The sequence below is a fragment of the Canis lupus genome, chromosome 31 (genome assembly GCF_011100685.1).
Source record: "Canis lupus familiaris isolate Mischka breed German Shepherd chromosome 31, alternate assembly UU_Cfam_GSD_1.0, whole genome shotgun sequence".
In the NCBI taxonomy this organism is placed as follows: Eukaryota; Metazoa; Chordata; class Mammalia; order Carnivora; family Canidae; genus Canis; species Canis lupus.
The window spans coordinates 29269653-29326004 of NC_049252.1; the positions used below are offsets into that span (position 1 = coordinate 29269653).

General features: G+C 41.9%; 2 long non-coding RNA genes across 7 annotated transcripts; one reads left to right on the forward strand and one right to left on the reverse strand.

Annotated features, from left to right (window-relative positions):
• The first annotated feature begins 6286 nt into the window (after positions 1-6286).
• Positions 6287-35679, forward strand: LOC111093466. Of its 5 annotated transcripts, none has more exons than XR_005382314.1 (4): positions 6291-7252; positions 26528-28321; positions 29951-30992; positions 33468-35679. It is a non-coding gene; the product is annotated as an uncharacterized LOC111093466 (long non-coding RNA). The 5 variants fall into 5 exon arrangements; XR_005382315.1 differs by having other exon boundaries at positions 6292-7252; positions 30003-30992; XR_005382312.1 differs by having other exon boundaries at positions 6287-7252; positions 26528-30992.
• LOC111093467 lies at positions 23695-27786 on the reverse strand. 2 transcript variants are annotated; one of them, XR_005382318.1, is made up of 3 exons: positions 27495-27786; positions 26287-26472; positions 23695-25010 (listed from the first exon to the last, which is right to left on the reverse strand). It is a non-coding gene; the product is annotated as an uncharacterized LOC111093467 (long non-coding RNA). The 2 variants fall into 2 exon arrangements; XR_005382317.1 differs by having other exon boundaries at positions 23695-25721.
• Positions 35680-56352: the final 20673 nt, after the last annotated feature.

Sequence of the window (56352 nt, forward strand, 5' to 3'; positions counted from 1 at the left end):
AAATCTCTACTCATTAATCCCTCGTTCCTCCTAATCATAATGAAATGCTTTGGGGTTAAATCTCTATTCTGGTCAAATGTGATGCCATAACAATGATTGTCCTCACCTTACAGCACTATTCATACTTCACTTTCTTTCTTAAAACTTGCAGGTGGGTTGCTAAACTAGAAACAGTCTCCTTTTTTAAAAATGCAAACATACATAAAAGTACAGAAGATCCTAGAACAGACTTGAGGTACTTACCAATAAGATTCAGCTAATACTGCATTTTTGCTCTACTTAAGCTCTTTCAAAGAAATAAAATGTTAGATAATGTTGAGGTCCTTTTTTGTATCTCTTCTTACCAATTCTTGCAAGGACTGACCATCATTCTAAAGTCAGTGTGCATCATTTATCTCATTTATATATATGTTCCACTACATACATATGGGGTTACAATTTATAAGACTGCCTTGTGGACTTGTACGGAACTTAATGGATTCATGGTATGGAGGCTTCAGCACTTAAGCACCTTTTTTTTTTTTTTCATTAAACACTATCATTTTGATATCTGTTGCGTAGATCTAGTTCATTGATCCCCATTGTCCCATAGATGCCATGTGTGACTACATCACACTTTGGCCATTAGCCTCTTAATGGGCAAGTCCAAGTTTGCAGTGTAGCAAGCAATGCCGCAGTACGCTTCCTGGCAGATTACTCCTGGGGCATATGTGTATTTCACTAGACATTAAATTGCTGGCTCATTGGGTATTTTCATTTTCACTTTTACTAGTTATTGCCAGATTTCTCTCAAAGTCATAGTACCAACTTATACACCCCACACAAGATTTGAGAATTCCTGTTTCAAACACCTCTGGATACATGGTATTATATTAAAAAACAAAAACAAAAACAAAAAAACAGGGCAGCCCGGGTGGCTCAGTGGTTAGGCGCCACCTTCAGCCCAGGGCGTGATCCTGGAGACCCGGGATCAAGTCCCAGGTGGGGCTCCCTGCATGGAGCCTGCTTATCCCTCTGCCTGTGTCTCTGCCTCTCTCTCTCTCTCTCATTCTCTCTGTGTCTCTCATGAATAAATAAAATCTTAAAAAAAAAGCAAAGCTTTGCCAGTCTAAAGAGTGTCAAAAGCTACTTTTTTTAAACTTACATTTTCTCAATTATTAGTAGGCATGAGCTTTTTTGTTTTGTTTTGTTTTTTTAAAGATTTTACTTATTTGAGAGCATGAGCAGGGAGGGGAGAGGGGGAGAGAGAGAGGGAGAAGCAGACTCCCCACTGAGCAGAGAGCCTGACATGGGGCTCCATCCCAGGGCTCTCGGATCATGACCTGAGCTGAAGGCAGATGCCCAACTGACTGAGCCACCAAGGCACCCCAGGCATGAGCTTATTTTTGTGATAGGTCTTTTTGTTTTGTTTTGTTTTCAATTAAAGAATTTCAATTAAAGAAAACAGAAAGGCACGCTTTCTATACAAACACAGATCATGAGAGTCAAAGACCACCGCCCTGGTCACACCCTGCCACTGGCAGGAATGAAGACAGATGCCTGGATTCTGTGTGCTTCTAGAAACACCACCTCTTGTTTTTACTTCCCCCCACTTCACATCCCCTGCACTAGCACACCTGTGCACACACACAGAATCTGCCTCTGCTGTCTCCTTTGAGAACTTTGGGACTAATACAGTGATGCCCTTTATTCTTGTTTGTGAGAGTCCCCATGAGAAGGGGAGGATTTCCAGGTCATCTCTCACCCTTGGCAACCCAATCTCCCATTTTGTTCAGTCTATTGCATCTTTTGACCCATCTCCTTCTCTGATCCTGAAGCCTATTTCCTGTGCCCTGGCTGATGACTGTGATGACTCTCAGTCATCAGCCAAATTTCTGATCTCCTCAGCCTCTTCTAAAACAGGTCCTTCTTATTGCCCCAACTGAGACTGGGATCGCTCTTGGAATTGCAGGATCATATGGTTGATCTAGTTGTATTTTTTTGAGGAGCCTCCATGTTGTTTTCCCTAGTGGTTGGACCAGTTCCCATCAACAGTGTATAAAGATGCCCTTTTCACCATATACTGTCAACACCTGTTGTCTCTTGTCTTCTTGATGATAACCATTCTAACAGGTGTAAGGTGAAAGTTTATTGTGGTTTTGATTTGCATTTCTCTGCTGATGAGCAATATTGAGCATCTTTTCATGTACCTGTTGGCCATTTTCATGTCCTCTTTGGAGAAATGTCTATTTAGTTCTTCTGCCCATTTTTCAAATCAAACTGTTTTGTTGAGTTGACCGAGTTCCTTAGATATTAACCCCTTATCTGATATACGGTTTGCAAAAATTCTGTCCATTTTGTAGGTTGTCTTTTCTTTCTTTTAGGCCCCTTGTTGTGTTTTCTGTGCAGAAACTTTTAAGTTTGATGTTCCATTTGTTGATTTTTTTTTCCTTTTGTTGTTTGTGCTTTGGGCATCATGTGTAAAAAATGTATTGCCACAACCAATATCTGTGTTAATTCCCTATATTTTTTTTCAAGGAATTTTATGGTATCAGGTTTTCTGTTTAAGTCTTTGATCCATTTCAAGTTAATTTTTGTGAACGGTGTAAGTAGGGGGTCCATTGTTATTGCTCTGCATGTATTGTGCCAGGAGAAGAATACTTTTCTGCGATTGGTCTCTTCAAGAGATCACATTTGGGCCTTGGTGCTTGTTGGCACAGGTAACTCTGTTACCCAGTTGACTCCCATCCTTCCCAGGTAAATCTTTCCTTCCCTTCTCTTCAGTCTTCTGGTATATTTTTGCTCCCATTTCACTCTCAACTTTTGATCGTACTCCCTATTTTGCTGAAAAAATTAAGGCAATCAGAAAAAGTTCTACAAATGCTCAAACCACACCTGCTGTCCTCCTTGTATCTATAACTGCATCCCACCTTCCCTCCTGGATGCACTGCCCACAATGCTAGAGGGGTCAGGTCTCCCCTGTGCCTAGGTGCCTGACCCCTCATGCCTACTGGGGGCCCCACTCCAGCAAATCCGCCCCCCTTCCTCCTGCATCACCAGATTTCCCCTGTGTTCTGGTCATTCCCATCAGCAAAAAACAGGCTGAGTTCTTTCTGAGAAAACCTACTCTTGAGAAACCTTCTCAAAAGTTACGTGTGCTCATCACTTCTTCTCTTCTGACTCTTTAGTGAACACAGTGGTGAATGAAACAAAAGAACTTTTTGTATTGAGGTGCATTCTCCATGCCTCTTTGGACTCACTCTTATCAGGCTCACATCAATCAGGTCAAGGTATCCAAGCCCACTGGCCGCTTGGCTCTCATTTCACTCCTGTCAGCCCAGCCACAGTTGCTGGGAATGGCACCTTCACTGAGTTTCTAGGGCATCATGGTTCTGCTCTTCCTCTGTGGGCCCCTGGGCTGGTTCCTTCTCATTTCCCTGACTCTTAGTGTTGGGGTGCTCTAGGCTCCACCTCTACTCTCACATCTACTGCTCTGGTTTTGCATATACATACTCCTAGTTTTTGTCTCCAGCATGGATTTCTGTCCTTGACACCATACTAGTAATTTCCAGTGTCTACACTCCATCTTCCCTGAAAGCCTGATAGGCACCTCAGGCTTCATGCATCAACACTGAGCTCCTACTTCCCTACCCCTTACCCCCTCAAGCCCAATCTTCTGAGTCTTTCTCACCTTCCACTGGCTCAAGTCCCAAATCCTAGAATCATCCTGGATTCTTCACTTCCCTTCATATCTCCTTTCCTGTCCCCTCAGCGATCCTGTTTTCTCACCTTCAGACCATACCTGAAATCTAACAGATTCTCATCTCCTGTACTGTCACCACCAGGGGTCAAACCGCATCATCTAGACCACAACAAGAACCTCCTGGGTTAGGGATGCCTGGATGGCTCAGTGGTCTGCCTTTGGCTCAGGGTGTGATCCCAGGATCCTGGGATCGAGTCTCGCATCAGGCTCCCTGCAGGGCGCCTGCTTCTCCCTCTGCCTGTGTCTCTGCCTCTCTCTGTGTCTCTCATGAATAAATAAATAAATCTAAAAAAAATTTTTTTTTTTTAAAAAGACCTCCTGGGTTAGTTTCCTGGGGCTGTCATAACAAAGTACTATGAGCCAGGGGACTTAAAAATTTTTTTTCTCCTAGTTTTGGAGACCAGAAGTATGAAATCAAGGTGTCTCTGGGTCTACTTTCCTTCCCAAGGCTCTTGAACAAGATCCTTGTTTCTTCCAGCTTTGAGTGACTTCTGACATTTTCTTTGCTTGTGGCCACATCATTCCAGTCTCTGCCTCTGTCTTCACATGGCTTCTTCCTGTGTCTCTCTGTGTCTACTCTTTTTGGGCTATCAGATTTTGATCTAGAGCCCACCATAAGTCCAGGATAATTTCACCTCATGATCCTTAACTAATTACATCTGAAAAGACTCTATTTCCAAATAAGGTCACATTCTGAGATTCTTGGGGAATGTGCATCTTAGGGGATACTGTTCAACTCACTCCATATCCTCATGGGGCTCACTGTTTTGCTCTTGGCACCCACTGGTCTGACTTCATCTCAGCAGCTTGAGCACATCAGTTCTCTGCTTAAATTCTGTGATGGCTCCTGTTTCACCCAGAGTAAAAGCCGAAGTCCTAATGGCCTATGAAGTCTAACTCTAACTTGATCTGGTCACCTCATTACCTCTCATCTTGTCTCCCACCCTAGCCCATTCCCCCACTTTGGCTCCCATACTTTGGTTCTGGCAGTGCCCTCTACCGCCTGCTGTATTTTTCACCACTGCACTTATTTTGCCTAGAATGGTGCTTGACACATTGCAGCGCGATGAATGAAGAGGAATTTTCCAAGATGGAATGGTATATCTAAAATTAAAGCATCCTGGGCTATGAAATCTCTTGTTTTAAGAGAGCCAGCTCCAACAGCCCTTTCATACATCCTAGGTGGAGAATGGATTATCTAGTCAAAAAATAGATAAAGATTAGTAAGGAAAAGTACAGCAAAATACCTGTAGATGTAAAACATAAATTACCAAGGCCAAATTGGCAGTAGGTAGCAAAAGTAAAAAAAAAACAAAAAAACATGCATGCATGCCCTATGGCCTAAGTTATACTTGTGGGTATTTAGCCTGAATCATGATGACACATAGAGCTAAGGTACCAGGAGTTCACCAAATTAATCTCTAATGATACCAAAAAGTTGAAAATCACCAAAATGTGCTATCATAGGAGTTTATTGAAATAAATTGTGTATGGATTTACTCTGCCACTGGTAAAAATCAACCTATGATAAATAGCATGAGAAAATATTTATGACACATCAATGAGAGTAAGATGAAATTTCAACAATGCCTGATGGCATTTTAGGTACATAAGCTTACTATGGAAATAAAACAGAATTTGCCTCAAAAGAAAAGAGAACTAGCTCTACAAAACAGTAAAAAATACAGATGGGTTCATTGGTAGTATCAATGGGAGTTCATGAAATATACTAGAAAGTCAGTGATTGGATGTTGGCGTAATCTTGAACACAGAAACATCATTAGGTTGACGCCAATTTGGAAGAAAACCACCTATTATGAGGGTCATCGCAAGGGACTGGGTAGACACTAAGCAAACTCTCTTAGGACGACAACCACTGCTTTAGCTGCAGTGATGCGCCGATGCTCTTATGGGGGTAGCTGGTAAACCTGCTGTGGGGCCCCAGAGCACCCTGGAGAAGATCGCTGGTATAAACCTGGGTAGACTCCAAAGACGGAACAAAGAAGAAGTTTTGGTTTGAATAAATATCTCGCTTAGCCTTCCTTCTGAGCATCTCCCAAGGACTGGCCAGCGTGTTCTCCCACCTATGGCTTTCTCTCTGGTTGAATGAATCACTGTTGGTGGATTCATTTTATTTTGCCTCCTAAACTGATCTGAGTGGCTGCTGGGACTGCTTCTGAGACCAGGAGCTGCTTTACATTGAATTGGGTTATAGCAATGGTGACAGCCTAATGCAGTGACCCAGCAGCCCGAGAGTGAGGCGGCTTTAAGCAGATGGCAGTGTGGGACCCTGATCCTAGAGCTGAAGAGCAGTACAATGCAGTCTGATTGCTTCTTAAAAATACATATATCAAGGAAAAAACCCTGAAATGCAAAGCATCAACATATGAGCAGATGTTGTCTCTGAGAAGTGTGATGATGGGTAACTTTTATTTTCTTCTTTTTGTTAACTATAATTGCTAACTTTTTAAAAACAATGACCATGTGCTGAGGAACATAGTAGAAATATTTCCAAAAACAATGAAGAGAGACTGAGTAGCACCTTATGAGTAGAGACTGAAGTAGCACCGTATGTTAATAGTACTTCAGTTAAAAAAAGAAGCATAAAAACTGAAGCATTATACTGAAAAGAAGGGGAAAAAAGAAAAGAAGAAAAAGAAGGAAGAAAAGAATGAGGGAGGGAGCAAGAGGAAGGGAAGAGGGAAAGAAGGAAAGAAAGAAAGAGAGAGGAAGGAAGAGGGGAGGAAGAGAGGAAAGAAGGGAGGGAGGGCTGAGCAAGCAAAACAATAGGAGAAACAACCTAATGGGTCTTCACAGCAGACAGGTGAGCGAGGCCAGGCTTTTGTTTAGAGAGAAAGCTCATATGGTGCAGAAGACAGCAAACTTGGTTTGTGAAGTCATCATCCCCCCAGGGGCTTTGTTGTGCCTGGTTTTAGGAGAGGCCCAAGAGGGCTCAACGAAGCACAACTAATAATAGAATTAAGAAAATGATAGCAATTTGGGTTATTTAGCCTAAAAGAAATGAAGGTTTAAAAATTGTCTTAAGAGGTTCTAGATGAAAACACTGACCAATTGCAAGCCATTTTCACAGAGGCTAGAAGAAGAAATGGCCTTAGATTGATGAAGAGAGCTTGAAGAAAAGATCCTCGCCAGGGAGGCTGATGATAGCTTGGCATGGACCGGTAGTGGGCTTGCTCAGCCCTGGGAGGACTGAATAGAAGAAACACCATCTGTCCTAGAAGATCCAGGGAGACTTTCCAGAAGGTTCCTTGAAGTTCCAATTCTGTGATGTCTCGATGAAGGTATAAACTCACCTAATCCATTCCTGAATGAGCTATCCTGGAACTCGAAGTGTCTGTGTTGTTGGCCAGGACTGGTCTTGGGAGAGCTGGTGGCCATCTGTGTGATGGGAGGGCGGGCTGCCAAAATACCATTCCTACCGCTGAGTCATGCTGTCTGAAATTCTACCAGGTGACAATCATTCTTTGGTCATCAAGAGCCCAATGGAGTGTGAGTGATGTCCTTATGGTTTTCTTTTTTTCTTTCTTAAGTTTAGGAGGGAATAGGTGTGGAGATTTTGAGATAACTAGTTTAGAATTTTCTCTCTTAAGAGATTGTTCAGAAAAATTATCCAAAACTTAGATAGAAGCCAAAGGGGCATGTCCTCTCAAGGTCATACCAAGGCACTGTTTGACAGGCTCACCCAAGGATTATTTGATTCTTGAGGGGAAGATATTCCTGTTTGACTTAACTATTTACTGGTTGATAAGCTCAGACACAGTAGAGTTACATGTTAACCTGTCGATTTCTGTCCCTTAGAAAAAATAACCACAAAGGTTATGATTTAATTCCCATGTAGGGCATTAACCAGTTTTATACCTAACTGAGCAGTGATTTTAACATTCTGTGTTGTGTTTAAAGGTCATAGATTCTGCAAATGCTCTTTGAACCATCTTTCCTGTCGTATTGGTTTGCTCATTAATGAGTCAAATACATTTTGGACACATGTTCATTTTATATTTGTATGAGAGTCATGAGTTTAACTTTTTGAAAGTTGTACTTTGACAGGAAGGAGATGAGGTTAAAGCATTAGAACAATTGCTTTAAAAAGCATGACATGGATTCTCTTCTGTATAGATGTTTATATATGATCATTCTTTGAAAGAGAAAGACTCATTAATTCCCCTGTAATCCATAATTAGCCAGCCCCTTGATGAGCAAGAGGTAATTGGATTTTTTCTAACCTTAAAAGAAGTGTTGGTTTCTTTTTGCTTTGCGTGGGTTTTTTTGTTTTTGTTTTTGTTTTTGCTGAGATCTGTGAGTGAAGCCAGTGCCGCCAGAATGGAAAGGGAGGGATTCTGAGTGCTAGAATGCTTAGGATTCTGATGCGTGCACGTGTCACATTGGAGAGCGAGATTTCAGAGGCAGAGAGATTCAGGGGAAGTCCAGGCCCTGCCACCATCATGGGAGAAGGTGGCTGAAACTCACCGGAGTACAAGAGTTAAGGCAGAGAGTGGCTGGGAGCCAAGGGAGTCACCTGTGGGAATGTGGAACCCCTCCCTCATGGTGACAGACTCTGGTGGTGGCAGCAGTGCTACCTGCCCAGTGATGCCTGGTGACCAGGAGCTAACGTTTTAGACCATTCTGGGTATAAGAGGCACAAATGGAGAAGTTGGCCATAAGAGGACAAATCATCATAAAAATTATTTGGGTGACACATGGGCCGAGGATCTACTTGAGGTTCATGCCTGTCTTGCCCTAAGATGCAGAGACAAAGATAAATCTCAGATGCCAACCTATATGGGGTTGAGATCACATTTGAGGCCTTTCTAATAGCCTCCTCTGTCTCAAGAGGCTCCACAGATAGAGAAAGATTAAGACATCTCCCCAAGCCGTAGAAAGTGACACACAGCCCCAGGAGCCTTTGGACCTGCAGGGCTATATTTCACTCTGGATGGCAGTCTGCAGATTCTTAAAATCATTCCCTACCTCCTACTCAGGGGCTGTTGTTCTGCTCCTGTTCAAGGCTCAAATGGCACCTCATGCTGTTGGTCCCAACCTGGGAGTGTTTAGGCCCCCCATTCACAGGCATCTCCCAAATACAACCAAACACCACACTTCTGCACCTTCATTGTGCGGAGCTGTTTCACAGCACGGATCTCTATCACAGCTGCAAATTCCAGTGTTATCTCTGTTGTGTTTTTGAACCTGTTTGCTTTTGATTATGGTTTGGTTTTGAAGGGGAAGAGTCACACACAATCCGGCTCCCTGTTTTCTTTCTCAGATGGAGTAATAAAGCTTATTTACGGTGGAATTGTTTTTTTCCATCATAGCATATTTAATTTTATTACTCTACTGCTTTGTGCTTTGAATTGCATAGGGGAAGCAACGCATAAAAGAATATTCCACTGGGTTTTTTTTTTTTTCCCTCTTGTAGTTGATTGTGGAAAAAAAGGATGTAGCATCCTATTAGTCATTCTGTACCATGATGATTTTTTGGGCTATGACCAACAAAATTACATTTTACACTTGAAAGAACTCTCCAATTGAACCTTTCTATTCAACGTATGTGGACATAAGATTCAAAATATGGCCAGCCTCATGCATCATATCCAAAGTCCATTTCAGCCGTGGTTGATGATGCTCTCCAAGAATGCAGTTTGCTGCAGAGCAGGATGGTTTGGGCTTCTGATGAGAAGTTTGAGCATGCTATTTATTTCGTTCTTCTTTCTATTAAAACCGTTTGAAAAATCACTGAACTCTAGGTAATTTGGGACGGCCTTTGGTTACAGCTACCTTGGCTCCTCAGCTTATTTCTTCATCACTCTGGTCTTTGCTTTCTTAGGCCTGGAAGAAGGACAAGGAGAATCTCTCTCTTTGGAACCAAGGGAGTTCCTTTGATCCTCAAATAGGCTTGTGAAAGATATGGTTGTATTGTATGTGGAGCCTTTTCACATGTTCTAAAGTCTTAGGTTTGAATCCACATTTCTTACCATTATTTACCATGTTTTGTATGTTCCCTATCATGTTGGACCAAATAGGTACTTTAATGAGAAGTTTCTGTCTCTGCCATTTTCATTTCTAGGATAAAAAGATGAAATCAGAGGGGAAGGTGTTTGCCATGCCAGAAATCTCCACAAATTAGGAGAAAGACTGATCAAACCCCTATCGTTCTATCTCTATTTTTACAAATGAAAGGGAAGCAGATTTTTACCAACTTGTGATGCCCTCCAAGAAAGAGGTGGGGATGCTGAATGTCCCAATTTTCAGTGGCTCCTTGGTTGCTTTAAAAACATACTACTGATACGGAGAAATCAGAACCTTCATATACTGCTGGTGGGAATGTAAAATGGTGCATCTGTTTTGGAAAACAGTCTGGCAGTTCCTCAAAAAGTTAGACATAGAATTACCATATGATCCAGCATCCCACTTTTATATATGTGTATACCGAGGAAAATTGAAAAACACTCGTCCACACAAAACTTGTGCACAAATGTCCATAGTAGTATTATTCATAATAGTCAAAACGTAGAAACAACCCAAATGTCTATCATCTGATGAATGGATAAATAACATACGGCGGAATATTATTTGGCTGTAAAGAAGAATTCTAGCAAGATATTTAAACCAAAAATAGAAATAAATCATTGGGGCAATTCTTTACTTCTGATCGAGGAGGGATTTATATCTAAACACGTAACAATAATAATAATGCTCATTTGTTTATTAATAGGTACTATTCTACATATCTCATTTGATTCTTATGATAACCTTCAAAAATAGTTATGATCATTCCCATTTTCAGACAAAGAAACTGAGGTTCAAAGACATGCAATACTTTCTGAAATGTCTTAGTTGTTCTGTGTCCCAAGCCTGGGCCTCATACAGTTTCTGAAATGTGGGATGCCCTTGACCTCAGGCTGGCAGAGTCATAATGGTGGAAAGAACCAGCTGCAGTGTGGTTTGGTGTATCCCAGCAAATATTTTTTCAGATGAAGAAGCAGCCTGCACGGACACAATGCAGTTGACTATAGTTCTTAATAGTACAGTTCTAGTTGGTAATCAGATAAAAGATTGCATAGTTTTGCACCTGTACCCCAATAATAAATGTGGGGGCAGTTCTGAATTCATGGGTAAGAGGAAACTTTGTAATATGTTAATTCAGTCATTCCAATTACTCCTGGGTTATTCTTTTCCCATCCATGGCTTGGTCTGGTTTGGAAGCAAGCTTCCTGGGCCCAGGGGTAGAGTTGTTCTAGTTTGGCTTCAGGAGCCAAGTTGCTCCGGGCAGGTCCTGGTTTGGTACTGGTGGCCCCTTTCAGCTCCCAGCCTCTCCCAGCACAGCAGCTAGAGCTTCTTTGCCAGTACGGACTGTCCTAGCCCCGATGTCCCTGAGCTATTTGAAGGAGTTTTTCCTGTTGGACTCTGCCAGACTTTGCACTTTTTGTTTTTTGGTTTTTTCTTTGTTTGTTTTTGTTTAGATTTTATTTATTTATTAGACAAAGACCACAAGCAGGAAGAGTGGCAGGCAGAGGGAGAGGGAGAAGCAGATTTCCCACTCAGCAGGGAGCTTGATGCAAAGCTCAATCCCGGGGCTCCAGGATCATGACTTGAGCAGAAGGTAGGCACTTAACTGACTGAGCCACCCAGGCGCCCCAGGCTTTTTGCACTGTTATTGATACTTTAGCAGTAGCTGAGTGCTTTGTGCCACCTGTTTTTTTCTGATGTTTGTTTTTGAGCTCAGCTGTGTAACAAAATTCTGTTGTTGTATTTTATTCAATATTTCCATTCATTTGGAGCAGGACATCTTTCCTCATCATCTCAGTCTTCCACATTGACCAGGATGTCTACATTTTTGCTGTTTATGTCTGTCCAAATGCAGATGTTGAAGCCCTCATTCCTAAGCTGGTGATGTGAGGAGGCAGGGCCTTGGGGTTGAGGGGTGGTTAGGATGGAGCCCTCTCCTAATCTCCTTGGTCCTGTTTAAAGTGACTGGTCTTAGGGTGGTTTAGACTGGTCTAGATGCCCGGGTGGCTCAGTCGATTGGGCATCTGCCTTCAGCTCAGGTCATGATCCTGGGGTCTTGGGATTGAGCCCCTTGTAGATCTCCTTGCTCAGTGGGGAGCCTGCTTCTCCCTCTCCCTTTGCCTCCTTTCCCCTAGTACTCTCTCTCTCTCTCAAATAAATAAATAAATAAATAAATAAATAAATAAATAATCTTAAAAAAATAAAGCTCTTAGTCTTAAATTCCACTTTGATCTTCATATTGCCTCCACTCTCATTTTGTTTACTCTTGCCTGATATAGTTTCCCATCTTTTTCTTTCCAAGCTTTCTTTGTAATTTCACTTGGCTATTGTTTTTCATAAATAGCATATAACAAATAGTTCTTTAAAACTGTTTCAGATTATGTGTCATTCAGTGGAGGAATTTAATTGAGTCTTATTGAGATGTCTAATGTCTTTGGTCTTCTTTTTTCTTTTTCATTTTGTTTAGAGATTTTATTTGCTTATGAGAGAGAGAGAAAGAGAGGGAGAGAGCATGAGCAGGGGGAAAAGCAGAGGGAGAAGCAGACTCCCTGCTGAGGAGGAAACCAATTCAGGCTCCATCTCAGGATCCTGGGATCATGACCTGAGCCAAAGGCAGATACTTAACCAACCGAGCCACCCAGGCACCCCTCTTTTTCATTTTTTACACGTGATATTGGCCAGGCAGAGGGATCCTGGATAAGAGCCTTACCTCTCAAAAACCTTAAGCCTGGCTCCACTCCTCAATGTTCCAGATGTTCCCAGTGAGAAATCTGGTGCCATTCAAATTCTCTTCCCGATGTAAATAATTTGTTTATATTCTCTGGTAGCTGACATTTGAGAATTCACCAGATTAGGTCCAGGGGTGATTCTTTTTTTTTCTTTTGAAATTGCTTTTATTAATCTTACTTGGTAGTTGAGTTTACTTATATTCAGGTAAGCAGTATTCTAACTTATTTTTTAAGTTCATGTCTCCATGTTATTTTTCTCAAACTCCTAATATTCAATAGCCAATATTCTCCCGGTATGCAGGATTCTTGAATCTGTACTCCCCATCTCTTTTGTTTTATTTATGATTTTCATTTCATTGAGTTTTTGAGCTATGCTGTGAGATCAGTCAGATCATTGCTCATTGAGATAAACTTGTGCACCATTATGAGAAAGCTTAGGATGGAAGGATGTGTGGACACTGTTAGCATGCTGCCCTCTTTATGCTAGTTGCTTGGGGATGGTTTATACCTGGAAAGCAGCAGGATCCCAAACCTCTTGATGGGGAGACAACCTCATTAAGAGGGCAACTTCGAACTCCCAGGCTGACCCCAGATGGCATTTCAGTCTGACAGACGCTAGGATGAATCCAGCTTCTAGAGGAAGTAACAGTACTGATGGTTTTTGTTTTTTTTTTAATTATTTTTAGATTGTTTTTATTTATTTATGAGAGACACAGAGAGAGGCAGAGACATAGGCAGAGGGAGAAGCAGGCCTCTCACAGGGAGCTTGATATGGGACTCGATCCCCAAACTGGGATCATACCCTGAGCCAAAGGCAGACGCTCAACTGCTGAGCCACCGAGGGGTCCCAGTACTGATGGTTTTTGAAGTTGAGTTTATTCTTTGACCTGAGTATTTTCTGGAATCACTTCTGTTTTCCCCACCTTGTACCCTATTTACAGACCCACACACTTATTCTCACCACCTGACATGGGTCTTCAGTATTGTTACTCTTTGTCCTTGGGTCAGCTTCCTCATGAGCCTGTGAGCTCCATTTACCTTCCCGCCTCAGCTCAGGCTCTTGTCACAGACTGGGAAGCGTAAACAACAGAAATTCATGTCTCAGTTCTGGAAGCTGAAAGTCCAAGATCAGAGTGTCATCAGGTTTGGTTTCTTTTAAGGCCTCTCTCCTTGGATTGCAGGTGGTCACTTTTTGCTGTGTCCTCACATGGCCTTTCTTTAGTGTGTGCACATTCCTCATGTCTCTTTGTGTGTCCAAATTTTCTCCTCTTCTAAGGACATCCATCAGATTAGATTAGGGCCTCTCTAATGACCTCACTTAACCTTTAACTTTTTAAAGGTCCTATCTTCAAATATAGTCACATTCTGAGGTACTGAAGATTAAGGGATCAACATGTGAATTTGAGGAACACAGTTTAGTCCTAACACACCAGTATAGCTTGGTGCAGGCTTTGTTGATAGTAGATGCTCAACTAACATAATTAAAAGTTGGTTAGTTGAGGGCCTGAATGAAAGTCCCCCAGTTCTATAATCATTTTGATCAAGCAAGTTGTGTTGCATGGGATGGTACCATATGCTCTTTTAAGATAAATTAAGCCACCTGGGTGGCTCAGCGGTTGAGCATCTATCTGCCTTTGGCTCAGGTCATGATCTCAGGGTCCTGGGAGCAAGTCCCACATCAGGCTCCCTGCAGGGAGCTTGCTTCTCCCTCTACCTATATCTCTGCCTCTCTCTGTGTCTCTCATGAATACATAAATAAAATCTTAAAAAAGAAAAGATAAATTAAGTAACTATCTCATTATTGTCTTTTATTATCCTTAGCCAGTAATATTTTGTGTAAGTAACTCTATAGTTGTATGAATATATGGCCCTTCCTTTTTTTCTCTCCCCCTCCCCAAATATCCTTCTATTGCATGGTAAGGAAATAAGTTCAGTGCCTTAGGGCAACTTCAATCCACAGTCTCTGTGGCAGAGCCACTGGATTTCTTGCAGCAGGCCTATGTGTGTTTGTCTGTGGGGATTTGAATCTGTGTTATTGCATACTGGATTTACCTGCCTTGGGGATTAAGTTCTTTTTTATTTCTTAGCACACTTTCTCTGTTTCATCATATTTATTTCCATGCTCTGCCCCAAGCTCTGACAAATTTGAATTTTTCAAAAAGCACAGAGAAATGCATTATGCTGATTATGTCAGTTATTTGTGGTTTTTCTAGTTTATAATAATGAAAAGCTAGAATTAAAATTTTTTCCTTTGGCTATTTTATTCTTTTGCATTCTTCATTTTTATATTTTGCTCTCAGTCTTCTCATTGAATTTTTGATCTCTGAAATAGCAATTTAAAATAGCTATCCAATGGTATATGTATCCACAACAGAGTTTGTTGCCAAGCATACAAAATGAATGGGCTCCTTATTCAAATGTTAAATGCCTACATACAGAGTCTATGTATAGAACTGAGATCGAGATCTGGAATTGGATTCTACAATGGATATCATCAGGATGATAGTTTCCAGTGGATTTAGGATTTCACTGAATTTCATAGTCCACCAATGCTATCTAATAAAACAATATGATATCTTCTGTGTATGGTCTCAAGAGCCAAGAGAAGTTCATGTCTTGGCCACTCTGAATCACTTGTTGTGACCCACACTTTCCACACTGTGGTTCTTTTCTGGCTCATGAGCATGACTTTCCATCTGCAGAGAACACTCTTCCTCTCTTGCCCACTGGGAAGCCTTCCCTGATCTCAAACTAGCCTAGGTGTTCTCTAAGCACTTCCAAAGATCCTAGCTGCTCCTCCCGAGCATGTATGTGCTGATTTGCATGTGACTGTTGATAGGTCTATCCCACCTTTTGGGCTAAAGGTCCTTTCTCTGCCATGGATGTCTTTGGAAACTAATAGGCCTGTGAATTGTATCTTAGAATCATTTTTAAATTTATAAAATAAAACACATTGTGTTCTGGTTCAGGGCAAGATGGAATAAGCACATTCCAGTCTGTCTCCAAGCAAATGCTGCTATAGGAGTTGGTAGAATGGTGAAGACAGAATCAGAAGTAGCCCTGAACTAGTAGTGGAAAGGTATCATTTTCCCTTTCCAGAACCATCCATCCTCGATTTAGCATAGCCCAAAACTCAGAAGTAGGCACTGGTATTTGCAGAGAGAGCCCCAGGAGAAGCCCTACAGGGAGCAGAAAGGAGGTCTCCTAATATTTAGAAGAGTGGAGAAATCCCCTACATAGTTTTGTTTTTTCTTTTCTCCATTCTCTTGCAACTCAGTCCCCCAAGCAATCCTGTGGAATCAAGGGTATGAGAACTTGCAGAAGCCTAAAACCAAGGGAGGAGAGTCTTCTTTCTAATCAGAGGAACTGTGGTCCCAAGAGTGTGAGGCAAACCCCCAATGCTTTTTTTTCCCTCTGTGTCCTCCCACCGTTTGTCCCTGGGTGCAGATATAGTTATGAGAAATGCATAGAAGAGCAGGCTAAGTAAAACCCCAGATTTCTAGCCAGAGGACCAAAAAGTTGAGCCTGTAGGAACTGGAAAGTACCAGAGAGTGGGAAGAGCTAGAGAAACCAACCTCATGAAGTTGTTAATGAAGTTCTGTGCTCAGCCCTGAGATTCACAATAATAGACCGAATAATGGACCTGAACCTAAATAGTATACCATTGTTTTTGAGAACTGGACTACAAATAAGATCACTGCCCAGGTTTCAGACTGGCCACCTGATAATGTGCACAGGGACAGATCTGAAGTAATGGAAAACAGAATTTACACTAGAACTACAACCCACAGAAGACTGGTTGGAATTTGTGACCTCAATTGAACCTGGCAGACTCTGTTAGAAAGACAGAAAAAAAAGAAGGAGGGAGGGAGAGAGAGAGAGAGAGAGAAAGAAAGAAGAAAGAAAGAAAGAAAGAAAGAAAGAAAGAAAGAAAGAAAGAAAGAAAGAAAGAAAGAAAAAAGAAAGATCAACGTTCTCCATAGAATTTGGTCACAATCTAGAGTCCTAGAGTCTTGTAACATAATCATCAAATATCCAGGATACAGTTGAAAATTGCTCAGCATTATGAAGAATTGGGAGGAATCTCAGTTTGTGTGGGAAAAGACAGTCAACAGAAGCCAATGCTTAGATGACACAGAACTTAAAACAGCTATTATAAAATACCTCAACATGTAAGGGCAAGAAGCATTCTTAAAATGAAAAGATAAAAACTCTCAGAAAAATGTAAGATATAAAGAAAAGCTGAAAGGAGACTTCAGAATGGAAAAGTGCTGTAACTGAAATAAAAATCTCACAGGATAGGCTCATTAGCAGAATGGAGATGACAGAGGAGTCAGCAAATTTCAATATAGACTAATAGGAATTATAGAATCTGGACAGTATGGAGAAAAAATATTAAAAATAAAAAAGACCAGAGCTTCATTAACCTTGTGGAACAACATCAAAATGTCTATCTTTTCATAGGAGTCCTAGAAAGAAAAGATGTGTACAGAAAATGTCTGAAGAAACAAGGGATGAAAACTTGCCAAATTTTGAGAAAGACATAAACCTACAGACTGAAGAAGTCTAGGATACTCCAAATGAGATAAACCAAAGAAATTCATGCCTAGACACATCATTATCAAACTGCTGAAAACTAAAGAAAACATTTTGAGAAAGACATAAACCTACAGACTGAAGAAGTCTAGGATACTCCAAATGAGATAAACCAAAGAAATCCATGCCTAGACACATCATTATCAAACTGCTGAAAACGAAAGAAAAAATTTTGAGAAAGACATAAACCTACAGACTGAAGAAGTCTAGGATACTCCAAATGAGATAAACCAAAGAAATCCATGCCTAGACACATCATTATCAAACTGCTGAAAACTAAAAAAAAAAACCTTCTTTAGGTAGCCAGAGAAAAACTACACAGTACTTATAGGGGAACATGATTTATTTAGTTTTTTTTAAAGATTTTATTATTTATTCATGAGAGACAGAGAGAGAGAAGCAGAGACACAGGCAGAGGGAGAAGCAGGCTTCATGCAGGAAGCCCAACATGCGACTAGATCCCGGGTCTTCCAGGATCAGGCCCTGGGCTGAAGGCGGCGCTAAACCGCTGAGCCACCAGGCTGCCCATGGGGAACATGATTTAAATAGCCACAGATTTTTCCAGAAAGAAATGGAACATTTTTGAAGAACATTTTAAAAGAACTACCAACCCATAATTCTGTATTTCATAAAAATTCCCTTCGGGATTGAAGATGAAATAAAGACATTCTCATGTGAAGGGAAAGTAAGAGACTTAGTATCACCAGTTCTATTACTAAAGGAATTCCTTCTGATGGTAAATGACACCAGAAGGCAAACAGAAACAACAAAAATGAAGGGAAACAACACAAATGATAAATATTTGGGTAAATATAATAGTCTCCTTTTCATCTTTTAAGTTCTTTAAGATATATTTTGGTTAAAAATAAAAGTTATCATTGTTTAGTGGAATTTTCAGTGTATGTTGATGTAAAAAATATAAAAACCCAACCTGAGTGAGGAAGCACGGGTAAGAGAATGTATGTGGTGTTAATATATCACTTGAAGTGATACTCATTCTATATAGACTATGAAAAGTTAAATATGTATATTTTATTTTTTAAAGATTTTATTTATTCATGAGAGACAGAGAGAGAGAGAGAGAGAGAGGCAGAGACATAGGCAGAGGGAAAAGCAGGCTTCCCAGGGGAACCCAATGTAAGACTCAATCCTGGGACTCTGGGATCATGCCCTGAGCCGAAGACAGATGCTCAACCACTGAACCGCCCAGGCGTCCCTAAATATGAATATTTTAATGCCTAGGACAAACATTTAAACATTACACAAAGAGATACATAGTAAAAATACAATAGATAAATTAAAATAGAAAACTAAGAAATGTTTAAAAGAGAAAAGAAACTTAAAGAAAAGGGAAAACCTAAAAACTAAAAATAGACAAGCAGAAAACAATAAAATGGTAGGCTTAAATCCAAAGATATTAGTAATTACATTACATGTAAATGGAGTAAACACACTAATTAAAGCACAAGTTGTCAGAACCGATTTTTTAAAAATGACTCAATTATATATATTGCCCATAAAAAAAACTCATTTCAAATATAATGACCTAGGTAGTATAAAATAAAGGTTGGAAAAGATATATCACTAATCAGAAGAAAGCTGAAGTGGCTTCAGTAATATCAGACAAAGCAGACTTAAGAGCAAAGAATAAAAAGGGATAATACATAGTGATAAAAGGAGTAATTTATCAAGAAGATGCATAATCCTAAATTTGTTTACCAAATAAAAGAGCTTGAAAATACATGATGCAAAAATTAACTGAAAGAAAAGATAAACAAATCCACAACAATAGCTAGAGACTTCAATATTCCTCTCTTGGTCATCAGGAGAACTAGTAGACAACCAACAAGGGTATATACTATAAATTATTGACTTGAGTTGACATTTATAGAATACTACATCCAAAAACAGCGTAATAAATATTCTTCTCAAATATACATGGAACTGTCACCAAGATAAATCATATCCTATGTCATAATAATAAAAAAATTTTTAAACAAATTAAGAAAATTGAAATCATGCAAAGTATATTCTCTGACTATAATGGAATTAGTCTGAAAGTTGAATAACAGGAATAATACCAGACCCTTGGAAATGTACAGTGTACTTCTAAATAATCCATGAGTCAAAAAGGAAGTGTCAGGGAAGTTAGAAAATATTTTGAATATTTTCTAATTTGACTATGAAAGCATTTATCAAAACTTGTGTGATATAGGTAAAGCAGTGCTTAGAGGGAAATTTATACAATTAAAATGCTCATATTTAAAATGAGAAAGCTATTAAACCAGTAATCTAAGATGCTATCTTAAGAAATTAGGGGGAAAAAAAGAGCAAAAGAAACCCAAAACAAGCAAAAGAAAAAGAATAATAGAAATAAGAACACAAATTAATCAAATTGAAAACAATTTCAAAACCAATAGGGAAAAAAAAAAAAAAAAAAAAAAAAAAAAAAAAAAAACCAATAGGGAAAACTCAATGAAACCAAAACTTGGTTCTTTGAGAAGATTAATAAAATTGATAAATCTCTAATGAGAGTTGTAGAGAGAAAACATAAATGACCAATATCAAGCATGAAAAATGAGTTATCACTAAAGACTGTGTTCTTGAATGCAGCGATTTATATAAAACGGACAAATTCTGCAAAAAACACAAACTACCAAAATTCACCTGAGATGAAATATAGATAAGTTAACTAGCCCTATAACTGTTTTTAAAAATGAGTTTGCAGTTAGGAATTTGCAGTTAGAACCCGTCTGTTTGCTGAAATCTCCAGGCTCAGATCATTCTGGCAAATTCTACAAAATACTGCTAGTGATGGTTCACTAGAAAATTCTACCAAATATTTAAAGAAAAAATAAAACAAATTCTACACAATCTCTTCCAGAACATAGAACAGGAGGTAACACTTCTCAAATAAGAGGAACACCTCTCAAATAATAAGATCAGCATTACGCTGATACCAAAGCCAAACAAAGATGGTACAGTAAAAGCAGAGTACAGAGCAATACCCCTCATGAACACAGATGCAAAAATTCTTAACAAAATATTGGCAAATACCTAGCATACATAAGCACATGAAGAGATGTTCAACATCATTGACCATTAAAGCAATACAAGTTAACTCTGATGAGATCTAACTACATGCCCAGAATGGCAAAACGCTGAAAATTAAAAAACAGTACTGACAATACCAAGTGCTCATGACAATACAGAGCTGGAACCCTCATACATTCCCAGTGGGAAAGCCAAATGGCATAACTCCTCAGGAAAACCACTTGGTGGTTTCTTATAAAGCCAAACAAAGACTTACCTACAATCCACCAATCCTACTCCTGGGTGTTTTCCCAAGTGAACAGGAAACTTACATTCACACAAAAATCTGTACCTGAATGTTTAAAGCAGCTCTGTTCATACTCATCAATATCTGGAAACAGTCCAAATATCTTTCAATGGGTGAACGTGTAAGTAAACTGGGAGTACATTCCTACAGTGGCATACTATTCAGTCTAGCAATAAAAAGGATGAACTATTGACACACATAACAGCTTGGATGAATCTCGAAGGTGTTATGCTGAGTGAAAGAAGCCAGTCTCGAAAGTTCTATATACTGTATAATTCCATTTATAGGGACTTTTGGAAAAAATAAAACTATAATGACAGAGACAAGTCAGTCTTTCCAGGGGTGAGAGGTTAGTGAAGACAATGTTTTTTTTTTGTTTTGTTTTTTTTCCCATCCAAGTTCAAACACTACTTGAGAGGGTCTGTGGGCCCCAGCTTGAAAACCCATCCTATGCTATATCCTATGCTATATATTATGTAGAAATTATCTTTTTTGTTTGTTTTTTGATGTTCTGTGTCTAGTAAAGTAGACCAGCATATGGTAGGCACTTAATTATCTGGTTAATAGAAGAATAAATGAATAAACAAGCTACAAAAGGACAAACATATAACAATATATTGAGAGATTCTAGAGACATTAAGAAAAATGAACCCATTTTGTTAACTCAACATATAATCACTATTCATAGTGATGAATTGGACTGTCTCTAATAACTCCACCAACTGCGCTTTTCTGATTGGGCCACTGACCAAGATTTGCCTTGTGTGGTTGTACTTGCACCATTCCTGAGCATCTCTTGTTTCCATCCTGTAGAGGGAACACAATTAAATCCTTTCTCAGAATGATACAGCTGTTGTCACCAAAGGTGGTAGATAACTGTCCTAAAGGTATACACTGCAATTAGTGCTTGAGATTTCCCAGGCCCTGTAGGACAGGATTTGGTAGGTGCAGTGCCAAGGCCATCATGAGACTCTGTCAATGGGCATCAATCAGGCTTAGCAAGGAGTTTGGGGTGAGGAGCACAGCTGGGCAAGTGCAGCAGAGCACTTTGCATGAGAAGGCATCGATGGGAAGTTGATGGAGACCTGAAACCTAAAGTTGTTGTTAGAACCCAAGAGCCCTCCTCACCCCCAGCCAGTAGTAAGAGCCAGTGAGAACACTTGCCGGAAGTTCTGGAAGAGTTGCACAAACCTAATGAGCTGCTACACTCTACTGACCCTGTCATGTACCAGCAGTGTCCTTGGTGACCCCTGGGAGGATGGTGCCAGACCTGAATTAAGGATTGGAAAAGGCTAATCCCTTACTTCATTAAGTCACATCTGAGATGCCCTTGGATGTAAGATCCACCATTATTTTATATAAGAAAGGGAAAACGCTGCCCATAGACTGCCGAGTACCTTGAACAACAATCCCGACTCCCGAGTCCATCACAGCAGAGTTTTTGAAATTAATCTTCATCGCTTCTGAGAAATTTAGCAACTAAACAGATATCTCAGTGACAGAAAGTAACACAGCTTGCCTGTCTTTGTTGGTACCTTCCTTTCTGAGGTTCCTAAGGCACTTGGTTGGTTGTTCCTTAGCAAGAAAACATGGACTTAATGATCATTCCTCTGTGACAAATAGTTGTTGCTAATACCACATTTACATCCTACTGTTTGGCTTCTGCGCCTTTCTGAGTACAAAATAGCTTGTCATTTCAATGCTGAATCATGGTGAAATTTTTTTTGAGAACATTTCTAAATGGCAGTTAAGCTCTCGGGTTAAACTCACAGATGCACATGTCTCACAGTCGAAGGGAGGACAGCATGAGCAGCCGCGTCTACGTGGACACACACACAGACACAAAGGCAGCCATGTCACAGCCACTGCCCCGTAGGCCAATGGCTGTTGAAAGGCACTGTTGACTTGAGATGCTTCTGGATTCCAGAGATGTTACATCGTGGAAAACTGTGCCTCTTAGAATCAGTGCAACGATTTTGTTAGATCCCATGATCTGGGAGAGAGTTCTGCATCTAAGACATGTTTCTTGAACATCCTCTGTTTGCTGGGGGAATGTTTTAGGCCTATGGTGGGAAGCCAGTGAGATAATTTCCTTGGCTGCGTGGAGCTCACACCGAGTCGGGACAACACATGATAAATGAATAACCAGAAAAGTAATCATATTGTTTTCAGTGCAGTGGGAGAAACAGACGGGTCAGAGATAGAGCTTCATGGTGGTGGTGAGGGGGTCCAGGGCACGTCTTGCATTTGTAGTGAGTTCTCTCCAATCTTGCTGATTTCCAACTGAGGGGACTTTTGGGTTTTGGTCTCTTGAGAGTCACTGATAGCCTGCAGGGTGATTGCATGCCAAGGTTTGCCCAGGATGGAGGGGTTTCCTGGGATGTGGGAATTGCAGTCAGGAAATGGGCCTTCCCAGTCACACCGGCACAGTTGGCCTCCCTTCAGGATTCTAACTCAGTTTCTTTTTGGTTTAATATTTGCATTGCTTTCTCCGTTATTTAGTGAAGTTTGATACTAAATTTACAACTGTGACTTTTTTTAATAAAGATTTTATTTATTTGTTCATGAGAGATACAGAGAGAAGCAGAGACACAGGCAGAGGGAGAAGCAGGCTCCCTGTGGGGAGCTCGATATGAGACTCCATCCCAGGACCCCGAGATTACAATCTGAGCCAAAGGTAGACACTCAACCGCTGAGCCACCCAGGCATCCCTACAACTGTGACTTCTTTTCTTCCACTTCCATCTTTTCTATTTTCATTAAAAAAGGGGTTACTTGATAGAAAAGACTAAAATCTTATAATTCCCAAATGCATTCAGCCATTTAACAGCTCCTACCTCCGGTCCTGTGGGGGCTGCAGTGATGGAGCAAGGTGGTTGTTAGGGATGAGAATGCCTATCTACACAGCTGGAGAAAGGTAGGGAGCATCTACCAAGGACTCCAGGAGTTGAGAGCAAGTGGGTTCTGAGGATGCAGAGGAGGGCAGGGGAGGCTGCCCTCTGTTTGTAATTTTATTTTACATTAGATGAGCAATATGAACCAAAGGCTTCAAAGAACAGTAATTTTCTTTGCCTTTGAAATGAGTTAAGAGCAAAAACAATGCCATGCTTTCATGTTAGGAATCATTTCGGTAACATGGAGCGGCTTTCTGTTTTTTAGCTAAAAAAAAAAGTCAAACTCTGGACTGCAAATGCTTTCATGACTGAAATATATGCTTTTTTCTCTTTAAACCAAGGAAACACATAATTCTTGGCTCTCCCTTTAAGCTAGGGGCCCCCAGGTGGAGAAGCCATTTTCACTTGTGTGAGCAAATGTGGTTAGTGGTCAGTGACACTGCAGTCCTTATTAGTCCTCAGGGAACTTCGTGTCTGATCTCTGCCTTCAGCTCAGGGTCCAAGTGTAATGACTTACACATCCACTGCAATAGTACACAACTACCATGTGATTCCTTTTCTTGCCCCTCATCCCTCTCCATTTCATGCCCCCGTCATATCTCTTGAACACATAGTTCCTTGTTTAATGGCTAACTGCACTGAATGCCGTAGTCAGTCTTAGAAGCGTTGTAATCTGAACAAAGCAATCAACTCTCTACCTCATCACTTGTTTATTATTATATTTTTCAAGATGGAAGTTGTCCTATGGAAATGGGAGCATGATTCCCTTAATCTATGCCAAAACTTTATTTAGCTCATATATGGCCAGGGAATAGAATGTAGGTGTGAGTGTGTGTGTGTGTGTGTGTGTGTGTGTGTACACACGTGCTCATGTATGTGCATGTGCATGCACTGGAAGTAATACAAAACCTAAAAGGCTTAAAGTTAAGTAAAATTTGTAACCAATTTTTAAATTAGGTATGTTTTACGGGTTGATGTTATTTGAAAGCTGAACAGCTGATGTCAAAAATAGACTTTCCCATTCTTTCCTAAGTGTGGCAAAAATAACCACATGCCTTTCTTGGCCTCCTGACTCTCACCCCAGAGGGTTTTCTTGTATAGGAACCAACAATGCTTTGGATGGAAACTCTGGATAGGCTAGTCATTATTTTAAGATTTAGGAGATTGCAGATTCTTGGCAGACCTTGGTTGTTTTTCTAGAGTAGTAGGCAAGTAGTTGGACAAAAAGCAAGGAGCAGATCCACGTTGCTGGCTTTGGGTTCTTCGTGAACAAATGAGACAAGGTGAGTAGCTGCCCTGATCATCCTACTCTGTTCTGTGAGGGAAGGTTCTGGTGGCTGCAGTCCTAGTGTGGAGCTTGTTCTCTTGGAAAACAACAGGACCTTTCCCCTTTGCCTTTAGGCTTGCCCGCCACTGGAGGAAGACCTAGACGATGTCTGCCTGGTGCCAGCACAGCCCATCGAGGGGTTAGAAATAGTAGCATTGCTTGTGGAGGGAGAACAATCACTCCATTGTCAGATTCTTTTTTTCACTTTTCATCCAAAAGCTGGGCTGCTTTGTAGCACAGTTGGAGATACTGTGTTGAGAGCCTTTGCTCATGGCAACGTTTCCTCCATTCGCTTTCTGCTGCTTCTTGCGTTGGGAAATTCCATCCTTTAACACTGGGATTATATGTCACCATTGCTGAAATGATAGAGAGTTCACTTAATTTGCTGCAAGCATGAGAGACAGCCAGAGAGAATGGGAGAAGCATAGCATTCCCTTGTATAAAGAGAGGATTGAACAAGGTCAGTGAACCAAAGAAGCAGCAGGTCACAAACCCTCAGGAGGTCATGAAAATCTCCCCAAGTTTCTTGTCTTTAGGAGCAAAAATGATGCCTACTTAGATTTAAAAAAATTTTTTTTTTACGTATTTAAGATTGACCGTGATAATTGAGCTGGGAGAAGTTAAGGGCTCATTATTCTTGTTTCTGTACTTGAGCATGGTTTTGAAGATTTTAACGGCAAGAAGTTTTTTAGAAAGTATTTACATGCTTCTACCTCTCATCCCAGAATGATTCTAGAGCCCCTGAGTGGGTATCATGTACACATGCATGGCAGGGAGGGAGGCTTAACTGAGCATGCTCATGAGTTGGCCTCAGTCAATTTAACTGAGCTGAACCCCCAAAGCTTCTAATCTGTTGTACAGTTTCAAATGGCCTTTATTCTTAGCCATATGTTCTTTGGTCCATATCTTGAATGGATCATTTGTTAAAGACTAGAAGCACCAGCAACACAGATGCTGAAATTCGTGTTATTAATTCAGTTAATTGCCTGATGATAATCTCTTTATCTGAAGATGATCTTTTTCTCATCAAAATCTATCCCTCTGAAGATGCCCCTGGACTTCAGAAACTGTTACAGAAAGAAAAGACAGTGACAATTATGTATAATTTTGGTTTTCATTTATAAAGAACTAACAATTGTATGGAAGTGATTATAAATAGCAGCAAGTTGATTTTCTAAGCACAAAATATAGGAATTTCAGACATGCGGTCATAAAAGTGATTTTTGATGCCCCAACTCCTAATTAATTTCAACCTGTATTTTAATGTGAGCGCCAAACAGCGAACACAAAATAATTCTTTTATTGACTTCCTCCCTGTATCTGAGGGTCTTGCAATTGTCATCATGAAATTTATTGTCTCTTCACCGTTTCCTAGTGATTTTTGGGCACAGAAATGATAGAATTTTTTAGAAATAGGGCATGTGGGCACCTTGTAAGGTTTATGGGTTTTGGACACACACTCCTGAAATTCTATGTTAATACGCACATTCAGTTAAATTTTTAAATATATTGAATATTAAAGATTATACCAATATGAGATTCACAATATATGTGGATAAAATAGAAACTATTTTTTACTCCCATTCTTTATGTAATGCACCATATTGGACATCTTCTGTGTGTGTCTCTCACCTCTTGGCCCACCTTTGATGCCTGCCATTGTGGGGCAGCCACTCTGTGCAGGTGGATCCAAACAGTGCCTTGTTTCAGCTGCATCACATGTCTCTTTTTCAGCCCTGGGCTTCTCAGAGGCCGTATCCTGGTATACATGCCTGCATTACCCGAAGTTGTAAGTGTGTTGACACTTCATGAGACAACCTTCCAAAAGAGAATGAGAGTCCATGGGATAATGCTTTCCTTTTTCTTCCCTCAGGCTGAAAATTCTGATGTGCATTCTACACAGCTCCTTAGAAGGGTCCTCACAGGAGGCAAGATGGATCATGTGGCCACCTTCTCTCCTTCCTTGCTTCGTTCCCTTCTGGCCTTGACTCCTGTTTCCTGGGATCACTCTCCAGAATAAGCTTCCTTTACAAAAGCCCTTGTCATAAGTTCTGCTTTCTGTGAGGAACCATGCTAGACACTAGAGTAATGTGCTAGAATTAAGACATGAATATAGATTGCTAAGGGATTATTTGAGTTGTATATCTCTATGAGTGGGGTTCAAAGAGAAGTTTGGGAAGCACTAGACCAGATGTCTGTTGGAATCACTGCATGTAAAATGAGAATTGTCAGGTCCCCAATCTATTCTAACAGGTTTATGGGTATCTGAGTCTAACCATGAAGAACAGTAGAAGATTCCCAAGCCTTGTCAAGCCTGCTCAACACCGTGAGTATGTATGACATCCAGAAGAAGCAGAGAGCAAAACAAAACAAAACATTTTCACAGACATGTGAAGATCCCACAATCTTGGGAGTCTTCTGCACTATTTCTGGGTCTAATTATAAAACTGCAAATGATGCTGCCCTCCTCCAAGGAAATTGTTGACTTGACTCTAGGGCATGGTCTCTGCCTACAGATAAAGGTAGAGGAGACCTAGGAAGAGAGCCTCTTCGCTTTTCTCCTGTCCATCCCTGGGAAGGGTGGCCTTTGCATTAGCCAGATTATTGGCTGGATGCAGGATTCTGAAATCTACTTAACTCCCTGTAGTCTCTCTGTACGTATAGTGTCTAGGCCAGTGGTTCTCAAAATGTGATCCCTGGGCAAGACCATCTTTTTCTGAAGGCACACTTTCTCCTGAGGTGGTAAGGGGACAGGGTTAGAAATGCCAATTCTCGGTTCCCTCCCCAAATCTCTAGCAGTCTGTCCTGATAGCTTTCCAGTGATTCTGATGCCCGCTTACATTTGAGAACCGCTTCCTTGGGCTTTTTCCTTCTCACCCAGGCTTGTGTAAGCTTTGGGGGCCTTCAATGTTGATTTCACACTCCTTCCCAGAGAATGGGCTCAGGAAACAAAAGATGCCTTGATTAGTCAGGAGGAGAAAAGAGGCTAGAACTGTGTAGGCAGCTCCCCAGCTTCTAAGCAGATCATATTCTGGACTTTGGAAGTCAGCTGTTTGGAATGTGAGCTGTTTTCCTAGGAATGGTAGAAAGGTTCCCACGCCAGCACACAGGGCATATTTAATCCTGAATCTAGCTGAAATACTGCTGTGTCACAATGAAAAAGAGCAGATCACAATGCTCCAGTAGTATTAGCAACCACTCAAACAGAATAAAGTGATAAATGAAACACAGAAATAGTATTTTATTTATGCTCATGTTGGTGAGTTAAGGAAAGGTGGATTTGGAGGCAGAAGAAGAGGTATAAACGGGGATTTGTCAAGACTGAAGGAGTTGTTGGCTTTCCTCTTTAGATTGTCATGATACTAATTCCTTTAGTTCGAGTTTTCTTAAATGTGGTTCTGGACTGTTACTTTTTTTTTTTTTTTTTTTTTTGGAAGGCAAGTTTCACACTAGGAGGGTGTAAAGAATTCTGAGAAAGTTGGCAAGAGCTAAAAAGCAGAGTGGAAAGAGTAAGGGGATTAAAGAGAATGTGGGTGTGTTTTCTGTTAACATGACCATCAACAGAGACAGAATTACCTTGAGTTGTGAGCAGTAAGAGATGGATGAGTCAGGATTTTCTCCCTGACAAAAGAGGAAAGAAAGCAGACAAAAATTGACCACACAGCTGGTAAGCCAATTTTCATTTTGATAAATATTTACCAGTAGATAGTTGTATAAGAAAAAAAAACAACCTGGCCGCCTGTTTTGAGAACCTTCTCTCTCATTGTATTGCCTTGAGACAATCACATTTCATGGCCCTTGTCCCCTCTCTGACCACCGATGGGCAAATGACCAGAAGCCTGACAGTGTCCACTGATGTGGTGTCAGAAGGTGATTTGGACCACTCCGCTGTCCTCCTTTCTCCTCCTAGACATTTGAAATAAGGAATGCCCAGAACATATATGTTCAGTCCGTGATGGGAAGAGGTACATGGCTAGCTGTGATCACTTTACACGTTTTCAAATCAAATGCTTCTAGCTAGGCTTTCTGTGGTGGCTAAAATACTTTCTTCCTGGACTCACTATGCCTTTATTAACCATTCTATTTTTGTATCATATGAATTATCATCACTGATGGTTGAATGGCTGGATTTAGAGAAATGTGGTAGCCCTAATGGAATTAATTAATTGAATAATATTGCCTGACAAATGGCTCTGTATACCGAAGAGGGCTTGAGACTTAATTACTGATGTCATTTATCTGTCTATTTGCACCCCAACAATAAGCGACTCGTTTCTCATTAACATTGGGTCATTTTCCAAAAGGAAGAAAAGAGGCCAAAATATCAGGAAGGGGGAAAAAAAATCGATGTCTTTGTTCCCCACCTCATTATCCTGATAAATCATAACAGACTCTGTTAATTAGATGGGCAGCCTTAACTGGCTGACTCCTGTCCAACAATTACCTCAGAAAGAAGCACCACTGGGAACATTGCCTTCCCTTGGGAGGAGATGAAAGGAAGTCTGTAACAAAAAAAAGGATCTTTTCCCCAGCCATGCTGGGGGGATCACAGTTGTCAAGGCAGATTTCTAGACCAAAGGGCGGGACCTGTTTCAGGGACAGCGCCTGTGCATTATGGCGACGTGGGGTATCTGACACTGCCTTCCTAATCTAAGGCTTAGGTAATGGTGCTCAGTGCCTCCAACTCCCCCGGGGAGATTAAAGCCTAATTAAAACAGGGGAACAGGTGTAAGAGGGCCTGATTTGATCTGGCCAAATTAATTGCTGAGATTGGGCTTGCAATTGGTAACTGGAAACAGTGAATTAACTATCACCGGAATACAGCTAATCCCTTGGTCTCACCGAGACTGTGTATAAAACAGACTGAACTTGCTGGGAACACAAACACAGAGGGATTTGAAGTGAAGGTACGAAGCATCCTTGTGTGGGAAAGCCTCGGCAATGAGCCTATGGCCACAGAGGGTGGCCATACATCCCAGACTGCCTGCCCGGGATAGTGCTGGTTTGTGCCTGTTGTCCCTACAAAATTGTTAAAAGTGCCCCCCTCCGTTCTCAGAAAAAATGTCCTTGCTTGGACAATAAATTAAATGATCACTGTATTTCAATGTCAATTTTAAGCTCCTTTTTTTTCTTTACCAGAAGAGTGGTTGAACAGCATTCCCCCAAAAGGTATCAAAGTCCTAACCCTCAATACTTATGAAAGTGAACTTATTTGGAATTTAGGGTCTCTGCAGATGATTAAGGTAAGATGAGGTTATTAGGGTGGCCTCTGATCCAATATGACTGATGTCCTTAGAAAAAGGGATCCTGGGATATTTGGACACAGAGGCATACATGCCCATATGCAGATTGCCATGTGACGATGGAGCCAGAGATGGACATGGTGCTTCTCCCAGACCAGCGGTGCCAAAGATTGCCAGCAAACCCAGGAAAAGCCAAAAGGCAGGTCTGGAATAAATCCTTCCTCATGGCCCTCAGAAGGAACAAACCCTGTGGACACCTCAATCTAAGACTCCAGCCTTCTAGAGTTCTAGAACTTTGAATCAGAACATTTCTGTTGTTCTTAAGCCATCCATTTGTGGCATTTTATTATGGCAGCCGTAGCAAACTGATTTAAGTGGGCACTGGTTTCCAAGTGTCTGAAAACTCTCTCATTGCTCTTAGTTTGTATAGTTCACAGAAATAAGCTGTGTTGGTGGCAAAGACCGGTACCAGGCTGGTGTGAGAAGTCAGTGAACCAACACTGGTTTCTCAGGCCCAGGTGCTGGGGATGGATGAAGGAGAAACAGACATGGATCCTGGCCTCCAGGAGCCAGCAGTTTGATGGGAAGGGAGGTAATGCAGGTGACCTCGTATTTCCTTAGGTAGATATAAATATGTATCGACTATGCAGAGGAGGGAGGGAAGCACATCCCTAGGCTGAAAAGAAAATGCCTTTCGAGAAAGGGACATCTAACTTGACCTGCTATGCAAAGGTTACCTGGATGAAAAAAAATGAGGGATTGCAGGAGCATGTGTGAAGGCCCTTGGGCGAGAGGGAGCCGGAAATGTACACCGCATATCCAGAGAAATCCAACTGCAGAAGCAGAGAAACTGGAGAGGGTTGAGTTCCAGGTGAAGCCCAGTTCTTCATCCCAGCCCTCATCACCCACTTTATCAGAGGTTTAAAGACACATCATGTTCGAGACCCTGTGCTAGGGACTGGGAGATTCCAATGGTGGAGACTAACGGAGTAAGCTGCTAACCAAGCAGTTGATGGCCTAAAGCTGGGAGAACAGGTGGGAAAAGCCAGAGAGAACAAAGCCACCACTTCTGTCGGGAGATTCAATTCCTCTGAGGTGAGTCTTGAGGAAACGCTATATGCAGTGGCTTGGGTGTGTGTGTGTGTGTGTGTGTGTGTGTGTGTGTGTGTGTGTGTGGAGGGAAAAGGAGAAATCGAAAATGTCTATGCCAGGTTCAGAAGAAGGGACCCTTTGGTCCCTGAGCTCTCTGGCCAATAGTTTTCATGTGTCTAGACTTGGAGAGGTCACATATTCTGTCCAGAAGCACTTACTCTTTCTAAGTGTCTAATGTGATTCTATTTCACTGAAACTGAATTGGAGTTGCTCCTTGTCTAGGTTTCATTTAGGGACATGGCAAGACATTTTAGAACATTCTACAGAAAGCATTTGTGATGGCCTCTTGCCCTTGAGGAGCCGTGCCCCGCATCTTTGGACCTTGGTTCCCAGGACCTACCAACATGATCCCATCTTGGATTTAGGTTTCTAGCTCCTTGGCCAGACAGAGTCTGAGGGAATAATGAAATCAATACACTCAATCCATATTGTGCATATGGTTTTGAACTCTAGGTTTGGGGGTTCTGAGGTGCAACCCAATCAAAAGGGCCTGTTAACAGCACCATTTGTGAGAGAGATTTCTAGGTTGGATGTTTGTCTTCTGCAGTTGACTTCGATTATCTGTCTCTGGTGGGCCCAGAACAAAAAGTTTTGGTAAGGCAAAACTAGGCTCTGATTTTGTAGGCATGGCATTCATTATGTAAGCGTACAGGTCTATGTTTCAAAATGAAAAATAACAATAATAATTAAAGTTTCTCTAGGCTTCTTGTGTCCAAACCACTCTTGCAAAATCACCTTTGGATGAGCTTTAAGTGTCAGCAAATCAGAAACATGTGGATTTAATTTCCTTTGAAATACACCAGGGGACCAAGGGGCAACAGGGCTTGGCAACCAGCTTCTTAGGGTTTGCCAAACCCCAAATACCTCACACTCTGGAAGAGCTGTCCCGCTGGCCCCCAGCAGTCTTATCTGGCCAGTCCAGCCGCTGCATTTCTTGCTATCCCAACTAGGTTTTCTCTAACCATTAGGCTGTTCTCTTGGTCCATTTTAGCTGCCAGAAGGACACTGTTAACACCACCCACATGCATAACAGAACTTTGGAAGAGGGACCAGACTGCAATGAGGTGTCAGGTTGGCTTCAGTCTTATCTGGACGAACAGGCCATCTTTGCAGCCATTACTATGTCTTTAAAACCCAAACCAACTGTGAGAGAGGTTTTTCCAACTTGACTTCTAGATGGGAAAATATTTTGCTTTTATGGTGGATGATGGTATTGGGCCCCAAATATATTAGGTTTCATGATCATCCATCACTCATGCATATAATATGAAACATGTCCATACTCTGCAAAGACCACAGCCACCCCGCCATTAGGTTCCAAGGTAAATATAGGCCCACAAACCTCCTGGAGAAACAGAGAAGTTTCCTTCGAGGAGAGGAACCACAGTTGTGTAGTTGTGATGCATCTCTGAAACCCCTATCCCTATCCCCTGGTCTACTCTACCCAAAGAGTAAGGATATGCCAATAGATCTGTGTCGTTCTCTGGCCCATTGTTTTTCTTTCTTGGTATTAATGCTTCTCTTTTTCTGTTCTATATTTTCTATGTCTTGTGTCTCTTTTGCCTTAAATACCAATGTACATTTAATGCAAAGGGCCAACTGAAGCTTTAAAAAGTACTTTTCACATCCGAAACAACTAATGCTTTAGTGCCTGTGTGTCATATGTTTACATATACTGACTTCTTTGTTATCCTTATCTTACTGAAGGGGCAACAGAGGCAGCGCCAGAGAGACAGAGTAACCTACACATCACACAACCAGTAAATAAAAGCTCAACCTTGATTTCTGGCCACTGGGCTCCAGAAATGGTGTTCTATCCAGGGCTCAATGCTGTCTCCTACTCCATTGTTTTGTATGTCAAGTTGACTGGCCCATGAGGTGCCCAGATGTTGGTCAAGCATTATTCTGTTTTCATGGAGGATGTTTGGGGATGAGATTAACATTTAAATTGGTAGACTGAGTAAAGCAGACCCCCGGACCTTGTAGTGTGTGTGTGGACCTCATCCAATCAGTTGAAGGCCTTAACAGAACAAAAATACTGATTCTCCCCTGAGTAAGAGGTACTTCTCTTGCCTGTCCTATTGAGCTGGGACATTGGCTTTCTTCTGCTTGAACTTGAACCGAAGAAATATCAGCTCTTCTGGGGTGTTGAGCCTACTGGCATTGGGTTAGAACTTCACACCTGGTTCTCCTGGTTCTCAGGCCTTTGGAGTTGGACTGAAAATACACCATTGGCTCCCCTGAGTGTCTAGCTTGCCAACTCACCCTGCAGATCTTAGGACTTGTCAGCTTACATAATGACACAAGCCAGTCCCTTATAATATCTCTGTTTCCGTCTATCTGTCTATCTCTATTTACCCTATTGGTTCTATTTCTCCAAAGAACCCTAATACAAACTTTTCTTATTGAATTTGCCAGGCAATCCTGTGGAGGTGGAGGTGATGGATCATCGCTGCTTGCCAGACGAGGAAAAACCTAGAACATGTTCATTTTATCCATGCACGTGTACCTGTACACATATATGCACACACATATACACACCTGAATTCAGGACAAAGAGCAAAATCAAGGTCCACGCATTTCTTATTCAGCACTTCTTCCCCAAGGCATCCACAGAGCAGCCACAGTTGGCATCGTTAGGTTTTTCCAGACCTTCTCGCAGAAAACTCTGCCTGGAGTATCGGGTGACAGAGGAACCACTGCTATTTTGTTTGTTCTTCAAATTCCATATTGTAAATTCCAGCCAAAAAAACCAACGAAGTAAAGAATTGGGAACCTTGCAAGTTCCCACCTGGAAACAGTGAATATAGGGAATGGATCCCTGAGGGTACAATTACCTCTGAACAATTGGGTGCTGAGCTGGACAAGGATATCTGGCTAGTGGAATTTTTGTGCAAAAATCTTTTATCTTTGTTAGCTCATGTAAACTCCAAGGCCATTCACTGTGTCAAGACTATTGACACTTATCCTAGGTGTTTACTTTTCAAGGCTTTGTCTTTTATAAAGCCACCCCAGCCTCAGGGTTAAGAAGAAATCAGGTTCTCTACTCTCACCCCACCCCCTGCCTCTTGCTTTTACAGTATCCACTGTGGCAGTCCAGGACAACAGGTGAGCTAGTAAACACTGAAGGTGTGTCCTGACTGTCCACTCAAAGCCAAGGTAGACTGGTGATCCACTAACATCTTCAACTGCTTGTACCGAGTGGTCAGAAACTCAGGAGGACATGTCTGTGCCTTTCTACTGCTGTGTCTAAGCAGCAGAGGGGAATTCTATGCTGGGCTTTAGCAGCCTCAGGACCCTTGCAGCATCCTCTGAACCTCCCTGCTCTCCAGCTTCCCACCCTGAGCTTTTTTTCTGTTGAAAGTGGCTGGGGGTGACGGGGGAATGGTGCATCCACTTGAGGCACACAACTCCCACGCACACCTCCCTCTGTTTCTGTGGGAGCTGAGAAGCTGGGGGCCGAGAAGGCTGGCTGGGAAGGAAAGGCTGGGACTGATCCTGCAAAGATGGGGCAGGAGGTGGTGCTTGTAAGCAGGGAGCTTTGGTTTTAATGAATAAAATCTAAAAACCCCAAGTTCCCACCTGGGGACCTTGGGGTCAGTAGGTGGAATCCAGTTTGGTCAAAGGGTAATCATTCTCATCCTTTAACTGAAAACCTTCTCCCTCTCTCCCAACCCCCTAGCCCTAGAACAATACTATTTTCAAAAGGTTTGGTTTGGGCTTCACACGGTGCACTAGTTGTTGTGAGTGGCAAAGAAAAAAAAAAAAAAAGAGCATTTTCCATTTAAAAAATGAGCCTCAAATTCACTAGTTCTTCCTCAAGCCAAAAGCTTCTGACTTGCACTGGCTTCTCTCTAATGGATAATGGGTAGTTTTTCATACTTTGAAAAACACTGCTTTTTTTTTTTTTTTTTTTTTCCCCTCTCCGGTTGAGTAAGCTCTTGCAAGTGGGATTAAACAAGAAACGCCATTTCTCATGGAAATGGCTTTATTTCCATTATACCCACACTGGCTTGTTTTCAGAGTGGCTCAGACGTGCTGGACAATGTATCCTGAATTGAGGAAGAAAAGGGAGATGGTTGAAACCTTTGCTTTGAGGGAAGAAACCCAGCAAAGAGATCTATTCATTCGCATTGACCTTGGAGATAGATATCACGTAATGCTACAGTTTAGGCCTAATTATTTGTGGAGGAGCAAGCAGGGCTCCTGTTCTGTGTTTTGTAGCCATGGACCTCCCCTCTGCTGGGTGCCCCAGTATCGGGTGCCGCTCACGAGCGGGCCGGGTGTGTTTGATGGGTGCTGACACGGCCTGGTCACATTCCCTCTCAACAGAGCTGTCCTTAGCAGCCAGCCTGGTGTCATTGGTGATGCCACAGAATAACATGTATACCTGCCTGTAGGATAACACCGGGTTTCTACCTGGTTCCCTTCTGAGATACTTCCAGCCTGCAAGAGGATCTGATTGCACTTTAGATTTACTTAGGTAGCCTTCACAAATATTGATTCACGTTGAAACCTCCTAAAAGAAATACACCTAGCTCCACCCCAGATCAATATCACAGAATCATGTGGGGATGGATCCTGGGCATGATCAACATTAAAAAAAAAAACAAAAACTCAGGTGGGTGCCTCTAAGGGACAGCCAGGGCTGGACCTCCTGAATTAGAAAAGGGAAAGCTGTCTCTTGGCCATGTCCTCGGGGATCTCCCAGTCTCTGTCTCTGTGGGTGGTGCTGCCCCATGTTAGGCGTCGGTTAAGGGCCACCCGAGTATGTTTGTGCTCCTGGAGGAGGTTTGTGTCACTGTTGTGAGCCCCGTTGATAGGGAAACGGGCATTGCATGGACTGAGTGTACCTGGCAGGTGGACACATGCACACACACTCTCAAACCCTCTTCCCGGTTGAGAGGCCCTCACGGTGGTCACCTGTCTGGGCATGCAGGGTATCCTGTAACCATGGGAGCTGCAGTCCTGTGGCCTCAACTTCTAATCTGCGGCACTGTACTCACCCGTATTCTGGTTTCCCATTGATTAAAAAGGTACTTAATTTCTATTAGTAGTGTTAGAAAGCTTTTCTTCTCATGACCCTTGGGGACTTCCTAAACCCTACAAATGCCGCACCCCCTACTTGTTGGTAGGCACAGCCCTACGTGATGATGACAGAAAGGTTTACTGGAGACATACTTTAAATATACTGGCACAGACAGGCAAACAGGAAAGGATGGGAAAAGATGTACTCTGCCAACTCAAAACATAGAAAGCTGGTGTGGTGACCTTAAATTAAGATCAGGCAAAATCGGCTTTAAGATAAGGCATATCAGCAGAGGTAATCCCCCAAACCCCAGAAGGCAATCCCCCTGCTTCCCACCCTCCTGCCGCCTGGGCACCCAGCCCTCAGACCCTGTGGTTCAACTGCAGCCGTGGGAACGGGAATCTGGGTAGGGATGCTGGGGGGCTACCTCCCTAGGCGCCTCTGGGCTCTTACTGCCTCCCTCCTTCCTCCCCCCTTCTCCCTCGTCTTCCAGGCCCTTGGCATAATCTCATCCAGGGATTTAGCTTTTACAAAAGCAGGAATCCTTTCAGCTGGCTCAGATCCCTAAGGCAAGGAAGTGTGAAGCTTGGCTGCCCGGTGGAAATTGGTGTGGGTGGGGAATAAGGGAGCCAAACCCGAATTAGTACTTACTTGAGCAATTGATCCCACCACTTTTCCCAGGGGTTCAGGGGCCGCTCCAAATCTCTTGGTCTCTTGTTTGGACAAGAGCTGCAGAGGTGCTTGCCTTTCTGATCTTTCCCTTCCGGATCCCCAACTTTAACCCGTGCAAAGGCACTCATTTTTTTTTGCAGGGGCCTCTCAGCTCCATCTGAAACCCTGTGCTGAACTGAGCAGAACTCTTTTACTCCCTCTGCAAGAACATATGGATGAGAGATTTGGCTTCTGGACCAAATCCTCACTGGAGATGTTTGCTGGTCTGACCCTGGTTCAGAGGTGCTCTTCGAGAAGGTAGCTGTTCTCACTCACCGATCCAAGTGTGTTCTGTCTTCTAATGGCCTTGTGCTGGTAGGGGCAGCTGGGAACTCACTATCACAGCAGGTCTGTGGATGCAGCACCTGTGTCATTTGGGAGCTTCTTAGAAATGCAGATTCCCAGCTGACCTGTGGCATCAGAATCTGCACTTTAAGAAGGACCCAGGGAATTTATGCATATATTAAAATTTAAAAAACACTGCTCTGGAGCATTCATGTCACGTTGATAGGAATCAAAACAAGACTTCTGTATTTAAAAAACATTTTCAAACAGGGAAAAACAGTTATGAAAAAATTTGCTTATTAAAGTTGCATAGAGGGGCACCTGGGTGGCTCAGTAGGTTAAGATCTGCCTTCAGTTAAGGTCATGATCCTGGGGTCCTGGGATGAGCCCCACGTGGGGCTCCCTCTCCCTCTGCCCCTCCCCTGCTCCTTCTCTCTGTCTCTCAAGTAAATAAAATCTTTAAAAAATAATAATAAAATAACAAAGAATAAAAATAAAGAGATTATGCTGATATTTTTGTTAAAGAGATACTTTTTTGTTTGATACTGCTAGTGAGAATTAGTACAGTGGCATAGATCTTTAAAGGAATAATTTCATTTCTATGACTTAAGTTAAAATTTAAGTGGTGCTATAGCTTCAAGGATATGGTGAAAGGATTTTCGGACAATGTCTTAGTTGTTTTTCTAATCTTCTTCCTTGCCAACAGAACCCCAGTTTTTTTGAGGGTGGGGGGCGCAATGTGCTTAGAAAACATTTTCTGGACTCTTTGCATATAGGGGTGGGTTTGTCATTGGGAGGCATCTCATCTCCAGGTGAACTGTTCATGAAGTGAATCCACTCCGTTACCAGCCCCTTGTGACCTGTGACCTCTGTTCCTCTCTCCCCTTTATTTTGTCTGGAACTCCGATGGGGTGCTGGAGGTCCATTACTCACTAACCTGATGTCAGCACTGCTTGCTTCCAGACTTTTCATAATATGAGAAAAACAAGATCCTAATTGAAATCGCTCTCTCTCAGGAGTGTGATATTTGCATTTGAACACAACTCCTAACTTATATGCAGTCTACATGTCCAAAAATAGAGGCTTGATCAATACATTATCATTTACCCCCACAATGAAATGGTAAAAAGCTTTTTAAAAACTATGTAGAGGGGAGTATTGATATCTCAGTTGGTTAAGGGTCTGCCTTAGGTTCAGGCTTAGATTATGATCCTGGGATCCTGGGATTGAGCCCCGCGTTGGGCACCCTACTCGGTAGAGTGTCTGCTTCTCACTCTCTCTCTGACCCTCCCCCTGCTCGAGTTCTCACTCACATGCTCTCTCTGTCTCTCAAATGAATAATTAAAAAATCTTTTAAAAAATTGTGTAGAACTGTAGTTTCAAATTATTTCTAGTAGTGGGCACCTCCTCTTATTAACACTCAGCCTTTCATACAATCTAAGTACATAAAAGTAGACTATCTTGAGTGAGTTGAAGGTGGGAACTCATAATCTTCCACCTGCAAAATTTGCTCTCTCCTCTGTGGGGATCTCAAAGCCCCCTCAGTGGTTTCTAGAATCTGGTAAAACTCTAGAGCACAGTTTGAAAACGATTGTTGTAGTTATCTTGTTACCATGTGAAAAATATAAGATCTCGTTAAGGAAAGAAAACAGTTGATTAATCAAATGATGATATGATCCAATTTTATATTAAGAACATAAAAGGTATATATAGTGATATATCGATCACTAATTTTCTCAGTCATCCCCTGTTTTTGAAAAAAAACAAAGTCACATTGATTGTAATTACTCAAATTCCCCTACTTGGGGGCCCTCATTCTTCACAGGGTAGCACCTGCCTCTGCAGTCCCCCCCCCCCCAGCTATCTCTGAGGAGCCTTAGGGGTGTTTCCCACCTGTTAGGACCACAAGCACCCCATATTCTCTCTCTGGCCTCTTGGTTTCCATCACCTGCAGAGGTGTATGTGGACAGTCCCATCCTTGCTTTAGCTGCTGGTGCCTTGGGAAGGTCTGCTCCAGATGTCCACCTCTCACCCACTTTGCTGCAAACATCTGCCTTGGCCCCATGCCATTTCTGCAAAGAATGAGGAAGGTGAACCCCGCGCTGTTCCACGGGGTTGAGCTGTGGCTCAGGGGTGGACTGGGAACCGGAGGCCATGTCAGGAGTCATGCAGACCTCCTCATTTTCTACCTGGCCCCATGCCTACATGCATTTAGCATTGACCTCCCAGTTCTCTCTGCCCCCACAAATGAGCTCATGGCGGGGGCAGGGGGCCTGTTCATCAGCCTGAGCTGATTCCCTGTGTGCATGTGTGTGTACGTGGATGTGCATGTGTGTATACATGTGCACATGTATTCTCAAAGCAATGTAAATAGGAATTTAAAAAAATTTTTAAGATCTAATTTATTTATTTAAGAGAGAATGAGCAGGGCGAGGGGTAGAGGGAGAGGGAGAAGCAGACTCCTCGCTGAGCAGGGAGCCCGATGCGGGGCTCCATCCTAGGACCCTGGGATCATAACCTGAGCTGAAGGCAGATGCTTAACCAACTGAGCCACTCAGGTGCCCTAGAATCAAAACTTTTAATAGTAATTTCTGAGTGGCAAGATTGAGGGTGCCAAAAGGTTCCATTTTCCCCCCTTATTTGTGTTTTTAAAATTTCTACAATAAACATGTGTTACTTGTATTAAAAAAATGAAGATGCACTTGAAATCAGCTAATCACTGAATACACCTAAAATAATTGCTTAGTACATTTAACTGTGAGTTTCTTGCCATCCAAGGCAAAGTATTTTACCTGTGGCAATGTCAGAGGGGTGGAGGCAGGCGCTGATGGGAGGGGAGGGAGGCAGGGTACTGGGAAGGGGAGATAGCCGTAGGCATATCCCAATACACATCATTGTAAAATTGTGGTTTCGAGTGATTTCTAGTAGAAGACACTTCCCTTTTTTATATTCAATTTTTCATAAAATCTCAATATCTATATACTGTAAATAACGTGTGTGTGTCTATATCTTTTTTCCAGCTTTTGGAGAATGTAAGTCACGTATAGCTAGGTAAGTTTAGGATGTACAAGGGATTGATTTGATACCCTTGTTATCTCTATCTTTGACTAGATAGATCTGAAGACACTTTGCTTTCCAACAAAGCCCAAACATCCAACACTTCTGGAGTGTGGCAACCTGTTCTTTCTAGAGTGTCAGTTCACTGGGCTCTCTGCCCTGCAGCCAGTGGGAACCAGGCTTGGGCGGGGGGCGGTCACAGGCTGACATTGCAGGGAGTGTACCAGAGGCCAGAGCTTCACGTGGGGTACCCCTGGCATGAACACTGGCACATGGCTTGGGAGTGGGGGGGTGGTGGCTCCAGTTACAGTGACGAAAAGGGGACCATTAGAAAGGTGGTTATTACAGAAGCTGAGTCAGGTCACCATAGGAAACCATAAAACATCCTCGTTCCATTAAATGCTGCACCGTGTGGCCCTCCCTTTTGCTGCTAAAGACTGTTGGCTCCAGGATGATTTGCACAAAGATTCCTCTTATAACAGGACTTTCAACTCTGGTGGGAACAAGACCAGGGGTTCAAGGGCGCCTGCCAGGTGGGTCTCTGCTGACTTTAGTTCATTAGTGCTTTGCCTCCGAGGGAGTCGCCAAGCACAGAGGATTCTGATTTGAGAGCTGGACTCTCCAAATGCCCCGTTGCAGGGGACGAAATTGCAGTCCCCCTTTCCCTGTGACAACGAAAGAAGGCTCAGCCCATGCCCTGTGGAGACTCCTGAATTTGTGTCATCCCCACGTCTGAGCCACTCCCAGCACCTGACACATTTTCTTTCCTTTATTTTCAGAACATTCCCTTTGAAGTTCTGTCCCTTCTTGTCATTGTTCTGTCTCCCGACTTTCTCAATCCCCACCCTGCAGTGCAGCATCTTGCTTAAAACAACTTCAAGAAGAACAACTTTGAGGTGTCTCCCTTTATGTTTTATTTTTTTTTAAGATTTATTTATTTATTCATGAGAGACACAGAGAGAGGCAGTGACATAGGCAGAGGGAGAAGCAGGCTCCCCGCAGGGAGCCTGATGTGGGACTCGATCCCAGGACCCCGGGATCATGACCTGAGCCAAAGGCAGAGGCTCAACCCCTGAGCCACCCAGGCGTCCCTCCCTTTTTGTTTTAATGCTCAAACTGGCCCCTTGTCTTCCTCACCTCACCAGTCCCCAACAGAGCCCAAACCAGCTAGTGTTTGTTTTTCTTTTTTTTTTTTTAAGATCTTATTTATTTACTTGAGAGAGAGCAAGAGAGGGAGAGAGAAAGAGAGCACAGAGGGAGAGGGAGAAGTAGACTGCCCGCTGCGCAGAGAGCCCAACTCCACTCCCAGGACCCCAAGATCATGACCTGAGCTGAAGGCAGATGCTTAACTGACTGAGCCACTCAGGTGCCCCCCACCCAGTGTTTTTTATTGGTCATTTATCTTTTGCTTAATTACATCAGCTAACATTTTTTGAGCTCAGACTCTGTTTCTAGCACATGCATCACTTAGCTTAATTCTGACAGCAGCCCAACGAAGTAGGTGCCTCAATAAACCCAACTGTTGAGATGAGCAAATTGACTCCTGGCAGGAGCCTGAAGCCTGAGGCCCCACGTGAAAGGAAGGTGGAAGATGGCAACTCAGGCCACCTGGATCCCTGTCTGAGCGAGTGAGTCCTCTGGGGAGCCTGCACCAACATTTTTAAAACTTCTAATCCTACCATTCAGCATTTTTGGTGGTTTTTACCATCCCTCACCTTCTGTCTGCAAGGACAGACCATGGTGGAGCTCCCTGGTGCTGGGGTGTAGGTTGACATCACAAAGCCCCCTGTCCTCACCAATATGTGGCCCAAGGAATAGCACAGAGGGCATCAAAGAATAAGATGTTGAACTTGCTCAGACGTTTCTGTGCAGATATCACACCTAACCCTCGGCTGGGTAATTTTATTATTAGTCCCATTACAGTTTTTAAATTGAGGCAAAATTCATACGACCTAAAATTAGCCATTTGAAAGTGAGCATTTCAGCAGCATTTAGTACATCCACACTGTCATGTAACCACCACCTCTGTTTCTTTCCAAAACATTTTCATCACCCCCAAGAGAAAGCCCGTATTCATTTAAGCTGGTTACACCCCAGCCCCTGGAAACCACCAACCACTTCCTGTGTCTATAGATTCATCTCTACTGAATACGTCATATAAATGGAATCCTACAACATGTGGCCTTTTGTGTCTGCCTTCTTTCACCTAGGATCATGCTTTTGAGGTTCATCCATGTTGTAGGATGTTTCAGTACTGTTCCTTTTTTTTTTCCTAGTACTGTTCCTTTTTATGGCTGAGTAATATTCCGTGGTATGCATACCCACATTCTGTTTATGTATCTGTTCATCTTGGATGGCCACTTGGGGTTCCTCCACCATTGGGCTATGGTGAATAGCGCTGCTATGAACAGTTGTGTACTGAGTATCTGTTTTGAGCACCTGTTTCCAAGTTCTTCTAGGTGTATACCTGGTAGTGGATTTGGGTCATATGGTCATTTCTTTACTTCTTGAGGAACCGACCTGTGCCATTCTCAAAGCAGGGAATCTGAGGCTGAACGAAATGATGAATTGTCCAAGGTCAGGTGACTGCAGATGACAGAACCAGCGCTAGGACCCAGAAGCTCACACTGCTGTCTGCAGGTGAGGACACACCTGCAGACTGCAGGGAACATCATTCATTCACTCACCAAACATTCATCCAGAGCCAGAGCTTGGCTTTGTGGCAGATTTAGCGATAAGTTCCAGAAAGGAGCTTCCTAATGCCAGAAACTTCGGAAGCAAACAAAACAAGGGTAGTATTTTTAATCATAAGTCAACATGCCCAGCTCACACATAAATTCCATTAAGCCAACAGTCTGAGCACAGTGATGTTCTTCTCACATCTTGCTGCATGTTTTTATGCCAGTGTGGCGAGTTCATGCTGATCCTCCAAGAGCCCTGAGAGGTCTCCTCTCCCTTTTTCTGATTGTCTTTCACTGTCTGCATTTCTTGATTGACCCTGGGGACGGGCCATTGCATGCTCAAAGGCTTCAACACCAGGGTCTGGAAGGAAGACTTTAAAGGGAAGGGAAGGGGGTGGGGAACGGAGGGAGAGCTGGAGGGGGGCGCAGGCAGCAGGATTTAAGCACCCGGAATCTTATTTTCCTGTGGTTTCTAGGGGAATTTTCTTATGAAGAGGCAAATTCTCGTGTCTACCCCTGACCGTTCCCGGCTCACTGGAGCATTTTCTGTGTCGAAAGGTGACATCCAAAGGCTTCACTGAGCTGGCTTTGATAACAGGCTTGGGCTCCTCCTGGCTCCCCCCCCCCCCCCCCCCCCCGCCCCACTGCCCGGCCTCCCGTCCCTGGCCCCGCTGGCCTGATTAATCAGAACCCTGCCAAGCCCACTGAGGAGGGCTCCCTGGCTAATCTAATCGCCGTCCCCACGCGGGACAGACACCCCCGCTCGGCCAATGAGACGCGATTGTGCAAGCTCTGCAGGCCGGTGGAAATTTCCATGCGCCCGCGGCGGCTGCGGCGGCCCCTGGCGGCGTCGTGCGCTCCGCATTCCGCTGCGGTCCCCGAGCCGGTCCCCACGCCGGGTCCCCGAGCTGCGCGGCCCCGCTGCCAGGCGCTTCACCCGAGCCGCCGCGCAACAAGCTGGTGGCTTTTTCCCCCCCCCCTTGTTCTCCCCACCTCTCTGCAAGAAAAGCTTTCAATTCTGCAAATGCACGAAAAGCTGGCGATGCCCGCGCGTGACGGGGGGTGGGGGGCGGGGAGAGAGAGAGAGAGAGAGAGAGAGAGAGAGAGAGAGAGAGAGAGAGAGAAAGAGAGGAGAGCACGGTCCTCAGCTCCCGTCTGGCACAAGCAAGCTGTTAAGTCCTGCCTGGGTTTCTCCTCCAAGTTCCCGCACCGGGCTTTGCAACTCAGTGCGTGTAGGGAGAATGAATGAACTGGCCACCTTTCTAGATCTCTCCTTCCGAGGACTCTGGCGACCTTTTTGAGAAGTGGCCGGTGGGTCCTAGAGAGCGAAAGATGAGGAGTTAGCGAAGGTGTATTTCTAACGAAGGTGTGGAGGGAGATGGAGAGGGCACCCAGGACCCCAGGCAGTAAGATCAGTGCCATCGCCCAGAGCCGCACAGACAATTCCAAGGCCACAAAGAAGGGACATCTTGCTCAGCTGCCAGTGCGGAGGAGGAGGAGGAGGAGGAGGAGGAGGAGGAGGAGGAGGAGGAGGAGGAGGAGGAGATGCAGATCCCAGATAGGAGGAGAGGAGTTGGCCAGACAGAGAAGGGGGAGGCGCTGGGGAGCCTGTGTTCCAGCCCTGGAGTGAGGCTGCTGGGCAGCCGGCTGCATTTCCACGAAGCTGGGCTGTGTTACCAGATCCCTATCTGTCTTTACTCCAGGTGAATTATTGCATTAAATCCACGTTATTCGGGGGGATCCGGGCCTGTTTCTGCTCCTTGCAATGTGAAAGGACCGACCTAGTGAACAGAGTCCAAAAATTAGAATGCAACCTTGCGGGAGAGCTGGTTCTGCCAAAAGACAATCACAATGGCTTCTTCTGGGATTGGAAGCGGGGGAGGGGGACCATGCGCCCTGAGCTATCTGCGAGGAAGGAAAGGGGGAAAATACAGGTTTTTCTTCCTAAAGGAGAGTATGAAGCTTCAGGAAGATCCAGGGAACAGAAAGAAGGGGCCACCCCCCTTCCAAAAGCCTGAGATGGGTGAACCAAGCCAAACATAGGGAGATAGAAAAGGTGGATGCCCCAGTTCCGCTAGGGGCCAGCTAGAGGTCCTGGAAAATCTGACTTTAATGAGTTTTCACCTCTGTAAAATCAGGAGAATAACAATTCCTGAAACTAAACTAAAATGAAATGATATCTGTGAAACTGCTCGTGGAGAAATATGTGGAAATTTTTACCCACGTATGCAAACAATATATAATCTATGTCTTTTGAGTTGAACCAACTGTGACAGAGAGCCATGGCTAAACTAATAGAGCAGTGCCTATATTAATGTATTCAGTAAATATTTACTGAGCACCTAACATTTTATGGGCATTGTTCTATGCCTGGGGAGACAACCCTGAAAGAAACAGCTATATCTGCTCTTGGGAAACTCAGATTGTGATGGGAAAGACAGGTCATAAAACAGATAAAGTTATAGACTATTTGAGGTGGTGATCAGTGGCTAGCAGGAAAGAGGGGTAGGGACATAGAAAGTAGGGGAGTGATTTTATTTTATTATTATTTTATTTTTGGATAAAGAGTGCACATGTGCACATGCATGTGGTGGGGAGGATTGGGCAGGGGCAGAGGGATAGTCTGAAGTGGACTCCTTGCTGAGCTCGGAGTCCCATGTGAGGGTTGATCTCACTACCCTGAGATCATGACCTGAGCTGAAATTAAGAGTCAGATGCTTAACCCCCTGAGCTACCCAGGTGCCCTGGGGAGTGACTTTGAATTGGGTGAGTAGAGAAGAGCTCACTGAAATGTTCATCTTTGAGCAGAGACCTGACAAAGAGGCAAAGGGGGTAAGCCCCATGGATTTCTGGGGGAAGAACATTCCAGGTGTATGTGTGTGTGTGTGTGTGTGTGTGTGTGCAGGAGAGCCAGTGATTCAACAACGGGAATTGGGACTGTGACCCTCCCAGCTGGAGCAAACAGAAGGCAGGTACTGTCCTGGGAGGAGGAGGACGAGTGGGTGATGGGGATGAGGTGAGTGTTCAGACAGGCAGTGGACAGCTCTGCTGAAGATTTCCCCTTGGGTCTTCAGAGACTGTAAAGCAGCTCCATTTCTAGCTTGGAGACTGGAGAGCAAGCAGTGAGCCTTAACCGAAAGCCTTGCTATGTGTTCGAGTGTATGCTGGGGGCTCTGGAGAACACAAGGGAATTTAAATCAGACCCTTGCTCCGTGGGAGCCTGTGGTTTTGTCTGGAATAAAGTTGAGTGGCAAAAAGTAGTTAGTGACTGATACAAAAGAGTTCCTCACACTTGCTGAGTTGTGCAGATGGGCCCCAAAAGGAGGAAGAAACTGCAAGCTTTGGGAACCCCAGAGGTACCCTGGATTGTGAAGGGAACCTAGCAGGTGCTCAGTGACTGTGGATCAAGGGAGTGCCTGAAGTGAAGCAGAGAAAGTTTTGTGGCTAATTGTCTCCTCTCAGGTTGGGATGGCCTGCAGCTTCTGGCAGCCACTCCCAGGCACCCAGCCAGTGTTTCCAGACCACGGCTGGGGCTGCTGTGGATGGTCCTCCAGCCACGCAGTGATGAAAGGCCTCGTGAAGAAGGAAATGACCTTGGTGGTTGCTGGATGGAATGTTTCCCCTGGAGAAATCACAAAATCAATCAGGTGTCCAGGCCTCAGCCTCACTCCTTTCCTGGGCCAGCCGAGGGTCCTGGGGTCAGCTCCTGGGGGGAGGTGGCTTCCTCTGACAGGCTAGTTTCCTTTCCAGGTCTCTGACTCTCCTTTGATTTTGTAATCCTGTTCCGAGGTGTCTCACCAGCCTGAGAGGGTGATCAGGGAGAGAGAAGTTTGATGAAATTGGTTCAGAAAACCCCACAGTGCCGTGCCACTCAGAGCCCTTTGCAGGCCTGGCCAGCTGGCCCAGGGCTGACTCTCAGCAGCTCTAGAATGCAGCAGTGGTGGCCCCTCAGAGGCCACCCAGGAACCGGCTTCCTCACACAGGGGCCTAAGGCTCCTTTCTGAAATCAGAATCCTCACCGCAGAGTCTCCTAGCACTGGGCTTCCAGCTCTAGAATCACCCTTGACCTCCCTGAACAGGCCTGAGCAAGTCCTCAGACTTGCAGGGACTCACCCACCCCGGCTCTGTGCAACCAAGACAGCCACACATGCTTGTTGCTAAGCTCAGCCCAGTGGGAGCCAGGCTGCTCTGGTGACAGGGGAGGGAAAGAGAGGGGGCATTGCCCCATGCTTCCTTCTCATAGCTAAGCATTTATTTATTTCACATTTTGAGTAGGAAATATATCATATGATTCAAAAAACTAACAAATACAAAACTTGACACAGTGGAAAGTACCCTTTCCCATCAGCTCATTTCTCATCCCTCACCTCAAAAAGGTAGCCACTGTTCTTAATTTGTTTATCTCTAGATCTTTCTTTTTCTCTATTTTTTACACATACAAGCAAATTGAATATATATGCTTCTCCCCTTTCCAACTCTTTCTACTTGCTCTGTTAGTATAAGAGCCTGCTGTTCTTTTATTGTTTTTAAGGATTTTATTTATTTATTTGTAAGAGAAACACAGAGAGAGGCAGAGACCTAAGCAGAGGGAGAAGCAGGCTCCCTGTAGAGTCTAATGTGGGCCTCTATCTCAGGACCCCGGGATCACAATCTGAGCTAGAGGCAGACACTCAACCACTGAGCCACCCAGGTGCCCTGCCACCTGCTGTTCTGTACCTTATTTTTTTCAGTTAACTCTGCCCTAGAGATCTTTCCATTGTGGTACATAGAGCACATCATTTTTCTTCTTAACTGATGCTTGCTTACTAAACAAAATGTGCCCCAACACATTTGTCCTCTATATGGACATTTAAGTTGTCTTTTGCCTTCACACAGTGCTGCCATGGATAACTTTCTAGTTCACGTTGCGCATGATTATGTGTATGCAGAAGGTAAATTCCTAGAAGTAAAATGGCTGAGTCAAAGGGTAAGTGCATCTCTAATGTGGACAGCTGTTGCCAGATTACCCTCTACAGGGGGTATACCAACCTCTGCTCCCAGGAACAGCTCAGGAGAGAGAGTGTCTGTGTCTCCAGAGCTCCCCAACAGTGTATTTTCAAGTTTTTGGATTTTTGCCATTCTGATACATTTTTTAAAAATCAGTATGGTTTTAATGTGTATAATTCTTGTTATGATTGACACAGAGCCTATTTTCACATGTTTAGGGACCAAGTGTATTTCCTGCAAACTATTCATATCCACACCCATTGGTCTTTGTCTCATCGGCTTGCAGGAGCTCTTTACGTACTGGGGAAATAAACCCTCTGTGATATGAGTTGCACATAGTTCTCACTTTGTCATTTACTTACGGGTTTGCTTAGGGTGTTTTTAAAAATTTGCTTGCTTTCTGCTGTGCAGAAGTTTTTGATTTTCATGTAGTTGAAATTGTCAACCATTTGTTTCATGGCTTCTAGATTCTGAGTCATGGTTAGCAAGACTTTCTTATCTCCCCTTTTTGTCTTAGTTTGTTTGATGTGTTTTAAATTTTAATATTTAAAGTATATGCAGTTGGGATTTATTCTAACATAGATATGAAGTCTATATATATAAAATGTTTATCAAGGCACCTGTATGTTCAGTTGGCTAAGCATCTGACTTCATCTCAGGTCATGATCTCAGGGTCCTGGAATCAAGCTCAAAATTGGGCATCCTGCTCAGTAGGGAGCCTGCTTCTCCCTCTTCCTCTGTGTACACTCTCTCTCATTCTCTCAAACGAATACATAAATAAATGATCTTAAAGAAATTACCTTGAATCAGTAAAAAAATTTCTTTTTATATTTTTATTGGAATAATATTTGCAAATTAACACTTGTAAGTTAAGGGAAACTGACATAAGGCAAAGTCTTCCTGTCTCAGGACATGATATGTCTTCTAATCTATTCAAGTCTTATACTTTTTTTCTCTGCTTTTCTTTGGGGGGGGATAGGGGGTTCACTTATGAGTGTTTAAAAGATTATGTAGGTCTTGTATGTATCCTGTGAGGCTTACTTTTAATTATTTTATCTTTTTTATTGTAAGTGAAGTATTTTCTTACATTATATTGCCTAACTGATTTGTTTGTATAAACAAAAGCTATTGACTTCTGTAGATTAATTTTACATATCCTACTATCCTACTGTATTCTCTTATTGATTGTAGTAGTTTTCACACATTTCTCTTGGGGTTTCAAAGAATAATACAAATCCCCTGCGAAGAGTGGTAGTTGTACCTAATTTTGCTCAATTTTTATACTTTCAATTGTGTTCTTTTTCTAGTTGTGTTGGCTAGTACCTCTAATACAAAATTAAATAACAGTGCAATAGTGAGCAAACACTTGTCTTATTCCTGACGCAAGGGCAAAGACTAGTATGTTTTGATTGAGTGTGTTTTTGGTTTTGAGGTTCAGATATATATTTAAAACATATCTATTTATTTATCATGCTATTGCCCTTGAAAAATAAAGGATGAATTGTCAAATTTTGTCACATTCTATTTGAACATGTATGAAGATGATGACATAATTTTCTCCCTCGAATTAAGTGGATTTCCATAATATTGAATCATCTTTGGATTCTTGGAATAAGCCCCATATGGTCCTGTTGTGCATTATTATCTTCACTCACTAATAAATTGTCTGATAGTGTATTTGTTAACATTTTTAATGATAGTAAAAGTGCACAAAACTTAAGTATATAAATAGATAAATTAGTGCAGGTGCATATGTAGTGGGTATATATGTATATATGCAGTATATGCATAATAATCTGCACATAAAAGTATGAAAAACTAATAGATGAGAAAAATGAATAGTAAAATATGTGATTAATCCTCAAAAAGGCAGAAAATGAATGAAGGAGTAGAACAGATGGAAAATAAAAAACAAATAGCAACATGGCAGGATTTAATGTGACTATATTGGTAATTAGTTGAAATGTACATGTAAAACACTCCAATTAAAAGAATAAAGCAGTCAGACTGAATAAAAAGAGTTGAGACCCAGGCATATAATGTTTCCAGTGAGAGCAACTCAAATATAAGGGCAAGATTAGGATGAAAGTAGAGTATGAAAAGGTTATACCACACAATACTAGCAAAAAGAATTTTGATTGGCTGACTTAATAATTAACTACACTTGAGGCAAGAAGTATTAGTAGAGAGAAAGCAGATGTTTCATTATGATAAAAAGGTCAATTCAACAAAAAACCCAAGATTCTAAAATTTATATAAATTTAAAGCACTGAAAGAAAAAAACTATCAAACTAGGATTTTATATCCAGCAAAAGTCCTTGATAACATAATTTCAAAATAGAAATTAACAGAATTAAAGAAATAAATCAAAAACCAGAGCTGAGAATTAAGCATGTATTTTCCTATTCCATTTTATCATCCATTAGCTTTTTTTGTTTTAAGTTTTTATTTACTCACTTAAGTAATCTCTACACGCAATGTAATGCTTGAATTCACAACCCCTGAGATCGAGAGTCACATACTCTTCCAACTGAGCCAGGCACCCTATCTTTACTTAGCTTTTTGATTATACTTCTTTGGGGAGTCATTGGCCTAAAGATTTCATTATGCATCTCTGACTTATTATCTTTGACCTTAAATTGGTACATTTTTTTTTAAGAGAGGGAGGTGGGAAGAGGGGCAGAGGGAGAGAGAGAATCTTAAGCAGGCTCCATGCCCAGCATGAAGTCATACATGGGACTCCATCTCACAACCCTGAGTTCATGAGCTGAGTGGAAATCAAGATTCAAATGCTTAATGGACAGAGCCACCCAGTGCCCTTAAATTGGTACTTTTAGGTACTTTTATCTCTTCATTAATAGCATAGTAATCTTACAACAGCATAAGTCCATTTACTCCATCCTGCACTTTTGGGTCTTGTTGTATAATTTTATGCATATGTTATAAAGCTCAGAGGATCTTATTATTATTATTTTGGCTTCAAACAGAAAATATCCTTTCTCTTTTCCTGTGTATTTATTCTTTTCACTGTTCTTTATTCCTCTCTGAAGTTTTGTGCTTTCAACTGGGAACATTTTTCCTTTACTCAAAAAAATGTCCTTTAGTATTTCACGTAGTGCTTCTCCACAGGGGATGAGTAATTTCAGGGTTTGTTTGTTTGTTTGATGCCTGAAAAATTTTTATTTTGCCTTTATCTGAAGGACTTTTACTGGATATAGAATCCTAGTTTGATAGCTTTTTTTTTCTTTCAGTGCTTTAAATTTATCATTCCATTGTCTCATAGCTTTCACAGTTTCTCCCAAAAAAGTTAATCATCAGTTTTGCTGTTGTCCCATTGAAGGTCACGTGCATTTTTTTTCTGGGTGCCTTTAAGATTTTCTCTTTGTCATTGATCTCCATTGCTTCACTTAGATGTGTCTAGATGCATTTTTCTTTTTATTTATCTTCTTGGGGTTCACTGACACTCTGGATCAATGAGTTGACATCTTTCATCAATATTAGAGAATTGTTGGCCATTGTCTCTTAAAATTTTGCTTCTGCCCTTATTTCTTTCCTCTCATGACTCCAATTATACATGTAATAGATCTTGAGACTGTGCCTCATGTATCACTTGTGCTCTATTCTCTTTGTGCTTTATATTAACTTTTCTATTAATCTATTTTTGAGTTTACCAATCCTATCTTCTGCTGTATACAGTCTTCTTTTAAAACCAAGCTCTTAAAAAACAACAACAACAACAAAAAAAAAACCAAAAAAAAACCAAGCTCTTAATTTTAGCTCTTGTATTTTCGGTGGTAGAATGTCCATCTGATTATCTTCACAGATTCCATTTATTTCCTTTAACACATGTATCATATGATTTTAGAAGCACAGAGGCTACAAGTGATATCTTCCAGAAGTGAGAGTTGCCTTTTCTTTCTGGTGAAAAGCAGATTTCTGTAGTCTGATCAGAGACTGAGGTGGGTTGGGGCTGGATTCCAGTTTAGGAAGATGCATTCCACCACTGGTTTGAAAGTCTTGCCTTTTGGAGGTTTGAGCTAAGCAACCACTTCAAGCAGGTTAAAATTTGGCTAATGTCTTGAGGGAAAGACTGGTCGCATGTCTGGCAGTCTCCATTTGATGGGACTGTTACCTAAACACCTATAAGACTGCAGGATATTTCTTTCTGCCTTTCTAGCCCAGCCTCCAGCTTTCTGGGCATCCCTGCCCTCCCTTAGAACTTAGCGAATGTCTCATAAGTTAAATTAGCCTTGTGTTTTGGACTTTATTTTTTTAAGATTTTATTTATTTATTTGAGAGAGGCAGAGCATGAAGAGGAGGGACCAGCAGACTCCCCCCTGAACAGAGCTCAATCTCAGGACCCTGAAATTATGACCTGAGCTGGAGGCAGATGCTTAACTGACTGAGCCAGCTAGGCACCCAGCAGGTAAAATTATTTTTAAAAATATTTTATTTATCCAAATATATATCAAATATTATCATTATAAATATTATCAACATATGATCAATGAAAATTATTAGTGAAATATTCTTTTTTTTCTCTTCATAAGTCTTCAATATCTGGTGTGTATTTTATACTGACAGTGCATCCAAGCTTAGACTGGCCACATTTTAAGTGCTCAGTTTCCATGTGTGGCTAGTTGCTGCTGTATTGGAGAGCTCAGCTCTAGAACACTGTCCTTTTCATCCATGTTTTCAAATGTATTTGAAAAATTGTTTTTATAACACTGGACAAACTACTTTTTAGATGATTTGTTTAATTTCCATGGTTTTTCCAGTTGTTGGATCCATTTCATCTTATTTCATATATTTGCCCTTTCTCTCCTCTTGATTTCATGAGCCATAAATTTGTACATTTTATTATTTTGTTTTTCCAAAAAACCCAACTTTTGAATTTATTAACTAGTTATATAATCTTCTGTTTGGTAATCATTATATTTTAACTTTTTATTAATTTTAATTAATTTAATCCTATCCTTCAGGTTATTTGATTGTTTTTTTCTAACTTATTTATTGTTATTTCCTTCACTTATTTTTATTTTTTGTTTGTTAATAAACCTATATAAGGCATATGCATTTTCATTGCATACTGCTTTAGCTGTATTGCTGTAAGTGCTCACAGTTGAGTCTTCCTTATTACCATCTTCTCTTGTTCTGTGCTATCAGTTTGTATTTTTTTCCTTTGACTCCACAGTTGTTTGAGAAAGTGTTTAAAATTTTCCAGTAAGTAAGGGTTTTTTGTCTTCAGATTTTTGACATTAATTTCTACATTGTCATTAAAGAATGTTTTCTGTTCTGTTTTTGTCTTTTGGAAATTTTGAGGTTTGTTCTGTGGTCACTTGAAAAGGAGATGTTCTCTATTTCTCTAATTTATTATATGATTTAGTTCTCCTTTAGCCTTGTTCATTTTTTTCCCACTTGCCTTGTAAAGCTTTAAAGATTGATTTTTCTCTTTGTCTTTGGTATTCTATAGTTTCACTATGAAGCGTGTAGGAATGGATTTATTTTAATTATCATTCTTAGATTGTGGTATACTAATTTAACTGAGGGTTCATATCTTACTCCTGTATTCAAGATCTATGCCTTATGTCTTTGAAAGTTGCTCAGTCCTTTCCTATATGTATTGAAAATTTCTCTTAAATATCCGTTGGTTTTTCCCATTTAAATGATCACATTTCTCAATTTCTCTCTCACATTTTCCATCTCTTTATTTTTTTGAGGCGTGTTGGGTAATTTCCTCTAATCTTTTGGTTTACTGATATTTTCCTCATCTGTGGCAGATATACCACATCAATTCCAGTTTCCCATAGGAAGTTTATATGTTTTCTTTCTCAAACTTCTATCGGATCCTTTGGCCATCTTCCCATTCTATTTTCATTCTGGGCTTATGTTAATGTTTTCTTCCTTTATATGTTTAAATATGTTAGGTATTTCTTTTATATCGTCCTATTATCTTTGGTTCTTGATATTCAGCTTTTCCCAACTGTTGCATCTGTGATTTTTCCCTCATGGCCGTTCATTTCCTCATGCAGTTTATTATTTCTGTTTATCTTCAATGTGGCTCATATTTTTATGGTAAGTCCCAGTTCCCTGAGTTTGAGGAGGACCACCTCTACAGGACAGTTTCAATTTTTCTTCCACCAGGACCCTTATGGATTTCTTTAGTAACTGAACAACTTTTGACATTGATGTGGCTTAGGACCACTGTGCTAGGCATATGGTGTGAATTTATACTTGTCAACAGTGCCAGCCTGGGTGTCTGATTTCTACTATTTTCTCTTTCTTCCTCAAAGTCCAAATAGATGACAGTTGTCCTTGTCCCTTCTCAGACTGGTGGGGAGAATGTTTCTAATCCTTGGTGCTCATTTCATGTCTGGAGCAGTATTCTGTGAAACCCAACCCTGAGTTTTAGATCAGCAACTCTGTATGAACATTGAATCTGTACCTCTCAGCCGGTATCAAGTCCTGGTTTCCAGAAGTATCTCATCTTGAGTTCCCTCTATCACTTCAACTTTTCTTGCCTGGGAACCTGACTATGAATAAATCTTTTTCTTGTTAAGTTTCATCTGGAAATTTTTATCCATTTAAAGTGGGAGTGAGGGATTTACCAAGATAGTGACCAGAATTTCACAAACAAAATTTGAAGAGAAAATTAGTTTTTATAATAAGTTAAGGACAATGGTGGAATAGAATTCAAAATTTTCTTGAATTTTTAAGATATTCTGCACACTAAAGAAGTTTTGCTTGAGGCAGAGATTTGGGCCAATTTCCTTCATCCCTTGAGGTTACGTGTTTGTTCTGTTTTGTCATCAGGGGTACTTCTGTGGAAAAGTCTGAGAAGCATTGCCCTGAGATGACCTTGACTGCTAAAATGGAAATCACTCTGTGGGCAAGTCCCTGACATGTAAATTAACACCCAAGCTGCAGAGCACTTGCCTGGCTCAGTGGTCTGCATCTATTGTTTTGCCTAGGCCTGCCCTAAAATGTCAGGAAGGAGATCTTTAAAAATTATTATTATTATTCATGACAAAAAATTAAAACATTACAAAAGACTGTAAAGTAGAAAGAAAAAGAGCCCCAACCAGTCACCCCTCCCTCTCCCTCCAAATCCCTAAAGACTGCACTGCTTACAGCTTCTCATGGACTTTCCAGAAATGTTATGTGCACATGGGTTCTTTTTTGTTTTTAGCACAAATAGGATCATAGTATACTTGCTCTGTATATTTATTTAGTTCTGTTACTTATTGCTACCTTTTGAATGTGTTTTCCTATGAGCACATGTAGCTGTACCTCATGTTTTCAGCAGCCGTAGGGATTTCCCATACATCGATGATCCTCCATTCATAGACAGTGGGCTTACATCCCATAGTTTTGCTATTTCCAACAACACTTCAGGAAGCGTACTTATGCAGACATCTTTTTGTATGTGTGTGAGCAGAACCTAGAAGAGAAATGTGGGCCAGAGTTTGGTGCATTTAAGCCTTTGATGGACAGGCTTTCCCAAAGTGCAATGCACACTTGAACTGTCACCAATGGTGGGAGATCTGCCTGGTGGTCAGGACTTTAAGGAGCTGCCAGATTTGTACCCTTGACTTGGCATTCCCAGAGAGTTTAGGGATGTTGCCCCCAATTGAGGACAAAAATATGGTTATTGATACCAAGATCAGATGCTTCTCGTTTTTGAAAAATGTGGTTGCTAGAGTTGCTTTTGGGATTCCCCAAATGGAGAGCAGACACGGGTCAAAGGCCAGAAGGGCAGCATAAAGGACAGTGGATGAAGAGTTCTTATCACTGAACTCTTCAACTGTATTATTGGTTTTGATAAGTAACATATTTCACTACACAAAAAAGTGGAAAACGTGAAAACACGCAAAGGAGTTAATAGGCTGCTAATGTATGAGCAATGAAATAATACTATTTAAATAATTATTTAATCTGTTAAATAAGTAAAACTACCTTGTGGGGGAGGTAGTTGGCACACAAAATAGGTCATGAAAATAATTCTAGCACTGAGACAAACTATATTTGGGGATATGGCCCTTCATTCTTGGAAAGTAGTTGCTAAACATTTTAAATATTTCTTCTGTGTGTATTGTATGTGTGTGAAATTTGAGTGTAAAGATAATGCAAAGTTGGTTTTTGCAAATGGTCACCAAAATTTGCACTTGAACTTGATGATTTCTAATTCTTTTAACTTAACTCTGATGAATTTTTTTTTTTGCATTAGTTTTTGGTGCCTGGGCAGTATGGAAGGGATGTGCCATCATTCATTTAGCTAATCCAAATACCATTAGACATTTTGGTAATTTCCAGCATTGCAATTTCCAGCACTATGGTGAATATTCATGAGTGCAGTACTGCTTTGCACACTTCTTTGATTATTTCCTTAGGAAACGTTTTTGAATGTGGAATCACTGGTTCAGAGGTCATGTACGTGTTTAAGTCTTTTTGCTCTATTTTGCCAAACTGACCTCTGGAAAGATAGCATGAATTTATATTGCGACTAGCAGTGCATAACAGCAGCAGTGCCCCATTTGGTATTTGTTGACCATTT